This window comes from Salvia splendens, chromosome 19 (assembly GCF_004379255.2).
Source record: "Salvia splendens isolate huo1 chromosome 19, SspV2, whole genome shotgun sequence".
NCBI lineage: Eukaryota > Viridiplantae > Streptophyta > Magnoliopsida > Lamiales > Lamiaceae > Salvia > Salvia splendens.
In genome coordinates this window covers 17,719,406-17,791,494 of record NC_056050.1, presented here as the reverse complement: position 1 = coordinate 17,791,494, position 72,089 = coordinate 17,719,406, and the positions used below count along the sequence as shown (strand labels likewise).

General features: G+C 38.8%; 4 protein-coding genes and 1 non-coding gene across 7 annotated transcripts in view; 2 read left to right on the top strand and 3 right to left on the bottom strand.

The window, feature by feature from the left end:
- LOC121780387 overlaps positions 1–3,790 on the bottom strand; it is a 4,266-nt gene extending 476 nt beyond the window's left edge. Inside the window, exons 1-8 of one of the 2 annotated variants that reach the window (XM_042177981.1) lie at positions 3,655–3,790; positions 3,120–3,501; positions 2,823–2,909; positions 2,160–2,435; positions 1,647–1,817; positions 1,427–1,480; positions 193–339; positions 1–100 (exon numbers count right to left, since the gene is read on the bottom strand). The exon at positions 1–100 is cut by the window's left edge and continues 476 nt beyond it. In XM_042177981.1, the coding sequence (XP_042033915.1) occupies positions 1–100; positions 193–339; positions 1,427–1,480; positions 1,647–1,817; positions 2,160–2,435; positions 2,823–2,909; positions 3,120–3,308 (1,024 nt within the window). In that variant the 5' untranslated portion in view covers positions 3,309–3,501; positions 3,655–3,790. Of the gene's footprint in view, positions 101–192; positions 340–1,426; positions 1,481–1,646; positions 1,818–2,159; positions 2,436–2,822; positions 2,910–3,119; positions 3,624–3,654 lie in introns of those variants that run through there. The other variant, XM_042177980.1, reaches the window with a different exon arrangement.
- Positions 3,791–21,644: 17,854 nt separating this feature from the next.
- On the bottom strand, positions 21,645–23,940 carry LOC121778464 (GDSL esterase/lipase At5g33370-like). 2 transcript variants are annotated; one of them, XM_042175819.1, is made up of 5 exons: positions 23,639–23,940; positions 23,415–23,560; positions 22,802–23,044; positions 22,467–22,719; positions 21,645–22,117 (listed from the first exon to the last, which is right to left on the bottom strand). In XM_042175819.1, exons 1-5 carry the CDS (start codon positions 23,874–23,876, stop codon positions 21,885–21,887), a joined length of 1,113 nt encoding a protein of 370 aa, XP_042031753.1. In that variant the 5' UTR covers positions 23,877–23,940; the 3' UTR covers positions 21,645–21,884. The 2 variants fall into 2 exon arrangements, with proteins under 2 accessions (XP_042031753.1, XP_042031754.1); XM_042175820.1 differs by having other exon boundaries at positions 23,415–23,542.
- Positions 23,941–33,586: 9,646 nt separating this feature from the next.
- LOC121779107 (secreted RxLR effector protein 161-like) lies at positions 33,587–35,098 on the top strand. The gene is made up of 2 exons (XM_042176449.1): positions 33,587–33,965; positions 35,034–35,098. Exons 1-2 carry the CDS (start codon positions 33,587–33,589, stop codon positions 35,096–35,098), a joined length of 444 nt encoding a protein of 147 aa, XP_042032383.1.
- Positions 35,099–35,312: 214 nt separating this feature from the next.
- Positions 35,313–37,212, bottom strand: LOC121778116 (GDSL esterase/lipase At5g33370-like). Its single transcript, XM_042175413.1, has 5 exons — positions 36,903–37,212; positions 36,695–36,822; positions 36,321–36,563; positions 35,973–36,225; positions 35,313–35,759 (listed from the first exon to the last, which is right to left on the bottom strand). The coding sequence occupies exons 1-5, from the start codon at positions 37,126–37,128 to the stop codon at positions 35,527–35,529; spliced, it is 1,083 nt and encodes a 360-aa protein (XP_042031347.1). The 5' UTR covers positions 37,129–37,212; the 3' UTR covers positions 35,313–35,526.
- A 7,608-nt stretch (positions 37,213–44,820) lies between these two features.
- Positions 44,821–44,892, top strand: TRNAG-UCC. Its single transcript has one exon. It is a non-coding gene; the product is annotated as a tRNA-Gly (tRNA).
- Positions 44,893–72,089: the final 27,197 nt, after the last annotated feature.

Below are 72,089 nucleotides of genomic sequence, written 5' to 3'. Positions count from 1 at the left end.
TCGTGGCACGGTCCGTTAGATGGGTGAATAGCTCAGTGGGCCAGTAGCCCACTAATGTGTTATCTCCAAAGCTCATCCACCAATTTCCCAATTTAGGGTCCTATTTTCCAGCAGAGACCATTAGGTTATACTATTATCCTTCTTCTTTATTTTTTTAAATTTAATGAAAATCTTGTGAGGAGTGAATCAAACCTTCCAAATGATAATGGTGATGTCGAATTGATTTCCACCTGTGGATGACACCGGTGAGATGGCGGCTCCGATGGCTATCCGGCTATTTGTTTGTATGAATCCGGAGCATAAGAGGTTGTAACATCCTGTTGCTTGATATGAATCGCTCTGTCCAACCAAAAAAAATTATTAATAATTATAATAGTAAATTAATTTACCTATAATTAGGATCTAATATTTAATATTCACATAGTTTCTTTAGCTATCCATAACCGCTTACTCCAAGTTGAAAATGTTCCTCACTTTTTGATTGTGTAGATTTCCTTTTTTCGGTATTTATTTATAGAGTATTGTTTTTAAGAATTTGATTTGAGTATATAGTTAATAGGAGCCCAGTTTTCAAGAATCACTTAATTTCTCAAAGAGATCCAAGTATTGTTTCTTAATAATTTATATATGTGGACTGGGAAACAATCATATTGATATAGGAGGATGAATGTCCCTTTTCATGAGTAAATATTGCTATAAATATATAGTCCTTGACAAGTACAAAATTCAAGTTCGTATGTCTATGTGCCCTCTATAGAAATCTCAAGTCCAAAAAATGTAATTAATTTAATTAATTAGTTGCTAGTATAGTAGAAGTTTGATTCTCTATCTTCTTAATTAGTATGAGAAATTTGTGAAAGAATATAAAGACATGTCGTTGAGTTATGATGTCATACCTCAGGCACATTTATATGGAATATTTTATTAGAATTGTTATACACATATTTTCCACAGCTCAAGATGTTATCTCACAAAACTTAACTTTTATATGGAATATTTTATTAGAATTGTTGTACACATATTTATTTATTATGAGTTAGTAGTTATTTCAAGGTTGTGTGGTAGGTGGGTGTAAATTATTTAATTTAGCGGGACCTTTGAATTATATATAGCTATAATATTATATATTAAAATAGATAAGCTCTTGATTCCACGTAGTATAAACATTAGAAGTAAGACACCTACTAATTAATTAAATGACTTATCAAGTTATGATCCAATTTAGTTCTATTTAATTATAATCTTATATTCGTTTGACAGAACCAACAATAAATTTCCCCACTCCTGACAAATGACCAGATTAAACTTAAATCTAGTAGTACCATTTATCGTTAACAACAATTGATGAGTTTTTTTAAAAAAATTATTGATTGAAGAAAAATCCATACATAGAAAACAAAATGAAAGTGAAAGAGAATTAACGTACCGTCCAATAAGTGAAGAGTCTTGGCCTGCTATCACCATACAACTCCGGACTGACCTGACTAGTATAACCCATCAAAGCTTCAGAATTTCAATTTTTTCTACTTAAATTAAATAACTAAAAAAATATTTTACTATAAGCATATACTACAAATTTCTTAGAAATCCAAAAATATTTCACTATTACTTGATTATATTTATGCATAGAAGACACATTAGGGTACCTGCCAACCAGCTTCAATACTGTTGAGATCGGAGCCATCAAAGGAGCCTGAGAGAACCCAAACTTGGGAGAGGCTAAACTCGTTCACCTCCTCTATCGATGGGTCCCACACGTTTATTGTCGCTTTTGCCCCGTATACTTCTCCCGATCCCGTTGTGTATGCTATCGCATGCTTCATTCAATTCATTAATCACAAATTAAATTCTACTCATTAATCACCAAATTAGTTATATCAGTGTGAAGTCAATTTCTACTTTCAACTCTAATGTAAAGTGGACATCTTACTAGCTCCGGTATGAAACAAAATAAATTTATTATAAACAAATTAAGAAACTTAATCATTCTTTAACAGTAAAATATTTGACTTTGTAAGTCGAGGTTTCAAATATAGAATCTACTCATTATCATTATCTTTTCTGGTAATAATTGATAGAGACTCTAAAGTATTTGTTGATTTTTACTATTTATTGACTTACAATATAATTAATGCAAGTGGACTTAAATTAACACATACCTCGTGGCCATAGCCACTAACAACATCGGGAGCGTCGGCGCGGCGGCTAAGCGTCGCAGCCGTCGTCGCGTATCTCGATGATTTCTTGCCGAAATGGTAGAGGGATTTAGCCCTCAGCACGTCGTGCGCTGTGCTTCTCCGTATCGGCACGGTGCCCTTAGGGCAACGCTGCCCCTTTTGATGCCACATTTGCCACACACTTCTGCTGCCGTTGTTTCCTCCTGCTCCTTCGGTTTCCGCCATTTTTATCCCCTTTGGTATTTCCGGCGGGGTTTTCTGCATTAATTATTAATTTTGTTAGTAAATATGATATTAAATTTCAAGTGGATTCCAACCTAGACTTTTGTATCCTACATTATTACTCTATTGCCAGACCAATACACGTAAAAGTAAAACTCATGTCATTATTTTCTTTAATTAGAAGGTAAAACCCTTATTATTATTGAATCATTATGAAGAGTTTGTTGGGTTATTTTGATACTTGCAAGAATATTTGGATATACAATGAGATAGAGAGGTGGTTGGAAGTTAAGGGAATTAATTGGACAATAAAGAGATAGTAACAAGTTGGTAAAAAATTAGCCTGCCTTTGCGTTACGTTTCCAAAATTTAATGAAAGGTGTCTTTTTCCCAGCTAGAAAGGAAAAAAATTAATTAATTTACCTGGATTTTGTGATTCTTGAGAAGAGGATGATCCAGAGCTGGCTGTTTTCTTTTATGAACACAATCAATCATATCTCCATCTGGGCTCTGAAAATACACAAATTAATATGATCATTAAGTATCAAACAACTCATGTATATACAAAAAATTTATCAATGTCATTAATTTTACAAAACAACATAATAATCAAAACTCGATTCTGTTCATTTAATCGAGCTTTGGTTTCAACGTATACGACAAGAAAATAATATTAATAATTTTGTCGTAACATAACATTCCTCTATATATGTAGATTACCTGAATGGTGAGGAGAGGGGGCTTATTGATGCTTTCCAAATGCTTATGAATCCTCTCAAGTCTCAAGCTGCTAACTTGTTGTGTGTATTTGGTGTAGTTTAGAGAAGTGGCTTCACATTTTAGAGAGAGAATGGCAAGAAACAATAGAGCAAGAAGAGAGCGAAATGGGAGGGGAAAAAACCCTTTCATCTTTCAGAGAAAAAACACACACAAAAAACACAAACTAGAGCACCATTAGTAGATAAAAAAACTAGAGCCACCTCTTAACAACCCCAAAAACAGGCCAAACACCAAAACTATCTCAGAAAAAGACCTCTCTCTTGAATTGAATTGAAGGTCCACACATTTCCACACACATTCACCACATCCAAATCATGATTGCCTGCAGAAAAGAGTGTGTGTGGATATGTTATACATCAACATAAAGGAAATTTGTTAAAAAAAACTTTGTTATCATTTCACACACAATAAATATGAAAGAGAGAAGAGGGAAAAGAGAGGTATAATCAGTGAAGTGTAAATCAAGGAGACCTACCCTTCTCATCCATTCTTTATTGCACTCAGCCACCAGTTGTATAATAAAGTACATATATCTACCAATCTGACTATCTTCCCCTCGCCATTTATTTCTCTCTAGATTTCTTTGGCCAATTATGTGATTTTTTAAAATTAATTGGCACTTTCAAATTAATTGTCATTCACAATTCTCCTTTTTATAATTTTGTGATTAAATGAGGATGTGGAGTGATGGTTGGGCGAATTTTTGATGGTAGTGAATGCGGGTAAAAAATATAGATCACGACACAGGGAATTACGTGGTTCGATTTACTGAGGTAAATCTACGTCCACGGGAAGAAAGGAGGGCAAGATTGTATTGCTTGATCTGGTTTACAGCTTACAAATACAGACTTGCTATATGATATTTGATGTCTAGAGCCCTTTTCTATCTGATCTAAGTTCTATTTATACATTGAACTAAGATCGTGGCTTGCATCACCACTAACTAGGTCGTGGCTTGCATCACCACTAACTAGGTAGTGGATGTCGTGGAGGTCATGAGATCCTGCATGGGTCCACTATCTCTTTGTTTGGTCCGCTATCCTGCATGAGATCCTGCATGAGTTGACACCACTAAATAGATCGTGTAGTGGAGGTCGTGGAGGTTCTGCATGAGTCCACTATCTCCCAGTTCGGTCGAATACTGAGACCGAACTTCTGAACTATGACCGAGCAGCTTTTGCCGATCTGAGAGTAGAGCTTGATTGGTCGGCTTTTACCGAGCTGTAGGCTGGGGCCGAACTCTTTGGTAATGCCGAACTGATACTCTTCCTTGGGCTTTGGGCTGATGGGCCGTCACTGCTATTGGGCTTGTTTAGTACGTACTCCATCACTACCCCCCCCGAAAAGCGAAGTGAATCACTTCGGCGAAGCGAGTCACTTCGGCATTCTGGATAAAGGTACGGGGGAGGCTGACGTCAGGGGACGTGCCTTGCGCGTGACTGCATTAAATGCGACAGTAAAATCCGGCCGTTGAATCCTGAAAAGGTGGGATTCGAAACGGTGCGATGATTTTGAAATCTTCTCCGAATCTGATAAATACGTCCTTTCTTCATCATTTTGAACACTTTTGCTATTGCTTCTTCTGCCTTCTCTCTCTTTTGCGCAAAAATTTCCTTCCACTTTCAAGAATTTCTTCAGAATTTCTTCAGACTTTCAAAGAGTAAGAACCATGTCTTCTTCTTCTTCTTCTGAGTCAGGTAGCGGTAGGAAAGGGGGTAAGGGGTCTTCTAGCCGGAAAGAATCCGGGGAGAAGACCGTAGAGTATTTTCACAGCATCTTGAGTAAGGATACTGTGATATCCTTACACGAAAAATATTTTTTTCCTGGGGGGAAGGTTGCGATTCCCGACGACCTTCATAGGGCTGACTCGCCGCCGGAGGGTTACGCCACCGTTTATGAAGCCGGCTTGGAATGCGGGCTTCGTTTCCCTCTTCCCCCTGCCTTTGTAGAGCTGCTAGATTTTTTTCAACTCCCTTTAGGTCAGGTGACTCCGAATTCTTGGAGGCACTTATCGGCCTTTGCTGCCGAACTGCGTAGGCTAGATAAGGATCTGTCTCTGAGGGCAATCCTTAATTTTTTCCAGTTTAAGAGGAAGGGATCTTGGTTTTACTTGATCCCTTTACAGCCCTTTAGAGCCTTTTGTAAAACCAAATGGCCGAAATGGCAAAATCGCTTCTTTTTTTATAATAGGACTTCGGCTTCGGACTTTTCCTGGAGAGGGCCGAAGTCCGTTATTCCTCATCCTCGGGTAGAACCGTTGGACGAGCTCGAGGCCGAGCTCAATAAGATTCCCATGATTAGGAAGCAGTACTCGGAGTCTGAGCTCGTCAAGGGCGACTTCGTGTTCGACTCCTCGTCTTCGGACGAAGAGACTGAGGGTGAGGATTTCTTTTTTATGCATTACTGCCTTGACGACGAAAACTAACCTTGTTTTCTTGCTTTTTGGCAGTGAACTTGCTAAACAAGATTAGCCGCAAATCCTCCGAGCTTAAGAAGCCGGAGAAAGAGAAGGCTACCAGCTCGGCGCCTGATGCCGAGAAGAATCCGAAGAGGCAAAAGACCTCTTCTTCGGATCCAAAAAAGCCGGAGTCGACTTCGGCAAAGGGGAAGGGGAAGATCCAGAAGCCCCCAAGAGCGCCAGAGAAAGACGTGGTCTTGGCGCCTCCTTCGGAACATATCTGTGAGCCATTTTTATGGCCCACGGATTTTGCCGAGGTGAATTCTCTTCTTGATTTTCTGGCCTTGCTTTTTTCCTGTATTTTTTTGGTGGCCCCTCTGTTGACTCTTTCCTTTTTCCATTTTCAGAGGAACGATATGCTCTCCAAGCTCGTCGCCGTTGAACTCTCCAAAGCGTCCAACGATTATGCTGAGATGCAGAGGAAGTTGGCGGCTGCTCGTCACCAGGCCGAACAGGCTAAGGCAGACTTTGAGAAGGCCAGAGCTGCTAGGATCTCGGCCCAGGATGAAGCCCAGTTTGCCAAAAACCAGCTCGTCATCCAGCGAGAGCAGACGAAACGGAGGGATGCTGCCGCCGTGGTTGCCCAAGGGGAGGTTCTCCGTGCTTTCGCGGAGAAACTCTTTCTGAGCAATCAATTTTCGGCTTTTGTCGGTGATCTGCTGAAACTGATGACCGATAATGCCGAGCAGGGGCCCGAAGTCGTTCTGCCGCTGTACGGCCGAGAGATAGCAGCTCGTCTCCAGAGTCTGCCGCTCCTTGAGGAGCTTGCTTCGTCCTCGGTCCTGCTTTCTGCTGACCGAGTTCGTAGTTGCCGAGCTGACCGGGACGAGAATATGGAGGCTATCTTTGCCTCCTTAGGGTCAGTTTCACCCGCTCCAATTTTCCACGGAGAGGGTGAGACCGAGCAGCCTGATCAGCAGACCGGAGACAGGCAGGCCGAGCAAGAGGTGCTGCTGATCGGTGATGGGGGCACCGAGCAGGCTGGGAGGAGCAGGGAGGCCGAGGCTGAAGCTGAGGCAGATAAGGAGAAGGAAGCTGAACCTCACCGAGGAGCCGGAGACGAAGCTGGCGGAGTATGATTTCGTCTCCCTTCTCTTAGTTTAGTTTCTTCCTTGTTGTAAAATGGCTTTGAAGCCCTCCTTGTGTAAAAATTTTTTTCTTATGAATGAAAAAATTCTTCTTTCTGCACTTGTGTCTTCGTATAGCTTTTCGTACTCTCTTTTACTCCTGTTGTGGTTTACTACCTGCTCAGTAAACTGAAATGCCGAACTGACATAGCTGCTTTGTATTCTTAACTCTTAAGGAGCTGGAGGTACTTCACTGGAAGCGGCTGTACTCTTCCGCTTTAGACGAAGCTGAGAAAAAAGCCATAGCTGACCAGATGAAGAATGACGAACTCTTGGCTTGTTTAGTGAAGCTGGAGGCCGACAATAAGGACTTAGAGTCCGAAAAGAAAGATCTGGAGGCCGAGCTGAACACTGTCGTCGCTGAGAGGACTGCGTATGAGGATTTCATCTGCAGGCGCGGGGGAATGACCATCTCTGAAGTTCAGGAACGAGTTGACGAACTGTGGGAGGAATATCATGTACTCCGGAGGAACAATGCGCTGGAGAGCTCGGCTTGCCAACAAGTCGTGAAATCATTGCGGCGCTGGGCTTCTCGGTACGACATCATTCTTTCCCGGCGTCCCTCAATCGAGAGATTCCTTAGGCATTTCCCGCCAACAGATGGTCACACTCCAGCTCAAATCCCTGATTCACTTGCTCAAAACCCTACTCCAAGTCAGCAACGAACTCAGGAACAGCCGGAAACGTCAAGACGAGAACGGACTCAGGAGCAACCGGAAACGTCAAGACAAGGACGGACTGAAGTTCGTAGAGGAGCTGTGTTTATGAGTGAGCAAGATCAACAAATGCTTCGTGAAGAGACTCTTCGCCGCCGAGGTGCTAGAGCTTCCCGGGCTCAGGGAAGAGGCGGTAGGTCGATTAGAGCATCTCGTCGACCTGCTTATTCTTCAGCTGCCGAGAACGCCCGAACTCGGCTTCACGAGGATTTTGTGAATAGATGGCTCAACTTTAGCAACCAGGGACAGTAGAATAGTCCTTTGTAATGGCGTAACGCCTTCTCGTAGGGCAGCAGAATTGTATGCCGAACAAGTTTTAATAAATGAAATCTTCATTTCGCTTCTATCACTGCGTATTTACAGCTCAGCGAAAAAAATTTCATCGTGCTCGTCCTCGGTCTTATGAAGTAAACTTCTTTGACCGGACTCGTCCTCGGTCTTATGAAGTAAGCTTCTTTGACCGGACTCGTCTTTGGTCTTATGAAGTAAACTTCTTTGACCGGACTTGGTCCTCGGTCTTATGAAATAAACTTCTTTGACCGGACTCATCTTTGGTCTTATGAAGTAAATTTCTTTGACCGGACTAAGCTTGTGTCCTAATTTGGCGAGTTTTATCGCGTGGATCGGACTTTCCCTTGTCCTAATTCGGCGAGTTTTATCGCGTGGATCGGACTTTCCCTTGTCCTAATTCGGCGAGTTTTATCGCGTGGATCGGACTTTCCCTTTGTTGCAGTTCGTTTTAGACGGACTGCTTGTTTCTTAAGCTGAATTGTGGTCTTGTATCCTCCTTAGAAGCTTGGACTCACAATCGTTGGCTTATATATGTTCTAAAAAGGGGATCAGCCTTCGAAGAACAAGATACCTCAGTAACATTTGTAAGAGACGACACGCACATAGACAGACAAAACGCACATAGACAAGCATGAAAAACAAGTAAAAAACAAAGAAAGCACATACCCCTAGGACCGAACTAGACACAAGACTGACTGACCGGACTGTCTCTTACAAATGGAACTTCTTGAGGTTGGAAATGTACCATGTTCGGGGTACTTGTTCTCCTGACATGTGAGTCAATTTGTAAGACCCTTTGCCGAGGACTTCTGACACCCGATATGGACCTTCCCATGTGGGTTCGAGTTTGCCCAGCTTTTCTGCTCGGCTTACTTCGTTGTTTCTCAAGACGAGATCTCCCACTTGAAATTGCAGCTTTTTCACCCTTTGGTTATAATACCGGGCTACTTGCTCCTTGTACTTGGCTGCTTTTATGCAGGCCAATTCTCTTCTTTCTTCGGCAAGATCTAGTTCGGCTCTCAGTCCGTCATCATTCATTTCTGAGGAGAAATTTAGAGTTTGGGGACTGGGTACGCCGATCTCAACCGGAATCACGGCTTCAGTGCCGTACACCATCGAGTTCGGCTCCGGTGTGACTTCGGTCATTTCGCCTGCCTCTGACTCCGGCTGCTGTGATTGCTATGCTTGATGGTGCCGATCTGATTGTTCGGCACTTTTAAGCGCAATCTGCAAACACTCTTGCTCTTTTTCGATCACCTCGGATGACCGCTATCCCTCCTTTAGTGGGGAAGGTGTTCGGCGAGGATGCCTCTGATCGCTATGATCGGGCTTCTTTTTGTCTTCTCTAGATGAGCTGTCTAAAGACCGTTTTCGACGGTCTGCCTCATCGGCACGAGAAAACTGGTCCGCAATGTCCCACATCTCTTGAGCTGTTTGCGGACTGCATTCCACGAGCTTTCTGTAGAGAGCTCCGGGCAGGATTCCATTTTGGAATGCCGAAATGACAAGTAGATCATTGAGATCATCTACTTGTAGGCATTCCTTGTGGAACCTCGTCATAAAGTCGCTGATCTTTTCGTCGCGACCTTGACGTGTAGAAAGCAGCTGAGCCGAAGTGATTCGGGCTTCCGCTTTCTGAAAGAACCTCCTGTGGAAAGCATCCATTAGATCTCGGTAAGATCTAATGCTGCCTTGGGGGAGGCTATCGAACCACCTTCTTGCGTTCCCGATAAGCAGCTCGGGAAACAGCTTGCACATATGGACCTCATTGAGACCCTGGTTCACCATATTATACTGATAGCGTCCCAGGAAGTCATGAGGATTCACTAACCCGTCATAAGTCATCGACGGAGTTCGGTAGTTCTGTGGCAAGGAAGTTCGGGTGATATCGTCCGAGAAAGGAGTCTTCAATGCTCCGTACATGGCGAACCCGACATCTCTTCGGTATGGAGGAGATGGAGTTCTCCTGTGATTCCGATACCGAGGAGGAACAGGAACATGTCGGGGTTGAGGATTCTTCTTCCTGGAAGACACGGCACTACTGCGGTAGTGACTTTCATGTCTGGATGAGGAGGGAGAATCCACCGTTTTCGTCTCCGGCTTTTGGCCCTTTTGCAGGAAAATTAAAAACTCTTCCTGCTTCTCGGCCAAAAACAACTTGACAGCCTCGTTCAAATTGGGCTGCTGGGAAGACTCGGTGCGATGAGTCTTTGAGCGGCTTGTTCCTTCTCCGTGAGAACTGGAAGTAGATTTCTCCCGAGGCTGTTTTCCAGACCTGCGGGCTGGACTAGCTTCCTCATGGTTATCACGAACGGTATTATGGGTGTTACGTGATCTGGTATGCATTTTTTTGGTGGAAGAGGATCAAAAACTCGCTTTATCACAAATTTGGTTCTCTGTTTCCCACAGACGGCGCCAGTGATGGTTGGGCGAATTTTTGATGGTAGTGAATGCGGGTAAAAAATATAGATCACGACACAGGGAATTACGTGGTTCGATTTACTGAGGTAAATCTACGTCCACGGGAAGAAAGGAGGGCAAGATTGTATTGCTTGATCTGGTTTACAGCTTACAAATACAGACTTGCTATATGATATTTGATGTCTAGAGCCCTTTTCTATCTGATCTAAGTTCTATTTATACATTGAACTAAGATCGTGGCTTGCATCACCACTAACTAGGTCGTGGCTTGCATCACCACTAACTAGGTAGTGGATGTCGTGGAGGTCATGAGATCCTGCATGGGTCCACTATCTCTTTGTTTGGTCCGCTATCCTGCATGAGATCCTGCATGAGTTGACACCACTAAATAGATCGTGTAGTGGAGGTCGTGGAGGTTCTGCATGAGTCCACTATCTCCCAGTTCGGTCGAATACTGAGACCGAACTTCTGAACTATGACCGAGCAGCTTTTGCCGATCTGAGAGTAGAGCTTGATTGGTCGGCTTTTACCGAGCTGTAGGCTGGGGCCGAACTCTTTGGTAATGCCGAACTGATTGGTCGGCTTTTACCGAGCTGTAGGCTGGGGCCGAACTCTTTGGTAATGCCGAACTGATACTCTTCCTTGGGCTTTGGGCTGATGGGCCGTCACTGCTATTGGGCTTGTTTAGTACGTACTCCATCATGGAGTTATTGCACCTGGGGAAATTTGGCCTCCGTCTGAGCTGTGACAGCTTATTAATTGACTAATAGTAGTGCTTAGTGTTAAATTAATTTTATGTTGATTGAATCTTGCAATCTCCAACAGTTAAATTTGAATTGAGGCGCGCGTGTATACTAAGCTGGAATACGTGTTCAACTAATATTAATAAATGACCATTGGATCTTGAAATAAGCGGACATGATTAAAAGTTTTGAATTTCAATATATTGTACACAAAAATCAACAAATGGGTAAACTCTTCATTCCGACAGAATCTCTTAGTTTTTGTGGTTCTGGTGACGTGAACATATGATATTAGAAATATATGCATAATAACATAAATATATCAACAACACATGTTATATTGACATATATGATAAGATAGTATTTGATATTAAAGTATTACTGAAGTATTAAAAAAAATACAAATGAAAATTATCAAATATTCATCATTCAAACATATTCAACGTCAACTGATAGACACTCTGTTTGACATTTTCTGTTGACATTAAATATTTAAATCTAACTATCCGGATCATAGTTTTGAGTTTGTATGCAAGATATTGTTTGCAGATTATCACTATCTAATTTAATATATATGTATATATTTATCTTGCAAAAAATAATTTAAATTAAGAGAGTTGTATTAAATTTAAAGCTTTGAGATGATTTTTAGGAGGGAGAAAATAGTCAATTTTACTTTTTACTAATAATACCTCAGACGATTTGAAATTGGTCTGAGCATTTGAGATCAATTTTTACAGTTTCGGTACTTCACATTCTATCTATACATTAATCTCGCAAACCATCTTATTAATTAAAAATATATATACTACTAATAAAAAATCTATCCCAGTTTTATTTGAAAATACGATCTCATGTTAACTATTTTATTATATCAAACTCATGGAACCAATGAGGGGTGTCGTAAATGAGCTTGGATTTCCCAAGCAAAGTTACAAGGATTATAATGATAAAAATTCAGATGCCTTATGCTTGGGAATGAATGAATTTATAAGTTAATGATATCATTTAAATTACAATTTTGAAAGTTTTATGATTTGCGCTCGTGTGAGAGAGGCTTCTATTCTGTATTCTTGTGGGGAAATTCCTTGTTCCGAGGTACAAAAGCGATCAGCCCCATGTGGTATTGCATCTTAATCCACAATCTTTGATTTGCATCAAAATTAATTATACCCAATTAAAATATAAATTATTATCAAATTCTAAGTTTATTCATTGTTTTGAGCCTCCCGTCTATTCTTGAATCTCGAATAAATTCATCCAAAATATTAGTACTAGTAATAGTTTAGAAGGAGTCAGCTTCTTTAACTCTCCAAGCCTGGAAGTCTGGGATTTTGACTCACACATTTTTTCATGTGGACATGACTTTTATGTCCTCCCTCAATCTAAACTAAATTGATTGTTGAACTATTTGTTACTCCGTTTAATTATTTACTAGTACATCTTTATCAAGATTTAAATATACCTGCCAAATTCAGTATATGCACTTTCGGAAACTTTATATAATCCGCTCTTAGGGCAATGCCCAATAAAAAATTCCAATTGTAAAACTAATATACTTTTATATTTCATAAAAGTTAATACTCGCTCTCTGTTTTCTCGTGGTTCAGTTATTTTTTTTAGTTTGGGAGTTTCCTTCATAGTTGAGTCATTTCTATATATAATAATAAATAATACCTTTTCCCACTTTTATTTTAATCTATCTACTTTATTCACTTTCTACTCTATTATCTTTATTTTTTTCTCTCTCTTAATACTTTTTTATCTATCTACTTAATACATTAAACATCATTTTCTTAAATTTCGTGCCAAAAAGTTCCGCTTCACCTATAAGAAAACAAAGGGAGTACATAGAAATTATATCTAGTCTAAATACCATATACTCCATCCGTCCCACTTTAGGAGTTCATTTGAGTTTGACATGGGTTTTTAAGAAATGTAAAGGAAAGTTGGTGAAAAGAGATAGTGAAATGTGGATTTAACTTTTATATATTAGTTTTATAATAAAATGTGAGTGTGATAAGATTAGTGGAATGTGGAGCCTATTACCATTTAAGGAATATTTTAACCGGAACTCCTAAAGTGAGACGGAGGAAGTACTATTAAAAAGAAAACAAAGAACAATACTCCCTCGGTCCACCGTAATAAGGCCACATTTGACCGGGCACAAATTATAAGAAATATAGTAAAAAAATTGGTGGAAAAAGGTAAAATTTCGACTTGGTATTGTAGAGTTGTAGAGTTGGTAAATTGTATACACATCAGATCCAACAATATTTTACCAAATTCATTATTTCAAACCCCCCACTCCACCTTCGAAATTCTTCAAGGGGCTTTGTTATTAGAGTGGATTTTGGTTCAGCTTCAGCACAGTTGGGCCTGAATATTGTTGGGCGAAATTCCGATAAGCTTTTTCAATACATTTACAACCATAATTACATTTTTTGTTAAGGGTATTTAAATTTAAAGGCTTGTGTAGTTATTATTTTTATTTTATTTTCGGAGGAAATAGTTTTATAACTGTGGTATATTCTTTAATACAATATGAATTCTTAAATCATACTTTTATGAGGAGTATTAATGTCACTTAATTTGTGTTTTTTTCCTTTCGAATAGATTAGAGTCAATAACAAACTTAGAGCATCTCCAAGGTTAAGGTATGTACAAAGTTATAATCATTTATTTACCTTTTTGAAAAGGGAAATATATCCTTTCAAAATGTAATAAATTCAAAAGAGAAAAGATATAAAAAAAGTAAATTATTTTCCTAAAATAAGAAAATTGTACAAGATGCATTCCAAAACATAAACGTATAGTATCTTCTCAAATACCTTTTCCTTGGAAAATTATTTTTTCATGTAAAGAAGACAAATATAATAATTATAAAATTTTACCTCTCCATCAATGGAGAGGTAAAAATACCGCTTTAAAATGAGAAAATGTATAATACTTTCTCAAATACTTTTTCCCCTTGAGAATGATTTTTCATGGAAAAAAGAAAAATATGGTAGCCCTCTCCGTTTATTTTTCCTCGTTGAAGATGCTCTTACGCATACATATAGGGTGTGTAAATGGTACTCCCCCGTCCCGGCTAAGATGACATATTTTTTAGTCAGCACTGAATTTTAGGAGTTATTGGTTAATGTTATTTATTGGAGAGAGAAATGTCACGCCCGCATTTTCTAAGGATAGAAAACACGGTTGATCGCGACTAGGGGAGGATTAAAGAAGCGGGGAAGAAAGGGAAAAACAACACAACTCGACCATAGCTCGAAACAAATGGGAATAGCCCGAATAAAATCAGAGTATCATTTCAACAATCAACAACTCCAAATGAAAATATCTCAACAATACACGAACTCAAAAGAAACAATATTTAGCGGAAGCATTCGAGAGAAGAATAATATTATGTATGAAGACACAATATATTCGGAACACTTAAAAGCAAACACAAATCTTCACCTGCTCTGCTCAACACCCACCGCGCTCGTCACCGCTCAACCTGCACATAGGGAAAACACATGCAGGGCTGAGTACTTGATGTACTCAGTGAACAAATGCCAAAACAATTTAAAAAAATAGTTATATCATGCCACCATTGAGTGACCTCGGGGTTTTAACTTGAAAAGGCCCGAGACACTAAAAATATCTCAAACACAAACTTTCAACTCATCCTCAAATCCTTTTTCCTCGTCATTTCAAAACACAATCATTTCCCCTTGATTTACTTAAGAAACTGTCATATCTGTTCTTTAAGGTGCCGTGTAAGGGGGCCACTTTCCACGAGCACGAAAACCGGTCAACCTGTTCGATGACTCACAGTCCTCATCGTGTACACTAGCCCAAGCAGGGACGCACCCTTGCTAGGACCCGAATTCGATTAAACTCATAGTAGGGACTCACTCCCCACTAAGCAATCATCAACATCAATATCAACATCAATCTCATCAACATCAATCTCAACAACCTCAACCTCAACAACAACATCAAAATCCTGTGAACGAGAATGTGGCCTCAAACTCGATCACTAGACCGGCCGACCCAAAAGACGGCTCACGATCCCCATTGGTGTACACTAGCCTGAGTAGGGACTCACTCCCTAGTCAGACCCGAATTCGATTTTAATAGGTCTAGTAGGGACAACTCCCTTGCTAAACAAACAGATAGGCATTTCTCAAAACAAAAACATGGCATGATATTCCCTTTGCAAACTTTATTTTCCTCAAAAACGTATTTGAAACATAAATCATTTTTCTACATAGGTCGAGCATCGTCTCACATCACATCAACAAGTCGAGCAATTCACAACCACTCAAAAAAAGCTATACAACGCAACACATGACAATCACTTTCACTTTAAGCACATAAATCACATAATCATGTAATAATCGTAATCTCAGGCATTTCGTCACATAAAATGATACTCAAACCAATATATATTAAAATGAAAGCTCTTGAAAACACTTTAGTTTGAAAGCCCACCTCGTTCGTTTAAAGCTTTAACTTGTGTTTCATTCCGTTCTTGAAAAGCGTGCGTAAAAAGCCTTCGTCATCATGAGTGTTCTCCTTAGCCCACTTTCTAGTTATTCAATTTGGGCAGCCCCTTTATTCTTTTCCAAGGCCCAAGCCTCTTAAAATTAATTAATTGACCCAAAACTTGTCACACCCATTTTGATTATTCAAGAGGCGGACGCATCTTCTCTCTTCACGTTAAAAAAAAGTCACCAAATTCTCTCTTCAAGAAACAACAAGCTCCTCATCCTCATCACCCTATGCTGCAGCTGTTGCCCGCATATCATCTCTCTTCAAGAAAACAGCAAGCTCCTCATCTTCGTGTCTCCGGCGTCCAGCAGATCTCGCCATCGCTGTCGTCTCATGTCCGGTATCACATCGAATTCCCAAATCAGAGCACAATCTCACATCTCTCTCAGCGTTGCTGTTTTTCTCCCGCCGTGGCTGTGCGCGATCCAGCCCAAAGCCGAGGTCACGTCGCCGCTGCTGCTCGGTCGTGATGCAAGACTGAAGCCGTCGCCATCGCCGCACAGCCGCCGCATTGAGCAGCTGCTGCTGTTCACACACCGGATGACATCGCCGCTGCTCCCTCGGTCAGAACGCAGCGCTGCCGTTCGCACCCGACGCCGTCATCGCATCGAAGTCGCGGTCAGCCCCTGCTCCTCGCTGTTCAGGCAGCCTCCGTCCTCTCCAGAAGCCTCGTTCTCCGCCTCCGCTGCTGAGAATTATCGTCGCCTAGTTGCTGCTGCTGCTCTCTGATTTCTCTCCTCTCCGTCTCCTATATCTCCCCTCATCTCTCAGTTCTCGATTTCTTGAATTAAAGTTGAGAAGAATAAAGCATGTGTTCTTGTTGTAGAGAACGAATAAGAGAAAAACTGATTGTGAAGTGAATAATATAGAGGGAGGGGTGGTTGATAGATATGGGAGAGATTTAGGGAGTGAGGAGGGGCGGTTTCAACGTGGAAATAAGAGTGGGATTCGAATTCCTCTTAATTTTTTTTTATCTTACGTTATTTTGGTTTAATTTTGATTTGTTTGGTATTTTATTTGCAGATTACGGAGGCGGAAAATCTCTACAGAATCTTTATTTAAAATTTGAATTAAAGCATATTGGTGACCAAGTCAACTAGGAAAAGATTTAATTTGATTAATTTAATTTTTTTTCCTCTCTTTTTTTTCGGGGTGTTACAATCTACCCATCTTAACAAAAATTTCGTCCCGAAATTTGCTTACGTCCTTCGAATATAGAATTTCTTCATCATCTTGTCTTCCAAGCAGCTTCCTCATGTCGTTTAATTAACATTGTAGTTGAAAGTCACATCACTGCCACTTTTAATAAATTTCGCGAGATTAGACTATATTAAATTAAATCGCACACTTCGCATCATCCCTCCTTGTCTTGCACCCTCTTTTGCGTTTGAACTTCATTTCGTCTTCGCTATCTTCCATTTCTTGAAATCTTCCTTGTATTCTTTTTGTTCTTGTCGTTTAGGGAAAACGTAGGAAATAGTAAAATAGTTCACACATCAAGCTTGCTCCAACGTCTCGCGCCATTCCAAGAAAAGTTTCATAGTCCACCGACCTCCATTCGCACTCTCACTCTCCTTGCCTCGTCGTGCCTTGACACATTAGGGATTCGCCCCACACTTTCAGATTCTCGTTAGTTTTCGTCACTCGGGAAAGTGATAGATTATCTCAACATAAAACTATGGTTCGCGCGTATTCAATCTAGCCTACAACATAAGCACTCTATGTTCGCAACATACTTCATCATCATTCATACTTAAAGATAACCAAGTATAACACACAACACTTTAACATCCCAAAGCAAAAAAACACTTTCATGCTTTAAAACTCAAACTCGAAATCAAACTCATAATTTCTCTTCAAAACTTGCTCTTTTCTCAAACATCAGAAAATACTATTCTCAATTTGAAACCAATCCCTCACGGAGAGATTTTACTCCGTTGTTCGTATAAACATTTTTCTCATCTTTCATTCTCAAAATTTTTCTCATCTTCCTTTCTCCAAAACTTTCGCATAAAAATTATCATAAAAATAAATTACCTCTTTCACGGTTGAGCGTGGCGAAGCGGGATGTTAAGCCTTCAATACACAATTATTATTTTATCTTCTTTTATTTTATTTTACTTATTATTTTAGTCTAGCGAAACAAGTCTAGACTAAGACTGAAAAAGACTCTCGGGTCCAGAGCGGAAAGAAAAATTGCTCTGATACCACTTTGTCACGCCCGCATTTTCTAAGGATAGAAAACACGGTTGATCGCGACTAGGGGAGGATTAAAGAAGCGGGGAAGAAAGGGAAAAACAACACAATTCGACCATAGCTCGAAACAAATGGGAATAGCCCGAATAAAATCAGAGTATCATTTCAACAATCAACAACTCCAAATGAAAATAACTCAACAATACACGAACTCAAAAGAAACAATATTTAGCGGAAGCATTCGAGAGAAGAATAATATTATGTATGAAGACACAATATATTCGGAACACTTAAAAGCAAACACAAATCTTCACCTGCTCTGCTCAACACCCACCGCGCTCGTCACCGCTCAACCTGCACATAGGGAAAACACATGCAGGGCTGAGTACTTGATGTACTCAGTGAACAAATGCCAAAACAATTTAAAAAAAACAGTTATATCATGCCACCATTGAGTGACCTCGGGGTTTTAACTTGAAAAGGCCCGAGACACTAAAAATATCTCAAACACAAACTTTCAACTCATCCTCAAATCCTTTTTCCTCGTCATTTCAAAACACAATCATTTCCCCTTGATTTACTTAAGAAACTGTCATATCTGTTCTTTAAGGTGCCGTGTAAGGGGGCCACTTTCCACGAGCATGAAAACCGGTCAACCCGTTCGATGACTCACAGTCCTCATCGTGTACACTAGCCCAAGCAGGGACGCACCCTTGCTAGGACCCGAATTCGATTAAACTCATAGTAGGGACTCACTCCCCACTAAGCAATCATCAACATCAACATCAACATCAATCTCATCAACATCAATCTCAACAACCTCAACCTCAACAACAACATCAAAATCCTGTGAATGAGAATGTGGCCGCAAACTCGATCACTAGACCGGCCGACCCAAAAGACGGCTCACGATCCCCATTGGTGTACACTAGCATGAGTAGGGACTCACTCCCTAGTCAGACCCGAATTCGATTTCAATAGGTCTAGTAGGGACAACTCCCTTGCTAAACAAACAGATAGACATTTCTCAAAACAAAAACAAGGCATGATATTCCCTTTGCAAACTTTATTTTCCTCAAAAACGTATTTGAAACATAAATCATTTTTCTGCATAGGTCGAGCATCGTCTCACATCACATCAACAAGTCGAGCAATTCACAACCACTCAAAAAAAGCTATACAACGCAACACATGACAATCACTTTCACTTTAAGCACATAAATCACATAATCATGTAATAATCGTAATCTCAGGCATTTCGTCACATAAAATGATGCTCAAACCAATATATATTAAAATGAAAGCTCTTGAAAACACTTTAGTTTGAAAGCCCACCTCGTTCGTTTAAAGCTTTAACTTGTGTTTCATTCCGTTCTTGAAAAGCGTGCGTAAAAAGCCTTCGTCATCATGAGTGTTCTCCTTAGCCCACTTTCTAGTTATTCAATTTGGGCAGCCCCTTTATTCTTTACCAAGGCCCAAGCCTCTTAAAATTAATTAATTGACCCAAAACTTGTCACACCCATTTTGATTATTCAAGAGGCGGACGCATCTTCTCTCTTCACGCTAAAAAAAAGTCACCAAATTCTCTCTTCAAGAAACAACAAGCTCCTCATCTTCATCACCCTATGCTGCAGCTGTTGCCCGCATATCATCTCTCTTCAAGAAAACAGCAAGCTCCTCATCTTCGTGTCTCCGGCGTCCAGCAGATCTCGCCATCGCTGTCGTCTCATGTCCGGTATCACATCAAATTCCCAAATCAGAGCACAATCTCACATCTCTCTCAGCGTTGCTGTTTTTCTCCCGCCGTGGCTGTGCGCGATCCAGCCCAAAGCCGAGGTCACGTCGCCGCTGCTGCTCGGTCGTGATGCAAGACTGAAGCAGCCGCCATCGCCGCACAGCCGCCGCTTTGAGCAGCTGCTGCTGTTCACACACCGGATGACAGCGCCGCTGCTCCCTCGGTCAGAACGCAGCGCTGCCGTTCGCACCCGACGCCGTCACCGCATCGAAGTCGCGGTCAGCCCCTGCTCCTCGCTGTTCAGGCATCCTCCGTCCTCTCCAGCAGCCTTGTTCTCCGCCTCCGCTGCTGAGAATTATCGTCGCCTAGTTGCTGCTGCTGCTCTCTGATTTCTCTCCTCTCCGTCTCCTATATCTCCCCTCATCTCTCAGTTCTCGATTTCTTGAATTAAAGTTGAGAAGAATAAAGCTTGTGTTCTTGTTGCAGTGAACGAATAAGAGAAAAACAGATTGTGAAGTGAATAATATAGAAGGAGGGGTGGTTGATAGATATGGGAGAGATTTAGGGAGTGAGGAGGGGCGGTTTCAACGTGGAAATAAGAGTGGGATTCGAATTCCTCTTCTTTTTTTTATCTTACGTTATTTTGGTTTAATTTGGATTTGTTTGGTATTTTATTTGCAGATTACGGAGGCGGAAAATCTCTGCAGAATCTTTATTTAAAATTTGAATTAAAGCATATTGGTGACCAAGTCAACTAGAAAAAGATTTAATTTGATTAATTTGATTTTTTTTCCTCTTTTTTTTTCGGGGAGTTACAGAGTAAGCGTAAGTATTAAATGGAGTGAGAAAGGTGGTTGAATATTTAATTCGAAAGAAAAAAAGTGGTTGGTGTATTTATTGGAGAGAGAAAGTTACCAAAAATAGAAATGTGTCATCTTGGTTGAGACAAACTAAAATGGAAAGTGTGTTATCTTAGTTGGGACGGAGGGAGTAGTTGTTAGTACGTAATACTCCCTCTGTCCCATTAAAAATGATACGTTTTCCTTTTTGGATTATCCTATTAAAAATGAACCATTTGCTAAAATAAAAACAACTCTATTTCTACTTTTCATCTCTCTTCATTAACTCACAAAACAACACTACATAAAATCTCGTATCAATTCCCAAATGTTCATATTTAATGGGACGGAGGGAGTATATGTTGTTAAACTGGGTACAGATAAATACTAGTCGGACGTAAAATAACCTAAAGAAGTTGGAAGGAAAATTAAAATTGAAATAATTGAATTGGAATAACAATAATCGAAACTATAAATTATATACATAGGTAAGCCAAGTCGAGAAGTCCTCTTTCCGCAAGATAAGATACGTAGTGATAGTAATAGTAGATCTAACGTTTCGTCCCCAGAGATAAAACGGCTTCGTCTTTGATGTAGCAACACTATTAACAATTAAGCTCCGACGAACTAGATGATAGTAAGGGCAAAACTTTGACAAATGAAGAATGCAAAGAGAGAGATTATGCTAATGCATGTAGAGATTTCATGTGTCTTGGTGTGCAGAGAATGCATGAGTATGCCGCTCTATCTATAGGTCAGACCAACTACATATGGAGCATGTGGAATCAATGAAGAGTGAACTCTACTATTAATGGTGGAAACGGTTAGACGTTTGAAACGTTACAAGCATCTATCATGGATCATTAATCTGGACAGATGTATCTAGATACCTCTCTTTTAGTTGTTCATTCCAGAGACGTATCTGGATGATACAGTCAATGTGCACACATGAATGGTTATGTCTCGACCCACGTATGCTTATTTGCCCCATGTTTTGGTCTACATGTCCAATGTGAAATTAATTATTTAATTAATCTTAAAGCGCCATACTATTGTGATATAGTTTAATCTATTATTTCTCAATTACTAAGATTCAATTTAGAAAAAATAAATATACCACAATCATCTACTTTGCTAAATAAATTATATACTTTAATTTCTCAAAATTTAATATTCCGTCATTTATATAAAATGACCCGGTCAAACTGCATTGACCAACTACAATCTCACAATATATCCAGTTAGATAATGATTTTATGAACTAGCTCGAATCATCGATTTAGCTAGTCATCGACAAATTCTAAGATAATTACGAAACATAATAAACCATGCCTTGGTATTGACTTCATACAATTGAAATATCATATTACCCTAAAAAATACTAACCCAAACACAAATTTCTGAAAATTCATATTGAATTATTCCGAAAAGTCACCTATAGATATATAACCAAGAAGGGTATAATACCCTTACAAACAACAAAAAAAGAGCACACAACTAACAGTACAATTGATGACCAATGCTAACGAAAATGAAAACTAAATTGAACGCTAGTACTATTTTTATAGGCATCCAATTTATGAATTGTTGTGAAATTTCCATGCCTTCCTTCAAATAGCCTCTACAATTTTGCATTATTAGGCCCGTGAATCCATAGCCAAGATTGTGCTAAGGTTCATCGGGTGCATGTAGGTGTTGGATCCGGTCAAGATTTGCTGAACTATTAGTCGGTTGGCCCGTTCTGACGGGTGAAACGGATCCCAGAACACGTACGCATCTCGGTTCGGGCAGAGATTTGAGAGCGGCGTGCAGAGGCCCACCCCGTTGTACGGGCCCTGCCCACAACATGCTATCTTCGAGGTTACAAATCCTGTCCACATTTAAATGTACATTGTTAGCATTGATATAATTCATTACCCTTATTCAGTAATATATGTTTGTAATTAAATACCAATTTTATTGAGCAAGGCCCATCATGTTTGGAGATATTAATATATTGATCAAAATTTTGTACTAAGCCCATTGATAACCATTAAACTGATTGCGACTGATCCACACTAGTTTTTACCAGCATATTTCAGCAAATTAGTAATGACAATTAATAATTCATTCAAAATCAATTTGGCCATACTCAGATTATTAAATACTCTTTAATTTGTAGCCAGGTTTGGTATATGATCCATGCATACTAATTAATTTATTTATAGAAAAAAAGTTACCAAATTGTTGAGGGTTAGAGATGAAATCCAGATGCATTTGATTGGTGTTAGCTGCAATGAACACATTGGCACCAAATTTTCTGTTAAGTTGATCAAGCATTTGAACCAATTGAGGGTTGAAAAGTGCAGCAGCTCTCATCAATTCAGCTGCGCACTCCCCATTTCTACTGTGCTGGGCCAATTCAGCCGGGACGCATCCTAACGGGCCCGTCCCGGTCACCAAAACTCGTCGAGCCCCAAGGTTGTACAACCTCTGTATCATAACACAAAACCAATTTTCTCACCATTAACTTTAATTTTTGTTTTTAGGTAATTTTAAGATGAAATTAACTTACATGCAACACTTTTTTGTACTCGGAAATGACAAATGGCACATAGTCTTCGAGAGAATATTGCTGAGACCTGATAGAGAATGGCACCAAATAATAGTTGTTCACAAAATCATTCCCACCTAATGTAATCAACACTAGTGAATCCTTCACAACTTTATCAGTCTCTTCTCTCCCAATAACTTCACTTAATCTCTGCTGGTACTGTTTGAACAAGTTCAGTTGTTGGTATATTCTAATAATGTTTACCTGCACATCACAAAAAGGTTTTCATTTATTTGATAAATTAATCTAGTCCCATAAGATCTATGGCCATGTCATATAAAATAATTATTTTTTATGTAAAATTTTTGAAAACTATAATAAATTTTGTATGTTTCATATATGCATAGATATATAACACGTGCAATGCCAATAGTCCTTTTGCCACACCTTATATAGGTGGAACTGAATGAGAAAAGCTAGCCCAAGAAATTGGGTGCATACTTTCATGGATTGATAGTTATATATTAAATCCTCCAAATTAAGAGTTGGTGTGACATAAAGAATACGATAAATTAGGAAATATAAATTTAATTTGGTACATGGTTAGGAATTAATTGAAGTAGAGAAAACATACAAACTGGATTCCTGTGTCATTTAGTACTCCCACTCCTGCTGAAGCAAAGTTGGCACCAACCAGCAATTTCTGCCCAGTAAGCTCGGGGCTCAGGTATGGCAATGTCGGTTCCCACCCGTTCGTTTCACCTACACGAACTCGAATTTCTATAAAATAATACTCGAGAAATTAATTTTAACATTAAAAGAAATCATGCATGCAAGTATAAATATGGAAAACTTTACTGATGATATCGGGAATGTTGAGGCCGTTGGAGAAGCGACCGGTGGGACGGTGCGATGGGTAGTCGATGCCATAGGGCGGGGCGTCGGCCCTAGCGGTGGTGACCAAGTAGTTGTTGTTGCCGTTATCCACCAATGAGTCTCCAAACACAAAGAAGGCCTTAGCTTCTGCATTGGAGCTCAAATCCCCCAAGACCAAAATTAGCAAGAAAATAGTATAAATTCTTGGATTCTTCATCATCCTAGCAATTTCAATTGAAGAAAATGACGATGCTTAATTTTTACTATTTTTTGAGAGAGAAGCAACTCGGTTTTGGGGTTGAAAATGGTGGAGGGATTGGTGCCTTTTTATATGCATGAATTTTCAACTAATGGCTTGGTGCAATTAATTAGTGGTTAAAGGAAAAGAGTTGAAGGAAAAAATAAAGAATCAAAAGGGCCTAAAGAGTATGGTGTGGTATTAAATTTGACAGTTGTTAGAGGGAAAAATGCGTGTGAGTTTAATAATTTTTGTAATGTAGCTTAGGTCAAATGTGAGTGTGTATGTGAGAGTGAAATTATTTCTTGTAATGTAGCTCAGGTCAAATGTGAGTGTGTGTAGGTGAGTTTAATCATTTTTTGTATTGTAGCTTAGGTCAATGAGATTTAGTTGTTGAAACAAAGGAAAAAGTTTGCTTTTTTATGATATCTTTAATAGCTATAGGTGGGAGTTTAGATTTTCTTTTTATTGCAATTTATAAGTTGTTGGAACAAAGGAATAAAAAAGAACATGTTATAAGAAAGTTTTATCCCATTTCCATTTGTATATATCTTTTTAAGGTTTTGTCAAAAAATAATTTATGCCAAATAGGACAAAAGGGCTTTGTCTAATTAATAAAAAAGGAACACTGCCTATATGAGAGTATTCATACAATTAATATCTGGCTCAAAAGTACAAATCCAACGCTTTACTTGTGCCATAACATTTAATAAGTGTTGTATTAGATACAATCATTAATTTAAAAAAAGAAAAATATTCATGTCAATATTCGAAGAGAAGAACTTTCTATGGACAAGTTTGCTTAATTATTCTCATAATAATGTAGTCAAAGATTTATTACACTTTTGACCATCATTGAGAAACATAGTCTCCATGCATATTATGGTTTATTGAAGCTACAACAGTAATAGTAACGGTCTTAATTATTTTATAAAAGTTTTATTTAGCAAATAATGATGTAATTATATTAATGTTGCCTTTATTTAAAAAATTATTATTTTGGAACTATAATTATATAGACTATGGGATGATTCCCTATTTGATATAAAGGATATATTTATCATACTCAATATTTAATTTGTCTAAATACTTTTACACTCACATATGTGATTCATTTTCCTTTGGACAAGTTATTCTTTTACACTCACATATGATTTTTTACATCTCAAAATGAAAGGTAAAAAGTCTTATAACTCGATAACATGTTATACGTATATAATTCAAATTAGAACTTTTGTATTAAGAGAATATTATATAATCATTTTCAATCTTCAATCATGAAACTATACCACCGATGCATTATTACTGGATTAATGGCGCCTGAACTTGAATTTCATAGGGAGTCAATTTTCATCTTTGAATGCAATTAATATGATAACTCATTAATGTCTAACACACCAATTTTATACGTCCGATGCAATGGTTTCATAATACTTGTCGAAACGAAGAGTGATTAAGTTTCGCCCCATAGTTAATATTAATGGACAACTTTTTTGGTACATATATACTTTCCTTAAACATAGTACTTTAAAGATTCAACTGCCTCCATATGGAATTGTATATTGCACATGTATTACAACAACATTGGCATCGGTTATTTAGTCTATGAAAGTACAACTTTTCAACACAAATAGTGCAACTTCTCAAATCTAGTAGTCCAATGTGGTCGTTGATTCAATTAAAGCCTACAAGTTAGAAACTTCATCTAACTTTATAATTCCAAAAAGTTACATGAAGCCAATCATAATTCCAAAAATGAGACATTTAATGACGGACGGAGAGAGTACATTTTAGTGGGATTCATTTTTCATTAACTTTTTCTCACCCATTTTTCTTAACATTTCTTAAAACTCATACCGTCAAGAAATGAGACTCCTAGTAACGGATTGAGGAAGTACAAAACATATGAAAAATAAAATAATATTATTAGTCACACATTTCGAATAGGAGGAGAATTTCGAACACCATTTCCACAAACAAAGCTGTCAAATCAATCACTTTTTCTAGCTCTCGTGAAATTGAAATTGAAATTGAAATTGAAATTAAAATTAAAATTAAAATTAAAATTAAAATTAAAAATAAAATTAAAATTAAAATTTTGAGTAAATGTAGATGGTTATAAAATACTCCCTCCGTCCGTCATTAGGAGTCCCATTTGTTGATGGCACGAGTTCTAAGAAATGTTAAGAAAAGTGGGGTGGAAAAAAGTTAGTAGAATAATGGTTCCACTTATATATATATATATTAGTTTTAAATGAAATGTTAGTGGAATGAGTAAGTGGAAGGTAGGACCCTATTCGCGGACGGACTAAAATGGTAAAAGTGAACTGGGACTCCTACTCGCGGACGGACTAAAATGGAAAAACGGGACTCTTATTCACTGACGGAGGGAGTATGGAGTATTACAAAACCTCTGTCCTACATTATATGTTCCGATTTTTATTTTTGTTCATCCCATAATTATCTCATTGCATTTATTTTTGGTAATGAATCCTACATTTCACTAACTCATTTGTCACCTTTTATTACTATTGCAATATATGAAGTTGAAAATATATAAGAATCACAATTCTACTAACCTTTTCAATTTACTTTCTTTTATACTCCCTCCGCCCCATTAAATATACAACATTTGCTTTTCGGCACGAGATTTTATGTAGTTTTGTTTTGTGAGTTAATGAAGAAAGAGTAAAGTAAGAGAGAAGAAAAAGTAGAGAGAGTATTGTTTCTATTTTTAGAAACGTTTCATTTTTAATGGGACAGACCAAAAAGGAAAACGTTTCATTTCTAATGGGACATGGGGAGTATATCTTAAAATCTGTGGTGGATCAAAATGGGACACATATTCAGGAACGAAAGAAATATCTAAATAAATTGCATTTGATTAATTAAAATCTTGGATGGGATTTCTTGACTATTTAGGAGAGTTAAATGTTCGAACCGAGATATTAATGCAACCATAATTTTGGCCTATTTTATTAGGGCAAAAGATTATTAGGTTGCATTGACTGGGAATCCGTTGAATTCGAACCTTATTTAACTGCCGCGAAATAATTCAAGCGAATGATCAATTCGAATACATTTATATTTTGGTATTTTCCACTAACCAAGTAAAATGTCTGGATAGTTTAGTTGGGCCAGAATCCCCCCAATTTTGATAGTTTATTCTTGAATTTAGTTTAGCTCATTTTTTTTGATGAGAGAAAAATATCTGCTCGAGCTTGCATTTGCAGCCAGCTATTGTTCGACACCCAAAACTTCAACCAAAACAAAAAAAGAGCAATAACACAAAACCAACCAACGTTCTACCCCTACAAGCAAGCACGTATACACCAATCCCTAACCTAACAAGAAAAAAAAAAGAGAACGGCTAGTAGGGACAGCAATGCCCAAGGCTAAACCAACCAAAAGAAACTCACAAAAGCAAGAAAAAAGCAGGTACAACAACAGGATCAAACAAAAGGATGAGGTCAGCCATTCCTATCTCACAATCAATTTCTCGAATTCTGCAATGGCTTTCCAATTCCCATCAAGAGCTCATGTCTCTTCGTTGAGTCATCTTGGTTCTCTCCAAACTTTAACTTCATTCCACTCATCATTTATTTGTTTCGATGAACAGAGAAATTCTAGGCAACCAACCTCGAGTCCAATCACCAAAAGCGTTTCTCAAACTCCCAATTAGATTGAAACTCTTAAAAGGTGATTTATTTCTTATGTCCAAAATCGCATTTCACTCGATCAATGTGATTATTACATAAGCTAAACATATCTTTAGATTTTTATATTTTTAGTGTTTATTTTACTAGATTCTCACACTATATTTTTGTTTTACTAAATCCTTATATTATTATATTTCATTTTAACGAGGTCATATACTATTTTTTTTAACTATATCCTTATACAATTAAGTTTGATCTCTATAGGTTCTTAAACCTTAAATCAAAATTTCAAACCATGAAATCAAAATAAAATATTGTTTTAATTTGCTATAGCACATGTTGTCACTACATTGATTTCTTAACAAAACAACATATACTTAAGGCTTCGGGGATGCAAAATAATTAAGGACAAAGTAATGATAAAAAGTAATACTCTTTCCGTCCCTGGAAATTATTCACTCTGTTCCAACTATGTTAAATCAAAACTTTTCGGCACAAGATTAAGAAATTCACGTGTTAAAAAGTAGAAGAGAGAAATAAAGTAGGAAAATAAAGAGAGAGTAAAGTAGGTGATGGAATAAATTATTTTTTGTCATAAAAAAGAAATGATTCAACTTAGTTGGGACATGCCAAAAAAGAATACGACTCAACTTAATAGGGACAAATGGAGTATAAACTTTTAGTTAGACACGAGTTTTAATGTACAATTTGTAAAGTAAGATAGATGAAGAGAAAAGTAGTAGAAGCAGTGGCGGACGCAGGATTTTAACAATGGGGGTCCAAATTACTACCCAGTCTGATCTTTTCCATCCATAAAAAGTAGTCTTATCTTTTCATTTTTATCCGTCCACCAAAATAGTCTCATCTTATGAAGTAGTAGGTATTAGATAATGAACTACCGTCACCAAAATAGTCTCATCTTATGAAGTAAGTATTAGATAATGAACTAGATATGAAGCTCTATTATACTAAAAACTCATAATCTGGGGTCCAAATTACTACTCCGTCTTATCTTTTCCATCCATAAAAAATAGTCTCATCTTTCCATTTTCATCTGTCCACCAAAATAGTCTCATCTTATAAAATAAGTACTATTAGATAATGAACAACCTTCCACCAAAATAGTCTCATCTAATGAACTACATAAAAATCTGTTATACTAAGCATACCAGAATCTGGGGCAAGAGGGGTTCAATCCCATGTTCTCATGATTCCAAGTCCACTTCTCGATGATATATATGTCTCTCCCTCTTTTCTCTGCCGATTTATTCTTTAACTCTCACTCTCTCTCTAAGCTTTCTGGCGATTTTGATTCCCTGAGTGTTCTTCATCTTTGTGATGATTTCCAGTGTGTTACTCTGTGATCTTTCATGGATTTTCAAGTGTTAGATCTTATGTGAGTGTTTGTGGAGGCAACTACTTCGTTTGCCTACGTTCTGGAAAACTAGGGTTTCTGGTTGAGGGTGTTCTTGTGAGTTTTGTTCTGTGAGAAGTGTAGATCCAGTGTAGATGAGAGGTTTAAGGTTGGTTTCTGGTGTGTGAGGTGATTCACGGTTGAAACCTCCTGTGCTCCCTTGGATCTTCGTTCTTGTTGAATAGATCTACTCTATTGGCGGGTGTCTGAGCCATACTTGTTGATCTATTGATAGTTCCAGTTCTTTTCTGTATTTCTTTGATAGTTTTGCACTAGATCCGTGTGGATCTTTACCTTATGTCTCTGACTTGGGTGTTGAGTGTGCAGGTTCTTCAAAGAGATATTGGAGCGTTCAAGTCCAAGATTACTTCTCTGATATAGCTATTTGTAAACTACTGTAATAGCTAGATTTCTTGTAAAATCAGTCGCGTGGTTGATAGTTTGCCTGAGCTATCTTGTACAAGACCAAAGAGGTCTCGGTAATTAGTGAATCCGGAATAAGTCTGATCCCTTCAGTGGTTTGAGAGCCACGGGGGGACTATTCCGGCATGCTGAGTCGCTATAAGGAGGTGGGCAAGTGGAACCCTCCCTCGAGTGGGGGTTTGCTCTGGTAAATTGGCTGTGACTCTCTTTGTTTTTTTGGTTTTGCTGCTGGTAGACAACCTTGGCAAGGTTTAGGGTTTCTCTGTGTGTTCTCCTTGAGTTTTACTTACTTCCGTGGTTTTCTGTGTGTTTCTCTGATCTCTGATCTCTTCTCACCTGACCACCAAGCACTCTATACTGCCTAGTGACCCCCTGCGCCCTCCAAGAGTGAGTGATTGCGAACTGGGATAGCCTTAGCCAGTGTTGCTCTTGACAGTCAGGGATTTGAGGTCTGATCTGTGTGTTTTGTGTGTTCACTGTGTTCTTGGTGTCTTCTGTGAGAAATCAGTGTTCTATCTCTTGTGTGCATGTCTATGTACTTGACTGTATGCAAAGTTGTGTGCTCTTACCTTGCTCACTGTGTTCTTGCTGAGTTTGTGTCCAAAATGTCTCAACCTATTGGTCTGGTTCCATTTAATGGAAAAAATGACTTTATGATTTGGAAACAAAAATTGAAATGTATCTTGATTCAGCAAAAGGTTTTCAAATCTGTTGATGGTACTTTGTCTAATGATGTTTCTCAAGAAAAACAAGCTGAAATGAATGAGTTGGTGAAGGCTACTATAATTCTCAATTTGTCTGATTCAGTGATTAGAAAGGTTGATCATGTTGAATCTGCTTCTGAAATGTGGAAATTACTTGATACTCTGTTCACAGAAACTTCCATGTCCTCTAGAATGTATTTGCTTGAAAAGCTGTTTAATTTAAGCTTGATCTGTCTAGGGATATTGATGACAATGTGCATAGATTTCAGAAAAAGATCTGGTGATAAAACTATTGATGAATATACTAGCATTGCCCTGATGAATGCCATACCTGATTCCTATAGTGATGCAAAGGCTGCCATTAAATATGGCAGAGACTCTGCTCCCCTTGACTTGATAATTAGCTCTCTTAAATCTAAGGAACTTGAATTAAGGGAAAGGGCTTCTGATAAATCTACTGCCAACAAGGTTAAATGTTAGGGGTAGATCAAACTCAAGAGGGGGACATGAATCAAATGGTGGTTTTAACACTAGATCAAACTCTAGGAAGAAATTTAGGTCCAGATCCAGCAGTAGGGACCCTAAATCCTTCAGAAAATGTTATAACTGTGGTGAATCTGGGCATTATAAAAAGGAATGTACTAAGCCTAAGAAGAATAAGCCTCCTCACCATAATAATAGTAACTCTCAGATTGAAAACATTGCTAGTGTGGTCAATTATGAAACTGACAATGAATCTGTGTTTATGGTGCATGATTTGCTCAATATCAATGCCTTCCCTATGTGTCCTTTTACATCAAATGACTGGTTATGTGATTCTGGATGTACTTATCATGTTAGTCCCTTCAAAGAAGTGTTCACTAAGATAAAGCCTGTGTCAAATATTTATGTGTCAATGGCTGATGACAAGAAGTGTGAAATTCTTGGAATTGACACTGTGTGTTTGAAATTTGATAATGGCTATGCGCTGAGCTTCAAGGATGTTAGATATGTTCCAGATCTATGCTATAATTTAATGTCCTGTACTGCTCTTGAAAACTCTGGAATGGGTGGTAAGTGGGGGGAAGGTTGTATGAAAATCTGTAAGGGTTCTATGTGCCTGTTTAAGGCCAAAAGAAAGTGTGGTTTGTATGTCTGCACTGTTGTCCCTCTTACTTGTGAAAAAGCTTGTGCCAATGTTGTGAAATCTGACAAATTAATGTTGTGGCATAATAGGCTAGGTCACATGAGTGAAAATGGGATGAATATTTTGAAAAGCATGCCATTCTGTCTGATTCTGATGTTTGTGGTGAATTGCCTTTTTGTGACACATGTGTGCTTGGCAAACAACATAGAGTGACTTTTCCTACTCCTGTTCCTGCTAATGTTAGTAGAAATGTGTTGGAATATCTGCATATGGATGTTTGGGGACCTGCTTCTGTGTCATCTCACTGGTTCAGTCTATTTTCTTTTTGTTATTGATGATTTCTCAAGAAAGGTGTGGTGTTTTCTGATGAAACATAAGTATGACGTGTTTGGAAAGTTTACTACTTGGAAAACCTTGATTGAAAATCAGACTGAAAAGAGGATTAAGGGAATCAGAACTGACAATGGTCTTGAATTTTGTAATAAACAAATGGATGACATGTGTGTTGATTTTGGAATTAGGAGACACAAAACTGTACCTTATATTCCTCAACAAAATGGAGTAGCTGAAAGAATGAATAGGACTTTTCTTGAAAAAGTTAGATGCATGCTTTCAAAATCTGGATTGTCAAAGAAATTTTGGGGTGAAGCATTGTTAACTGCTACTTATCTGGTAAATAGGTCTCCCTCTGTGCCTTTATTAGGGCAGTGCCCTAAATATGTGTTTGCTGGAAAACCCTTGAATCTTTCTCACCTAAGGGTGTTTGGCTGTTCTGCTTTTATGCACACTAAGACTGACAAACTTGAACCTAGGTCTAGGAAGGGTGTTTTCTTGGGATATCCTGAGGGTGTCAGAGGATATAGGATCTGGCTAAGAGATAAGCCTGACTTTAAGGTCATTATCAGCAGGGATGTGGTGTTCAATGAGACTGAATTTCCCTGTCTGAGATTGACTGATAATTCTGCTCTAGAGAGTGTTGACATTGACCCTCCATGTGAAGTGGAGTCCACAGATTTACCCACTAATGTGGAGCATCCAGTGGATGCTTCAAGTGAGGTGGAGCAACCATTTTGGAACTCAGTGTCAGTCTATACTCCTAGTGACACACCCCATGAGGGAAACCTACATGATGATAATGTGAACAATGTGCCCTTATCTGATGACAATGTGCATGCTAGTCCTATGACAATGAATGCTCCCTTACCTGCCCAGAATGTGTTAAATAGTCCTTTTGAAGTTCAAAATGCTATTGATGCACCAAATTTGAATGACTATGTGCTATCCAGATATAGGCCTAGAAGGCTTAATGTGCAAAAACCTGCCAGATATGTAGGGCTTGTTGCTTTGATAAATTTGGATTTAATGTGCATGAATCTGATGGGGATGAGCCTCAAACTTACCAGCAGGCTACAAAATCTATGTTCTGGGATAAATGGCATAATGCTATGATGGAGGAAATGAATTCACTGAAAATAAATCTTACCTGGATCCTTGTACCCCTACCTCTGGGTGCTTATGTGGTTGACTGCAGGTGGTTGTATAAACTTAAGAATGAGGTAGAGGGCCTGAGGTACAAGGCCAGATTAGTGGCCAAAGGTTTTACTCAACAAGAGGGGGTAGATTACACTGAAATATTTGCTCCTATTGTTAAGTTTACTGCTGTGAGGTTAATGCTCACTTTGTGTGCTCATTTTGATTGGGAATTAAAACAAATGGATGTTAAAACTATCTTCTTGCATGGTGATCTAGATAAACCTATATACATGAGACAGTCTGGAGGTTTTGTGGATCCTAAGTTTCCTAATCATGTTTGTTTGCTGAAAAAGGCTTTATATGGTCTAAAACAGTCTCCTAGACAGTGGAACATTAAGGTTAATACTTGTATGCAGAATTTGGGCTTTGTGAGAAGTACTTTTGATGCATGTTTGTATGTGAAGAACCTTGGTACTGTTCATGTCTTTTCTGTTATTGTATGTTGATGACATGCTGATTATGGTTCATTGTTTGAAAATCATAAGTGTTGTGCAAGCTGCTTTGAGTGAGAATTTTGACATGAAAGACTTAGGGGATGCTCAGAAAATATTATGAATCAATATTTTTAGGAATAGAAAAGAGTATGCACTTGTTTTGCATCAAGAACCCTATGTGTACAAAATTCTAAAAAAGTTTAATATACATGATGCTAAACCTGTTTCAGTGCCCTTAGCTGGTCATTTTGTGTTGAGTAAAGATCTTTGCCCTCAATCTGAACATGATATCAATGCCATGAAGAAAGTTCCTTATGCTAATGCTATTGGATCTGTGATGTACTTGATGGTTAGCACCAGGCCTGATATTGCATATGTTGTGTCTTGATTAGTAGATATATGTCTAATCCTGGTCCTGTGCATTGGAAAGCTTTGAAATGGTTATTGAGATACCTTAAGCATACTGCAAAGTATGGTTTGTGCTATTCTAAATGTGAAGAAGGTGTTAAACTTGCTGGTTATGTTGATTCCAACTATGCTAATGACAGAGATAAGAGGAAGTCCACCACTTCCTATGTTTTTACTGTGTGTAGGTCATGCATTAGTTGGAAGTCACAATTGCAGCACATAGTGGCTCTATCCACTACTGAGTCAGAATACATTGTTATTACAGAAGCTATGAAAGAAGCAGTGTGGTTGAAGGGAGTACTTTCTGAACTGAATTTTTTGAAAACTCCTCCTGTTGTGTTCTCTGATTCTCAGACTGCTATTCAGCTGTGTAAAAATCCTATTTTCCATGATAGAACTAAGCATATTGATGTAAGGTTTCATTACATTAGGGATATTGTAGAAAAAGGTGAAGTTTTTCTTTCTAAAGTGCATACAGATAAGAACTCAGCTGACATGGGTACTAAATGCTTACCTCTTGAAAAACAAATTTTCTGCATTAAGTTTTTGCATTTTGACCTTGGATAGATGCATGTCCCGAGGGTAAAAGACCTCAGTCACTATGTCTACTGTGGTAAGGAGTGACTAGTGGCTGGAGGCATTAAGTCCTATAGGCTAATGGGTGTCAGCCCATCTGGAGCCTATTAGGCAGACCTGGTGGTTTCCCTAAAGCTTGTGAACTTTGTTCTTGGTGCAGTGGGAACTACCTTGTAGGCTGTGATGAGTTTTAAACATTAGCCAATAGTGGGATTGGTTTCCTAGAATAATGTCCAAGGTGGAGTATGTTGGTTATGTTAGGCTGTTAATTGGTGGACATCATTTGGGCCTGGGAAATGTTTGGGCCCAGGTGACTTTGGGCTTGTGACTTTCCCTAGCCCAATTTCTCGGTGATATATATGCCTCTCCTTCTTCTCTCTGCCGATTTATTCTCTAACTCTCACTCTCTCTCTAAGCTTTCTGGCGATTTCGATTCCCTGAGTGTTCTTCATCTTTGTGATGATTTCCAGTGTGTTACTATGTGATCTTTCATGATTTTTCAAGTGTTAGATCTTGTGTGAGTGTTTGTGGAGGCAACTACTTCGTTTGCCTACGTTCTGGAAAACTAGGGTTTCTGTTTGAGGGTGTTCTTATGAGTTTTGTTCTGTGAGAAGTGTAGATCCAGTGTAGAGGAGAGGTTTGAGGTTGGTTTCTGGTGTGTGAGGTGATTCACGGTTGAAACCTCCTGTGCTCCATTGGATCTTCGTTCTTGTTGAATAGATCTACTCTATTGGCGGGTGTCTGAGCCATACTTGTTGATCTATTGATAGTTCCAGTTCCTTTCTGTATTTCTTTGATAGTTTTGCACTAGATCCGTGTGGATCTTTACCTTATGTCTCTGACTTGGGTGTTGAGTGTGCAGGTTCTTCAAAGAGATCTTGGAGCGTTCAAGTCCAAGATTACTTCTCTGATATAGCCAATTTGTAAACTACTGTAATAGCTAGATTTCTTATAAAATTAATCGCGTGGTTGATAGTTTGACTGAGCTATCTTGTACAAGACCAAAGAGGTCTCGGCAATTAGTGAATACGGAATAAGTCTGATCCCTACATATAACGAGATCATATAGCCAATTTTAAACCATATATCTCAAGATAGTCTAGCAGATAAATTAATAACCATAAAAAAAATTAAAAAGAAATACAGAATGACAGTCTATTAATATTCAAATGCTCCACCTCATTTCACATATTTTTGGCCCTCAAATTTAAGACCAAAAGAAAAATCACACATCTCTAAAAATTATTTTCCGACTCAGCAAACTCTAGACAGCATGATTATTACTGTCTGAAGATACAAAAATAAATAAAAGTAGATAACAAATAGAAATTATTCGGAAATAGAATTCGAAATATTTAGGTCCTTGAATCCAAAGCCAAGATGGTGCTGAGATTCATGGGCTTCATATATTGAGTATCTCCACTCAATATTTGTTGCACTATAATTCTGTTGGCCTTTTCTGATGGGTGAAATGGATCCCAAAATGCATACAAATCTCTGTTTGGGCACAAATTGGACACGGCCGTGCAAAGCCCAACTCCGTTGTATGGGCCTTGCCCACAGCATGCGATTTTCGACGTCACAAATCCTGCAAAAGTAATTAAAATTTGTTAAAATCATCACACGTCACACTACTAATAAGATGGGTCCCACTACCAATCGCACTACTTTGTTTATATTTCTCTTTCTTTTTCTCTCACTTTACAATTTTAATTATAATAAAACTAGTGTCGTACTAAAAGTCTCTATTTTATGGGACAGTAATAATCGTAAATTCTAATTTGAAAAAGAGAATAGCTACCGAAGGCTTGAGGATTAGAAATGAAGTCCGTATGCATTTGTTGTGTGTTAGCTGCAATGAACACACTAGCCCCTAGTTCGGAGTTGAGGTTGTCCAACATCTGAACTAGCTGTGGGTTGAAAAGCGCGGCCGCCCTCATCAGCTCCGCGGAGCATTCCCCGGCCCGGCTGCGCTGCGCCAGCTCAGCAGGGACGCACCCAAGTGGGCCTGTCCCGGTCACTAAAACCCTCCTAGCTCCCAAATCAAACAACTTCTGTAGCATCAACAAAATATGTCGAACATTATATATGCATTTTTTTTAATTATTAATTAATTGGTGATAGCCATGGTAATTGTATTTGTTCATACATGCAAGACTTTGCGATACTCAGAGATAAGGTATGTAACGTAGTCAGGTAGGGAAAACTGTCTTGATCTTGCTGAGAAAGGGACCAAATAGTAGTTGTTGACAAAGTCATTGCCTCCTAATGTGATGAGAACTAGAGCTTGGTTCACTAGCGCAGTCGTTTGTTCCGGTCCGATGATGCTGGACACCCGTGTCTGATACTGCTGGAAGTACTCGAGTTGTTTCCCGATGCGAATGATGTTTAACTGAAATATTTACAAGTAATTAATAACTGAGGGTTCAATGATGCACACCAGAATTCACATTAGTATAGTATGATACTGTCCATTTCGAAACAAATGGACATTTTAGCATGAGTTGAGAAAAATGTACTTACAAACTGAATTCCAGTGTCATTAAGGATTCCAACTCCTGCGGAAGCAAAATTAGCACCAACAAGAAGCTTGTCTCCTTTAAGAAATGGGCTCAAGTAAGGTTGTGTGGGCTCCATTCCAAGCTGTTCACCTAAAAAAATCACACGTTAAACTATTCATTCAAAAACTAAATCAAAAATCAAGGAAATGGAGCCATTGATAAGGACTTGCTGATGATATCGGGGATGTTGAGGCCGTTGGAGAATCGGCCAGTAGGCCGATGGGTTGGGTAGTCGATGCCATAAGGTGGGGCGTCCGCCCTAGCGCTGGTTATAAGGTAATTGTTGTTGCCATTGTCCACCAGCGAGTCTCCAAACACGAAGAAGGCCCGTGCTTCGCCTCCACTCACCATGCTACCTATTGCCAGGCTAAGAATCACACATGCAAACGGAGCCATTCTAAAAATATAGTAGTTGCTACAATTACTAGTAGTGAGTGGCAAGTTTGTGAGTGTGATCGGATAAACAATGTGATTGAACTATATATATATATATATATATATATATAGATAAGTGTGTAGGAGGTGTTTATTGTTGAGGCTCAATAAATGGGATTGGTGAAGGTGAGGAAATAAATCATCTGATCATTAAAAAATGCAGAATATTTTTTACTGTACTTGTATGGTGTTACGGACTCAATTCCCACATCGGTTGTGAGAACAACTGATGTGGCGTATATAGACTAAATGAGCTCTCTCTTCTAACAAGCTAGTGTTTTGAGATGAGTTCTATTTGGTCTATATCATATGGGTTTTTTGGAGTGTGAAAAAAAAGATCTCTATTGTCAATTTTTGGAATGGAATTATGGTAATAATTGAGTTTAATTAAGAGGTTGTTACTTTTGTGTACTTGATTGGAAATTCAAGGAATTGAGTGTTGTTGTTTGTTAGGCTTTGAGTCATGAGATAATGTCCATTTTGAACAAGTCAAAGAATGTTTCATGTTTGGATTCATACAAAGTATGTGATATGTTAAATTTAATTGGTTAAAATCTTAGATACTTTCATTATATTAAAACAAAACACAAGTCTACAAGTATCATGGGTTGTATTTCTTAAAGGGAAATATTGCTATATTTTAAGTATATGATTTCTTTAGCTACTCTTTATCCCACTTTTGGTGTTACATAGCATGTTTTTAAACATAATTTCTAAGTACTTTTTTCCTTCAATTCTTGTCTCTTGGAGTAGGTTTTAGGGCTCAATAAACCAATTTGATTTTATAACTATTTTTTGCATTTAATTTGGAATTTTTAATTAGCGTAGTTGGTTGCTAGGGCGGTTTAATCCACGATTGAGGTGTATAGTTTGTTGTTAAATAAATTGCATACGATTTCAAAAAGTATTAGGGAGATGAACTAGTGGGACGCAAAAACATTATTAGTGACAGAATTATAGTACTTTATGCTAAGTTCATTACTTATTATTGATATTATGATGTTAATTATATATAGTACTTAGTACTTACCACGGTAGGACTAGGCCGGCTCACATGGATCCCAACATCAAATTAAATGTGAAACTGAAATTTAAATTAAAATTAAAATAATTGACTGGGCTAAAATCAATAGGCCTGTCTATCTTATGTCTAATTCGTCTCTTTTATAAACACTATTTTCTTTTATTAATAAAGAGGCATTAAAGCTTCTACTGTGATAATATATCTCTTTCTCTCTTATTCTATGATTATATCATTTATCGGTATAATAATAAATAATGTCTTACGTTTTCGCTAATTTGCGTGTAATGAGATACTGACATAAGCCCACAACTGACGCTTCAAGGGCCAACAAAACTATCTTAGTTTTGTTTACACTTTACAACATAGATTTGAATTATTAATTGTGATTTTTGACATATGGGAAATTATTATATTTGAGCCATAACATCAATATAATTTTCGTATTGTCTCATTTATTTTCTATAATTAGCGGACACATTATTTTGCAAAAGGGATGGAATAAGACATTCATATTCAGCAAGGTCAAATTTTAATATAATTTGATGCATTCAAAAAAAAAACTAAAAACATAAATCAAATTAAAAAGTAAAAGGCAGCCATAGGAAATGAAAATTTCTTATTATCACATGCATTACACATCAAAGATGCTCATCCAAAACAATTTATTTATTTATTTACGCCCCATCATTTATTGTCAATGCATAGTTATTTATTACGTCAAAGGCAAATCAGGCATTTTTCACCTAAGACAAAAGGTTAAAATGCAAGAGTTGTTATATAGAAATAAATGGATAATCAATGAAATCTTTTATATATAATGTGGTGAATAAATGAAGTGGGGAATTTCTTCTCCACCTACTTTAGACGGCCACTTTTATCACTAAATAAAATTAAAAAAAAAACATCTGTATTTCGGTAAGAAAAAGTTAAGTCATAAATATCACCAACTACCTTTTACCAAAAAATTGAATTCCTGATTTGCTGCGTTCATGAAATATAAGGAATTTAGAGAATGAAAATTGGAAGTATATTTGCGCAATATATAGAGTCTAATAATCAAAATGATTTGCATACTATATGGAGTGTATTCTTTTATTTTTATTTACTTGGGGTGTATTAGACAAGTCTTTGTGTGCAATTATTCCTAAACAATGTAGGAAAGATTAATCATTTAATTGTATGTACTTAAAAATCATTATGCAACAGACTTAACTTAAAAAGTGCTAGTGAAATTGGATATTTCTATGAACAAATTAATTAACTCAACATTAACACATCATATTATTAGTAACACATATAAAGTGCAAGTTCATAGTGAAATATCAATCTAAAATAATATAGAAACAAAAACCTATAGTAGTAATATATAAACCCAAACGTGTATCAAGCCAGCTATCTCCTCTAATTTTTCAGGCTCATTAATTGATTTAACAAGGTCCACAGCATTTGAGTGGGAGACAAAAAAAGTTGGTAATATCAATTCTGCACTTTTTATTTGCTGGTATAGTACAATAATAATGGAACATCTCATCATCTGCAGCTGCTGATCAATGAGAAGTACAAAAATTCAGAAAGACAAAAATGGCTGCTTCATGAATCCCAAATTGATCTCACGTGCTTAATTTTGGCTCAAACAATCAAGTTTCCATTTAAACATCAATAGGTCCAAGTTAAAAGATTGTCAAGATTTTTTAAAAAAAATACTAAATAATGTGCAGTACTACTTTATATTGCAACAACTATAAAATTATAATTGAAACATAAAGCGATAATCACCTTTAGAGTTTGATTATATACTCCTCTACCTCAAATTAATACAGTAGATCTTAAGATTCAAGCACGAGAATGTAACGATTAATGAAAAGCATTGTCCATTAAAGTATGAGAAAAAAAAATAATTTCAATTTCAATTAGAGGAAGAAAATAAGCAGGACGTGTAAATAAATGTTAAGGTATTTATTAATAAGTAGTGAATTTTAATTTTAGGCAAACTTTTATAAACTGCCGCGGGGAAAGCAAAATAAAATTGGATAACGAAACAAAGTAGTCATAGCCATAGGCGTACAATTACTGAATTACTAAGTGTTCCTTTATTGGGAATAAATGAGTATAATCTTCACCACTTGCTCATTCATTTCGTGAATTAAAGGTGTATGAAATTGTAGGTGAAGTTAAAATTTTAAAAATACTTAAAAAGTAGTAGTACTAGTTAGTGGTTATTGACGTCGTTACGTCGGCCGTCGGCGTCATCAAAGAATAATCAGCATAAATTTTCGGAGTGAATAAGTTAAGTAAAAGAATTTAGAATTACTTAGTAACGGTTTCTTTTGACACAATTTAAAATTATGGTACTACGTCCAAAAAAACAAAAATATAGGACATAGTTGTATATAACATAGGTTTTAATGTTTAATTAGTAAAGTAAAAGAGTATGAGGGAAAAAGGTCGTGGAAGTAGTGTTTATGGATTGTAGGATCCACATTTGAAATAATATGTTGGTTAATATTTGTTTAAAACTTTTCATATTCATAATTGGTCCAGTTTTGGTGGACGGCCCATAATGATAAAATTAGTCTATTTTTTATGTACGGAGATAGTATTTATTAAAATCTTTAAAATTTGTCCTGCATCGACTTGGTGATGATCTCATCTCATTAATATAAGAGTGGATCACTCTCCCCCCTTATGAGGCCTTTTAAGGGGGTGAATGACCCCTTTCTAATATGGTATCAGAGCGGGCTCAAGTCGATGATGGATCTCATTATATCTTATCTACCTCACGAGTGAAAGACCGATGTTAATTCCGGCTCGTGAGACTGATGTTAATTCCAGCCCATATCAATGAAGGTTCTTTTATATCTCTTGTCTTGCCTACCCACGTAATGGAAGTCGGGAGCATGTTGGCCCATTTCTAATATGGTACTAAAGCAGACCCAAGTCGGTGATGGATCTCTTTATATCTTATCTACCTCACGATTGGAAGACCGATGTTAATTTCGGCCCACATCGATGAAGGTTCTCTTATATCTCAAGTTCTTTTATGCCATCTTTGCTTGACGACTTAGTAAAGCTGGGAAAGAAAATGATTCATGGAAAGATGAATCCTGGGAATATGATTTCTAACTACTTTAATTTTTCGTTTTTGGAAAATATCAAGATTTTAAATTTTATATTTGATTTAAATACTAAAAGATAAGTACTTTTATTAATACAATAATAATAATATTTTAAAATTTCCTTAATATATTATTAATTAAAAATATAAAGTTACCTATTATATTATTATATTTATTATTATGATGAATAATTAAAATATGGATTATCCATCATATAAATTTAATAATAAATATAATAATATATATATTATAATAATAAATGATATAATCATAATATAATTATAATTATATTTTGAATTTATAATTTTAAAATTTAATTAAGACTTTGATTATTATTTTATTAATTTATGTAATAATAATTATTATTATATGATTCATAATTTTAATAATAATATTAATGGTTTTTAATAAATTATTAATTGTTTCAACAAAAGAAATAAATTATTAATTGTTATTATGATAATAGTTGTTTAAATTATTATCCATACTTCACTGAATTAAATACCTAAAATGTAAGAATTTTAAAATTGGAAAAGGAATACCTTAAATAAATTAGGATTCAAAATCTTATAAAGTTGTACTGTTTTTCTTGTTTTCATAATTCTGATTACTTTCCCAGTTTTGCAAAAAAATCAAAACAAACACAAGAATTTAAAAATTAAGAAATCAAATTACTTTCACATACAGAATCCTGACAACCAAACATAGCCTTATATCTCTCGTCTTATCTCATCTATATAAAAGGGGATAAAGGGCCCACTTCTAATACTCCCCCGTCCTATGTTTCTTGAGGTATTTCTTTTTTGCGCTCGTTTTGAGAAAATGGTAGTAAAAAATAGTTAATGTGGAGAGAGAGTAATGTAAGATGGAGAATAAGATAAAAAAAAATATTTCTCCACATTATTCTCTCTCTTAGTTTATTTTCTTCACTTTATTTATGTATCATTTTTTAGAAATGCCTCAGTAACGTTAGACATAGAGAGTAGTATTTAATAATTAGTTACATACAAGATAAAGAAGGGTAGAAGAGGTACATAAAGTAAATTAAATTAAATGTGTTATTTTTTTTTATTGTAAAGAGAAATGAATTAAATAATTTGGGACAATCCATCATGAAATATTACTTAAAGAACTTAAGAGTTAAGACTAACTAAGTATATGGAGTGACCTCACCATCTCTGTGTTCCATTGGAGGTTGTTGTTTGGTAGGTTGCCGGTGGATGAGAAGTTGCAGGGACGGGGTATTTCCTTAGCATCTAGGTGTTAGTGTTGTCGATCTGCATTTGCCGAGTCCTTTAGTCATATTTTTCTCTTGAATTAGTCGGTGATTTCTGCGTGGGAGCATTTTGATGCCTAGTTTCCTTCATTGTGCGCGCCGATTCACACGAGCACTAATATTGCATTTAGACTAGGTTATAGGCAGAGGTCCTTCTCTAGGGCTCCCGCCATGCACATTAGCTTTATAGTCCCTTACTTGATTGTTTGGTTTCTTTGGACGAAGAAGAATGGCCGCAAGCATAGCGGTCTTCCTTTCTATCACTCTCATATTATTTGGCAGATCAATTATCATGTGTGCACCTATGTGCTGGCTGGCAAGCTCACCCTAATTCAATGGAGGGGGAGCATGCCGACGGTTGATTTCATGTCATCATCTCTCAGACAGCGTTTTTGTATTCTCTCATTGTTCTTTGGCATCCCCTGATGCACCTTGGGTGAAGCTGAACACTGACGAAGCATTCTCTACATCGACACTGGAGGCCGAAGATGGAGGCTTGGTTCGTGGTTCTGATGGAGGTTTTTTGCTGGCATTCTGATCTCATGTTGCTGTATCGTCGAGCTTCGAAGCAGAGCTTATGGCTCTTCTTCATGGTTTTGCGATGGTTATGAAGTTCTCTACTCATATTTGTACAGAGCTGGACTCAATCTTGTTACTTTACTGTCATCTTGACAGCTTGGCTCTACGGATCTCAGACATTATATGTCTTTGATTCAGAGCATGATTTCTCAGCTATAGGTTCGATTCTCACACCCATAGAGGGAAACCATGCTGCCAACTTCCTTGTAGGGAGGGAGGCCGGACCCCTGCCTTACCCTTCTATGATTCATTCTCTGCACCTTGGTACCTGAAGGCGCTGGTTAGGATGGACTAGCTGGGATATCCTAACTTCCGCTTCTGACGTAGAGATGTAGACGGATTTTGTTATTATGGTAGTTTTTTGTTATTTCTTTTTTTTTTCCCTCCTTGTACATTATGGTTCTAGTTTAGTTTTGATAGCATGGAGGTACCCGACTGTGGGACCTCCAGTTTATTTGTTCTATTTCTTCCTTAGGATTCTAGTCACTTTTAGGCTTGTATCATGTTTCGGAACGATATATATTGATTCTATTTCTATTCACGGGTTAGGGGTCTGCCTAAACCCCAAGCCCACACTGGGTGTTTTTTTATTAAAAAAAAGAAGACGAACTAAGTACTCCCTCTGTTCCAAGGAAGATGACCCCTTCCTTAGGCGGCACGAGAATTTATGCAACTTTATTTTGTGTGTGAAGTGGAGAGAGTAAAGTAAGAGAAATGGAATAAAGTAGAGAGAAAAATGTTTTCAATTTAGTAATGAGTCATCTTGGTTGGGATAAAAAAAACGTAGGTCATCTTTAATGGGACAAGAGGAGTATAAAAGAGTTGATCTATAGTGCAAAATACAAATGGCTGCATCACGTCACCAAATAATTGACCCTAATGAGATTTTCTCTGACCAGATTTGACTAATTATATAATGATAAATCTTAACTATAAACTTTTAAATGATGTACTTTTTTTAATTTATAGTTTTTATTTAAAGTGTACAATGTGTTTACAATATATCTATAAAAACTAGAAGTATTATATCCATGAAAACTAATTATTTTATTATAAATACTACAATATCAACCTCTTGCAGTAATATTTACTGTACTACTTAATAAAGATGGGAGATTATTAACTTATAAATTGAGAATAAACTTTAAATTATGAAAATAATTAAATATGGTAACGAACGAGTAAAAGAATCCTAGACTAATGATTTCATCAACTATTTAGTAACTCTAATCATCAGATCAATTTTATCTGATAAAGGTTCTAAGACGACCACCAAAATTAATCTAGGTTCATCACGGAGGCAACTATATCATAAACTACTCACTATAAGGGCATTAGCAATGGGGCGCCCTATGCACTGCCACATCATAATTTTATCCTCCTACCCTTCCACCTGCAGTGGGGCGCCCTAAAGGCCGCCCTAAGCATTTTCTTTATTTGAATTAGTAAAACACTAAAAAATTTGGAAATAAATTTCATTTCAATCACACAACATAATCATCTTAATAACTCGAAGAAGCAAATTCTCGTTTTACCGAATTCTACTTTTTAATCATAAATTATCACACCATATTCAATCATAAGTGATGTGAATTTTTATTTTTGTCATATCATTCTCATACGAATAAAACAACTTAGTTTTTAAGATATTTCAACTAGCGTTTGTAGTCCAACGGTTAGGATAATTGCCTTCCAAGCAATAGACCCGGGTTCGACTCCTGGCAAATGCATTTTTAATTTAATATCGTCCGCGTCACACACTGTGGGCAACGCGGACGATGGCGCAGATGATTCAACACGTTTTTGTTTTTAATTCCGAAAATTTTATTTATATAAATACCCCCTACCCCACCTTCATTTGTAACCTTTCAATTCACTTTTCCACACTCAAATTACACTATAAAATGGATTCCGGTGAAAACTCAAGTCCGAATAGTCCGATGTTTAGGGGTGGTGCACGTTGGCCGGGTACAGACCCTGACGAATATCGGCCGTTCGACTCCAACACGTAGTACGATCCCGAATTCAGTATGGATTCGTACGGTCTGTCTGACATGGAGCCGTCTCCAACTTGCCCCGCCGCCGTTTCCGCCGCGCCGCTGCCCCCGCCAGAAACAAGCGGAACCGGCACCGGGCGTACAAGGTGCCACCTCCGGAAACGAATGAAGAGTATGCCCCCGGGAGGACGGGCTACCAACCGGATGAAACCCTCGCCTTGGCGAGGTGCTGGGTGGATATTTCGGAGGACCCGATATTCGGTAACAACCAAAAGCAGGTTGCGTACTGGGAGCGCATCGCCGAGCGCGTACAAGCGCCATAGGGAGCAGCTCCGCAAGCACTGGAATCAGGTGAAGAAGCAAGTCAACCTGTTCTCGGCGGAGTAGGAGAAGTGCTCGAGGGAGCAGTGAAGCGGCGAGAGCTTGAGCGATGTGCACGATAGAGCGCTGTTGTCGTACCAGTCAATGTACGACGAATTCAAGCATTTCAACATCTGGGCGCTCTTGAAGGACAAGCAGAAGTTCCAGGGCGGGATTCTGCCATCGGCTGGGCCAAAGAGGACGAGGACCACCGAAGCCGGTGCTTACACAAGCAGCGAAAGCGGCGCATATCCGGTGGACCTCAACCGGACGATGTACGAGGAGGAGGAGAGTTCCGGCACACCGGTGTCTTCCCGACGTCCCATTGGCGTCAAGGCTGCGAAGAACAAGTGGAAGGCGAAGGCGACATCCCCCTCGCAAGCCGCGGCCGCCCCCCATCGCCGATCTCGACCCTGACCCCGACCCCGACGGCACTTGCCTACGCGGAGTTGGCAGCGACCGCCAATCGTAGGATGTTGTTGGACACGCACAACGCCCTCATGCAATGTTAGGACCCGGCCAAAGCCGAATACCTCCACGGGATGATCGATGAGCTGCGCCGCAAGTTGGGACTTTTGTAGAGTAGTCAACTTTTTTTTCATTTCTAACTCGTGTAAAACTTTTTTTAAATAAATGTAGGATTTGCCGTTTTTAATTAATCGTGGTATTTTTTAATTATTTTACATTGACATATTTGAAAACATTTAAATTAATTAACAAAACAATAGTGAAACCTATAGGGCGCCCCACTGTAGGTGGGAGAGTCGGAGGATAAAATGCTAACGTGGCGGTGCATAGGGCGGACTTTAGATAGTCCCATAGGGCGCCCCACTGCTAATGCTCTAATCAATGTTACGTCTAAGTATCCCAAGGCCTATGTTCTCATATTTAATCTCACGTCCCTCGACTTTATCGACTATTCCTATTAAGTATTTTCAACTTATATTAGTGCTCCTTTTTGAATCAGGTATCAACACATACATAAAACAATCAAAGTCGTGATCAATTGATGTTTGCAAATACGTGAATAATTAATTTAAAACAAATTGGAATCTTTTTTTTATGTATGAGTCAATTAATTTCAAACCATATGCTTGCACTTCCTCTGTAGCATTTGGTTCGGCACAAATTTTAACGAATAATTAGTAAATTAAGTTAGAGAGATAAAACGGTATTGTAAGTAGTGCTAGTGGATATTGGGCTCCGCATTATTAATAGTGTAGTGTAAGAGTATAAGTTGTAAATAAAATTATGTGTAGGGATGTCTTGTTTAATTATTCCTAAATTATAAAGTTCATACGCCCTCCATCCTAGCTCATGTGATTAATTTCTTTTTGGTCGTTGTTTTGAGAAAATAATTATAAATAGTTAAATTGGTGATAAATTAATGTAAAATAGCTAATAATATAGAAGGGAACTTCTTCTAATTTATTTACATTTTCCCATACATTTGCCGAAAAACAGTCAATTACTTGAACTGGGATGGAGGGAGTGCTTTTCAGGGACGAACTAATAAGAAAATAGTTCAAAATATTCTAAAATGAACTATATTTGTGTGTTAAAACTATCTAGAAATGAACTAAAATGATCTAAAAATATTATGAAATCAAGCAAAATAAAATGAAGGGTTTGATAGTTTGGCGCTAGAAATTAGTTCTGTTCGATTATGATCCTATATATACATTACACCAATTTCATGATTATATGCTATAGTTTACATATAATTTTGTATTTTTCCCTCGGTCCCTCATTTTTTCTACTTTTGCCATTTTTGTCCATTCCTCATATATTGTCCACTTACACTTTTTTACCATAAATGATAAATATGTCACACATTCCACTAATTTATTCCACTGATATAATACTAAATATGTTTTTTAACAAATTCTTGACTTGTACTAATTTAGCAATCAAAAGCGTCACACGTAAGTGTACGGGATATGTAGCACGTGGCAGTTTAAATTATCAATGATATCCTAAAATGAATTGAGATCAATGCCAAATAAATCAACAAACGGATTGGGAGTCGGTTAATATATATATAATGCAGAGTGCAGTCTTTCCGGAGTCAGCACTCAAAATCTGAATTCGACTAAATCAAATTAAAAATTCTCTTCAATTCCCTTCGACGCTCACTCTCGCCGCGATGGCGGCTCAAGATTTCCGCCGTTTCGCTCAAGTAATGCATGATCTCGACACTACCGTCAGAAACATTACGAATCTGACCGCCAATAATCAATGTTACGTCTAATTATTAGCTAGCAGTTAATAAAGTATCCCAAGGCCTATGTTCTAATATTTAATCTCACGTCCCTCGACTTTATCGACTATTCCTATTAATTATTTTCAACTTATAGTAGTACTCCTTTTTGAATCCTGTACCAACACATACACAAACCAATCAAAGTCGTGATCAATTGATGTTTGCAAATACGTGAATAATTAATTTAAAACAAATTGGAACCTTTTTTTTGTGTATGAGCCAATTAATTTCAAACCATATGATTGCACTTCCTCTGTAGCATTTGGTTCGGCACGGATTTTAACGAATAATTAGTAAATTAAGTTGGAGAGATACAAGAGTATTGTAAGTAGTGCTAGTGGATATTGGGCTCCGCATTATTAATAGTGTAGTGTAAGAGTATAAGTTGTAAATAAAATTATGTGTAGGGATGTCTTGTTTAATTATTCCTAAATTATAAAGTTCATACGCCCTCCATCCTAGCTCATGTGATTAATATCTTTTTGGTCGTTGTTTTGAGAAAATAATTATAAATAGTTAAATTGGTGATAAATTAATGTAAAATAGCTAATAATATAGAAGGGAACTTCTTCTACTTTATTTACATTTTCCCATACATTTGCCGAAAAACAGTCAATTACTTGAACTGGGATGGAGGGAGTGCTTTTCAGGGATGAACTAATAAGAAAATAGTTCAAAATATTCTAAAATGAACTATATTTGTGTGTTAAAAATATCTAGAAATGAACTAAAATGATCTAAAAATATTATGAAATCAAGCAAAATAAAATGAAGGGTTTGATAGTTTGGCGCTAGAAATTAGTTCTGTTCGATTATGATCCTATATATACATTACACCAATTTCATGATTTTATACTATAGTTTACATATAATTTAGTATTTTTCCCTTGGTCCCTCATTTTTTCTACTTTTTCCATTTTTGTCCATTCCTCATATATTGTCCACTTACACTTTTTTACCATAAATGATAAATATGTCACACATTCCACTAATTTATTCTACTGATATAATACTAAATATGTATTTTTAATAAATGGTTGACTCGTGCTAATTTAGCAATCAAAAGCGTCACCAGCAAGTGTACGGGATATGTAGCACGTGGCAAGTTAAAATTATCAATCCTCTGAGACTAAATGCTGGAATGAATACTATGATGAAATGTCAAACACTATTTAGACTAATGAAGGGGGTTTTTGGTTTTTGTTATCTAAAGACAATAATAAACTAAGTAACAAATACAATTAAGATCAAATAACCAAAGAAAGCAAATAAAGAAAGATTTTCAAACAATATAGGAAAGGTAGGGATATGGATCCGTTGGTATGGATCACGGGTGTCACCTAGGGATTATGCTCGCCTATTGGGTCTCATGCATGGTTAGGAAGGTCGAGACGATTGGATAGACCCCCTCTCGGGTGCATCTAACACGATGATCGGACTCTAATGTTGGAGTCTCCTCCCAACACTTCAAGTCCGACTCCCTAATTCTACGGACCCAAGCCCTCTCTCTAGCTATGCATCTCTCGATCACATAAAACGCACAGAGTTGTTGATTATTTAACAATCTAATCAAGCATTTCTTAATGACAATAATTAGAACAAGATATATCAAATCGGTAGCTAAGCAATTGGATAATAAGAGCCCAATAACCAACAAAACCACCAAAGAGATAGATAAACATAAATCAAGGTTCAACCCATGAATTCCATACAAACTTCACCAAATCCCTAAAGAAATCTAGCTACTCATGGTCAAAGACAAACAAAAAGAAATACAAAGCAAATGAAAGAAGACATGGATAGAAAATAGAATCTAGAACTCCATATGGTAGAAATGATGGTGGGGAGTCTTCTCCTTCAATCTCTTGAGCGGGGAAGCTCCTAAGCCTTCAAATCCTCTTCAAAACCTTGCTCTCTTGCTTAGAATCGTCGTGTGGGAGTTAGGGCTCAAATGTGTGAAGTCCCCTTTTATATCCGGAGCGAAAATCAGCATAATAAAGAGTCTGTGTAAAACGCCAGACCGGGCGATCCACAAATAACAAAACGCCCGACCGGGCGTTCTCTCTGGAACGCGCTATCTCTGCAAAACACCCGGGCGGGCATTTCTTCAAATGAAAAATGCCCGACCGAGTGAACTCTCTGAAATCACCCGCTAGCTTCGTTTTGCCCGTTTTAACCTGTTTTTACTTCAAAACTCCAGCAAACTCATTACATCATCTAATTGATGACTAAATGGGTGAAAACCTATCATAAACATCTTAATTCAACAAAAACATGGATTAATCACCTCTAAAACCATCCTAAACTATGAGTTTGTCAATGGTTTAAATAAATCAAAATAGATCATAAATGTTTTAAGCCAATAAAAAAAATCAACAATTATCTAGTCAATTATGAGTTTATAACACTCAATGAATAACTTTCACATAAAATTGTTCAAGATGGAGAATTGCCTTGCAAACGGAGTAAAACCACTGAGAATTGGTGCAAACCAGTGATGGAGGCTATACGACAATGAATATGCAAAACTAGTCAATTACATATTCCAAAAAGTTCACTGATAAGTCGTATTCTAGGCCTTGGTTACTGGTCAATATAACGTGCATAATTGGAATATATCTGCAAAACAGTTGCTAAAGTGTGCAGGGAAATGGTTCTAGTCAATATGGAAAGGCTAGGACAACTCAGGAGAAAAGGGCGTCAGAATGTTGTCATACTGACCAGTATGCATGCCAAAGAAAGGGCTCGAGATGGAGAAAAAGGATTGCTAGGAAGAACAGCCACAAGTAAGGGTAAAAGGGTCATTTCACGAAGAGAGTCTACCCTAAAAATCAAGGGTAGGCCTCCATATAAAAGGGAGCCACTTGGAGAGAGAGAAAAAAGAATCAACCTTAGGAAAACACTCTTAGTTACAGTAGTTCTCTATCTCGGCAGATCAGTTCCTTCAGCATTGTCCTTCATATTCTCGTTCCTCGCCACAACCATGATCACCTGAGAGTTCCTTCAGGTCATTGGAGTTCCGCATTCTCTCGTTCCAGCTAGTGTGATCGTAGTGTCAGCAGTTTCATCGCCCGGAGTGGCAAAACAATCTTACTTGCTTTCGTAGTTGATCTTACTTGTTTTTCTTACGTTGGATCTGTTGCATTTCTTTTATACTTTCTGACTTCGAAGTATTTTGGTTGAGATCCGAACGTTTTTATGTCATGAAGTTGTTTTGTGCATCGGTTCTTGTTTGATTCAGTTTCTTTCTGCCTAGATAGCTTAGATCTAACTGTTTCGGTAATTTCCAAGTCTTGAAAGCATGATTTCATTTCCGAATTGATAGATCTGAGTTCATGAGTTTAGATAGCTGTTAGATTCTAGATCTGAAATGGTTAAGTGTGGAAGCCTAGCTTACGTGATTTCTGCCACCTTGCATGTCACACAGTAAGCGTAATATCAGCTTCGTTAGATCGTTTAAATTGTTAGATCTGTGTTTCCAAAGTTGTTAATTTGCAGTTCTTATCCAATAATCTGTGTTTGTTGATCTGATCCAATTCATGTCGAAGAAGATAACATCTCCATCCAAGTTTGGGACCACTTTTGCTTTTTAACTAATTTTTGCTTTGTCCTTTACTTTTCAGCTGGTACTTTTCAGATATGTAGGCCTAGTCACTTAACTACCACTTTTTCTCTGATATTCCGTTTAGCCTTTTATAGTAACCCCGTACCTTCCACATACTTTCAGAGACATAATGTTTCCCCACTCTGACGTACACAACCGCTTATCAATCATCATTCACCCCTCCTAGTCAGTAGAGTACCATCTTAAATTCTTGCCTAGTTAGAATCCCAACCCAAAGCGTGGTAGCTAACCAACCTTTCCAGAATATCACCACAATTACCAAAGCGCATTCATCTCTGTGGGATTCGACCCTTACATCCACTATACTAGTCAGTAGAAGTGGGTTGAGGAATTATTGATAGCCAGGTTCAGGATTAGCTGGGATTTTCTATCCTGATCAGTAGGATACATCCTTTGCTTGACGCGACACCTGCAACACCTCGGCTCTTTCAAATGGCGCCGTTGCCGGGGATGAATGGCGTTATTAACTGTTATTGTGTGTGATACTTTGGCGTGTATATTGTTCATAATTTTCCTTTCTTTTTCTTTCAGTTTATGACAAGCAACTCGGCTCCTGACCAGTGGAGACTGAAAATACTTCCGCGAGGGACTATACTCGTGACCAATCGTTCTGGCCTGTCGACAGCCCTGTCTGATCTAGGCACGAGTAGTGACGAAGAGCAAGCCACCATAGAAGGAGAAACACCAGAACATGTGCTACAATTGGAGGGTAACCCGAGGAGAATGGCTGCCCATGTAGATGACGACCCGAAGATAGGGACGCTGAACGCGCATACCGAAGGGGAACTGCCGCAGGCTACAGTCGTCGCCCCAGGACAGATGGCTTGTGATGTGAAGCGCCATGTTATTGCAATTCTGCCCACGTATTGTGGGAAGAGCTATGAAGGCCCCTACGAATTCCTTCATGAGTTCTGTAAGATTTGTAGGGCACAGAGAAGGCCGACGGGGGCAACTGAGGATGACTATAGATTGAAGGCTCTGCCGTTCGTCCTAAAAGGGGAGGCCACCACATTGTTCATGCGCCTGCCACCCGACTCCATTGAGAGTTGGGCCGATTTCAAGTCAGCCTTTTTAGGCGAATTTTTTCCGTCATCTAAGACAAGTGCGCTGAAGAGAGAGATAACCAGTGTGAAGTAAGGTTACGATGAACTCTTGAGTGATTGTTGGGCGAAGTATATGAGTCTTTTGGATGCATGTCCGAACCATCGTATGAAGTGAAAAAGATCCTAGGGAAGCTATTGAGTGCGAAGAAGAAATACGACAATTCAAGGGACGGCTACAGCAGAGAAAGAATTGCGAGTGCTTCGTCTATTGACCAGGAACAGAAGATAGAGCAGAAGATGGATTTGAAAATGGAAGAGCTGAAAAAGACACTCCTGAGCGCAATCGAGAAGAACGCACCACCACCTTCCCCAACTAGGAGCTATAAGGATGCAGAGCAGGGGAGTCAAGGGCCAGCCTCCGATCAGCCGAATGACTTCGTCAACATGGAGCAAGTCAATGCTGCAGGGTATTATAACTCTAGTGGGAATTGGATCCAGGGGAGACAGCGGGACGCACCATGGAGGGACCATCCAAATTTTCGATGGGGAGATGGAAACCAAAATCAGAACCAAGGTAAAGGTCAGAACCAATACAACCCCCACCCGAACCAGAATACCAACCGCGGCCCAGCGAATCCCGACCACCAATCCAACTGGTCAGGAAGGAACCAACAACCCCATAAGCAGAGCCCACAGAACCAAAACTTAAACTCTGTCTATGTACCACCCCACCAGAGAAATTTCCAAAATTACCAGAGTCAGCATACTCAAGGTTTCCAACATCAGCAGAACCAAAACCAATCCCAAACCCAAAATCAGTTCCAAGGCCAGAACCAGAATCAATATTACCAAGACCAGTACAACCCTCCTTGCCAGTATAACCACTACCCACCTAACCAGAACCACCAGAACTTCCAAAATTACCCACCCTATCAAAACCCCCAGTATAACCAGCACCAAGGGCCAAATCAGTCCCAATATCCTAACAGGTCAAGGAGATCTATGGAGGACATGATGGGAGAATTGCTTGCTTCGCAGCAAAGCATCAGGGGTGAGTTGCAGTCCAATAATGAAGTAGTACAGGGGATGCAGAATGCCCAGAAAGAGCATAAGGCGAATATAGACATAATGAACAAGCAATTGGCTCAACTGGCGAGTTCAATGGGTGAAATGAATGGGAATTCAGGAAAACTCCCATCTACAGTCCATGTGCCTAAAAAGGCAAACGTAAGCAAGGTCACATTGCGGTCCGGTACTACCTATGAGGGACCCCAACCAAGGAAGCCCAATGGAGAGCCTAGTGGGACGAATATACTGAAGGACGTCATCTCGGAAAGAGAGCTCAACAGACCTCTACCTCAGATGCAAGATCCATTCTTTTTGGATGAAACGCCATTGGAAAAAGGTGAAACAAGAGGCGTACTGCCCAGGAGAGACCCTCCTAAGGAAACGGAACCCACGAAGGAGGCTCCAGCCCAGAATGTACCCAAGGAAAACTCCGGGAAGGCTGTTGAAGGACCAATTGAAGAGGAGAAAGGAAAGAAACCATTCCCTTACCGTTTCGTAACCAAGAGGAAGAAGGAAAACCCAGTGGATTACATGTCAATTTTTGGGAAGCTGGATGCCACCATACCATTCCTCCAAGCCGTGAAGCTACCTCCGCTTGGAAAATTTATCAAAGAATTCATAGCCGAGAAATCCCAGAAGGATGGAAAGATCATGGTGGAAGGAATAACGTCAGCAATCGTGCAAGAGAAGCTGCCGCCCAAGAGAGCTGACCCAGGTATGTTCACCTTGTCTATAACTATAGAGGATGTAAAAATCGAGCATGCAATGTGTGATCTGGGAGCTTCTATAAATGTTATGCCATTATCAGTTTACAATCGGCTGAAGGGAGTAACATTATCGAGCACTAGGGTATTAATCCAACTGGCTGATAGGTCATGCATAAATCCTGAGGGTGTGTTAGAAAATGTGTTGGTGAGAGTGTATGATTTTACTTATCCTGCTGACTTCTATGTGATCAAGATGAGTGAGTCTGAAGCTAGGGAGTCTAGCGGTATATTGTTAGGGAGACCGTTTCTTAGGACGACCAAGACAATCGTAGACATGGCTGGGGGAACAATTTGCATCGATTTTCATGGAGAGAAATTCACATTTGATATCAATGAGGCCATGAAAAAGCCTATCGATTCTGAAAATCTGTGTTATGTTGATGTGATTGACCCCCTAGTCCAAGGTTTTCTTGAGACCAAATTATTGCAGGAAAAACTCCAAGCGTTGGATGTGTATGAGCAGGCTGATGTAGAAGCGGCTGCATGGTGCGATCTGATTATTAGCCAAGGGTTAACTGACGAAGAGATAGAAGAAACAATTAAGGATTTCTGCCAGAAATAGGAATTTATTGGATCCACAGGGGCTCAGCTACCAGTCAGTACAGATGAAGTTTCAGATGAAGAGTTGGAAAAGGAGGGGGATGCTGCAAGGCGCATTCTACCAGCTGATACACTTCCCCTATAAGTTGAATTGAAGAAGCTGCCGGCGAATCCGAAGTATGCCCTCCTAGGGGACGAAAACTCGTACCCGGTGATCATTAGCAGCAGCCTGACGAAAGAACAAGAAGCAAAGCTACTGACCGTTCTAGGCAAGAACAAAAAAACAATTGGATGGAGCCTTACAGATCTGGTAGGGATAAGCCCTGATGTCTGTATGCATCATATCAGGCAAGAAGAAGGAGCGAAAGCACATCGAGACTCGCAGAGGAAGGTAAACCCCAATATGCGGGAGGAAATATTGAAGGAAGTCTTAAAGTTGCTGTCATTAGGAATTATCTACTCAGTACCCGATAGCGAGTGGGTCAGCCCTGTCCACATGGTTCCCTAGAAGTCCGGGATTCAAGTAGTTCAAAACGAAAGGAATGAACTGATACCAACACGGCTAGTCACTGGTTGGCGGATGTGCATAGACTACCGCAAGTTGAACGCCGCAACCAGGAAAGACCACTTCCCCCTACCGTTCATCGATCAGATGTTGGAGCGACTGGCGGGGAAGAAGTACTTTTGTTTTTTGGATGGGTACAGCGGGTATTTTCAAATCTACGTGGACCCTGAAGATCAGGATAAAACCACCTTCACCTGCCCATTTGGAACCTACGTGTACAGACGCATGCCGTTCGGTCTTTGCAACGGTCCGGGAACATTCCAACGATGCATGATGAGCATATTTTCCGATCTGGTCGAGGAGTGCATAGAAATATTCATGGATGACTTTACAGTCTACGGAGACTCCTTCGATTCATGCCTTCATCACTTGGACGTAGTTCTGGAGAGATGTCAAGCAAAGAGCCTAGTCTTGAATTTTGAGAAGTGTCATTTCATGGTCACAGAGGGCATCGTCCTAGGGCACGTGGTGTCAGAGAGAGGAATCCAGGTGGATCAAGCAAAAGTAGAGGTCATTTCCAAACTACCTTTCCCTACCGACCAGAAGGAAATAAGGGGTTTTCTGGGGCATGCAGGATTTTATCGACGATTTATAAAAGACTTCGTCAAAATCGCCCAGCTCCTTAACAGACTTCTTCAAAATGAAGTGGAATTCAATTTTGATGAACAGTGCAAGACTGCTTTCAACCTCCTCAAAGAAAAGCTGGTATATGCACCAATTATTCGGGCTCCTGACTGGGATCATCCGTTCGAAGTGATGTGTGATGCCAGCGATTACGTGGTGGGAGCTGTTCTGGGTCAGAAGATCGACGGGAAAAGGTATGTAATTTTCTATGCGTCTAAAACTTTGAATCAAGCTCAAAGGAATTATGATACCACTGAGAAGGAGATGCTGGTCGTGGTGTATTCATTCGAGAAGTTTCGGCAGTACTTGTTGGGATCCAAGGTCATCGTTTATACTGACCATGCAGCCATTAAGTATCTAGTTACCAAGAAATAATCCAAACCCCGTTTGATCCGATGGGTACTCCTATTACAAGAGTTCGATTGGGAGGTAGAAGACAAGAAACGGGTCGAAAACAAAGTTACGGATCATTTGAGCAGGATAGTGCAAGATGGGAGCAGCGAGGAAGTACGAGATCGATTCCCTGAGGAACACTTGTGTGAAGTAATTTTCGCCTCCAGAAAAATTGACTGGGAAGAAGTGATGAAGCTTACTGGCCAGGATGTGACAGAAAAAGGAAAAGAAAAAGTAGGGCAGGAGCCATGATATGCGGACCTCGCCAACTACTTAGTTTCAGGAGAGCTTCCAGAAGTGCCGAACGTCACCAAAGCTCAAAGAATGAAGATCAAAAGTGAAGCAAAATACTACTTTTGGGACGACCCATACCTTTGGAGGGTAGGAGCCGATCAAGTGATAAGAAGATGCGTTTCTAACTGGGAGCAGAGGGACGTGCTAATACATTGCCACTCCTTGGCATGAAGAGGACATTTCGGTCCCAAGAAGACGGCAAGGAAGATTCTGGACAGCGGTTTTTATTGGCCAACCCTCAACAGAGATGCCTACGAATTTTGTAGAAGTTGTGAGCGTTGTCAACTGACCGGTGGGATCTCTGCACGAGATGAAATGCCACAAGTCCCGGTCATTGTTTGTGAGCTGTTCGACATATGGGGGATGGACTTCATGGGTCATTTTCCCTCGTCTTATGGGAACTTGTATATCTTAGTCGCAGTTGACTACGTCTCCAAGTGGGTAGAAGCCAAGGCCACAAGTACGTGTAAGGCGAAGGAGGTAGCCAAGTTTCTCAAGAGTAACATTTTCAGTCAGTTCGGAGTACCAAGGGCCATCATATCCGATCAGGGAACCCATTTCTGTAACCGCACTATCGAAACCTTGATGAAGAAGTACGGTGTGCACCACAGGTTATCTAGCCCCTACCACCCTCAAGCAAACGGTCAAGCTGAGATCTCTAATCGAGAGATAAAGAAGATTCTGGAGAAAATGGTCAACCCTACCAGGAAGGGCTGGAGTGTAAGGTTAGAGGATGCTCTGTGGGCGTATCGGACAGCCTACAAAACTCCCATAGGAATGTCCTTGTATCGGATCGTTTTTGGAAAGATGTGCCATTTACCAGTGGGGATCGAGCACCGAGCATACTGGGCAGTACAGAAAGTTAATATGGATGCTAGGGCCTGTGAAGAGGAAAGGAAGCTGCAGCTACAGGAGTTGGAGGGACTTAGATTAGAGTCGATCGATTCAGCCATGTGGTATAAGGAGATAACCAAATTGTGGCACGACGGAAATCTAAGGACCAAGGACCTCCATGTTGGCCAGAAAGTACTACTCTTCCAGTCGAGATTGAAGCTAATGCCTGGAAAGCCCAAGTCGAAGTAGGCAGGACCTTATGTCATAACTGCACTCCGTTCTAATGGAGCAGTGGAGATTTCAGGGAGTATTCCTAACTCTGAACCTTTTATCGTAAATGGACAAAGGCTGAAAGTGTTTAAGGAGAATAGTGATGTGGGTGTAGTGGATGAGATCCCACTGCAACCACATGTTAAGGTTGCATACTGACCGGTAGGATAGGAATTAGGAGTTCCACTGGCTAGCTTCCTTTAGCATGATTTGCATACGTTGGCCAAGTAGAATTCTAAATTTCCTAAGGGAAGATGTAAATATTGTAAATACGTGGTAGTCAATTTAATTTCTTTTCATCAAGTTAATCTTTAAAAAAAAAACCGAAATTTTTTTTCGGACCTCAAATATTTAATTGGGAGTATGTACTGACCGCCAGACTGCCATTTTGGTGAAACTCTCAATTTTATTTAAGTTTTTTTTACTTTGTTACTAATCTGGGAAATTATAGGGGGAAAATCATTAAGGGACGAAATTTGAATTGGGGTTTGTTGCAGCTTTGCAGGCGAACGGCGACTGGGAGGGCGCGTGTGCAGAGAAAGGACAGACGACTTCCAATCAGGGAGCAACACTCTCAACCGCCTCCCACGCGAATCGACGCCAACCTGGAAACCGCTCATAGCCGGTTACAAACCCTCAACTACCCATTCTACTCTCATATTCCAACCATTCCCCCTTCATCTCACAAAAACCCTCACCTGCGAATTCTCTCTTCCAAAATTTTTTTTTCCGCCATCATCCGCAGAAACCATCACCGCATTACCACCAGAAACCACCGATTTTAGCCATGGGACAAAAAAAATGGGCAAAGAAACAAACCGGTGCGAAAACCCCTTCAACCCGCAGGGAAGTAACCCCAGAATCGCATCCGCCACCGGAAGAACGGGCGCCGAACCCCGCAACCGCAGGAGCCGAACCCTCAGGCTCCGGCGATGTTTTCTTTGGACATAATGGTAGAGTTCCTTCGACAACAAGACCCGCATAAAGACTGGGCGGCTGAGTTGGCAAATTTTAGCCGAATCGGTAGACAAGAGGGCGTGACCGGAGAAACCCCAGCAGTTCCTGCAGTAGAACTGAATGTGCAACCCACAATACAACCACCCACTTCAATTCCGATCTCCTCGACAACCCATCTAGAACGGGAATCTCCCTCGGCAGCCACACCATCAGAGCCCTCGGAACCCTCCCCGACTCAAGAACAAAGCAACTCGATGGAAGTTGACCCCATCTTCGCCTATTACGACTCTGACTCAGGGGAACGCGAAGAGAGAAGAAGAAGGGAACAGAAGAGCCGGGAGGGAGGAGATGAACCAGAAAGAATGCCGTTAATGGAGACCAATCCCTAGGAGATCGCGAGGGAAGAAATAGATCTGAATGAAACGGCCAGGAAGCAAGGCCTCATGACTGATGAGGAATTTGAAGCGCTTTTATGCGAAGTGACTAGGATGGATGATGACACTGCCACGATGGCTGAGGGTCTGGACCTCGCATCGGGGGCAGTAGGAAAGAGTGAGGAAACCAGAGTTGGGAACATCTCAGAACGCCTATCTAACCAGCCAGTAGACTGGGTGGAAGAAGGGCAGACTAGATCTGAAGAAACAGAGTCAACAACTCCCCAGACAGAGGCGGGGGGAAGTGATGCGCAGATTGAGGAAGAGGAAACAGCAGCAAGAACAGAGGTACCGGTACCAGCGGCACCGCCAGTGTTAATACCGAAGGCCCTCCACTATCTCTCGCTCCATCCATTTCAACAATCCAATCTTACGTCTGGTACAACTCCAGCTAGATTTCAACTTGCTGGGACAATCGAATTCGACCGTCCGAACATCCATGACAGAGCTATACCTCCTTTGGTGCGCCAGGCGCGGGAGGAAAATACATCTGGGATTCTGGACCGCTTACTAATGCCATCTCATTGCCACCCATCCTGCGAGAAACCTCTCTCTCTGCCATAACTTGGGCGTTTTCGTCAGAAACAACATCATCATCTCGGAGGCTGAAGACTTATCCCCCCTTACCATGGTGGACCCCCCTGGTCTGTTTGATACACCATTCTTTGTCCGAACGAATACTGTTTACATGAGGCAGGGAGTACTGCTTTTCTACGCGATGGGGGTAGAAGCTATTCCGGCCGGGAGAGTTGCAGCGAGCCAGGGAACACAGGCTCAAACGCAGAGGCAAGAGAGATTGGAGAGGGCAGTGGCGGAACTAGCGGAAGAAAACAAGCGAGCTAGGGCGGAGTTGAACCGCCTGACGAATGTAATGGAAGGAATTCTGAAGGAGTTGGGAATAGGGAAGCTAGTACGAGAAGCTGGAACGAGTGGCCACGGAGGCCAAACTGATGAACCAAGAGTACCAGAGAAGGAAGTGACTGAGACAGAGGAGGAAGCTGCCGAGGGGCAGGCAGAATCCGAGGGAAATGAGTCCGAGTCCGAGAGAGAAGAGTCTGAAGAACCACCTGGACCAACCCCTGCACCGCGAAGGAGCAGGAGGAACAAGTGACCACCACACCCCCTGACAAGTTAGTTTTTCTTTTTCTTTTTCAGTTTTAGTTTTTCTTGATTTTTTTAGGTAGCATAATGTGTGTAACCCTATTCATAACAATTAGACTATTATATAGTCTAAGTGTGAGAAGTAAGGGGTTTACTATTTTGGCGCATGTGTTTATGTTTATGTGTTTTTATTTTTTTAGTGCATGTTAATTCACACTTAGCATACTGCGTAGCCTAAGTGTGAGGAGTTTTGTATATATAATTGTATCTGTTGGGTTCTGTTAGGTTTTAATTCTCCCACTTAGCCTATTATATAGTCTAACTGTGAGAAGTTTTTAGAAACAACATGTGTTTTCTTGTTTGGTTTGTCTGTGTGTCAGCCATACTGGCCATTACCTTTTCACTTCACGGCCTTATCTGAGGGCAGACACTTGTGAAGTGGGAGGGGGGATGCAACGACCAGTATGACATGTATATATGTGTAGTCTGTGTTTAGTGTTTGTGTTAGTGTCTTTCTAGTTCTAGTTTTTTTTCTTATGCGTGTTGATTGGGCTTAAAACTCAACTGCCTCGAACTGGCGGTGAGGGGAATTGCAGGAGATAGGACATGCTGGAAGATAGAAACCACCCCCTTTAGTACCTCCTAGTCAGGACAGATGATGCAAGTGTGAGAGAAAAGCCCATCCTTGGAGCCAAACACAAAAGTCCTCTTAAAATGCGAGTTAAAAGCCTAAAGTGGAACCACTTTCCACTAATTCATAAAAGAAAAGAGTGGCTGCCACATGATGTCTAGGGTAAGGTGACCGCGTGTAGCAAGACCTGAAGGCAGTAGGAAACCCCCCTTAAAAAAACCGCCTTTAGAACCCCACTTTCTAGCCGTATATACCCATATATAATCCCCTAGCCACTGGGACTGTGTGTGTGCGAGGCATAAGGCAAGAAAGCAACTGGCCAGCAGGACATACAAAAAGAAAACCAACTGGAAGAAATAGAGAGGCAAGGAGAAAATGACCAGGAAGAGATTCCAGGCCCCAAAAAGATAAGAAGGAATAAGGGTGGCGAAGCCACAGAAGAAAATGAGAAAATGCGAAGAAAATGGTCGAAAATATTTGACCACAAGGGAAGAGAAGGAATAAGGGTGGCGAAGCCACATGACGCTACTGACCAGTTGGAGACCAATATCAGAAAATGTCCAGCCAAGAGGAGTAACAGCCGAAGACTCAAATGCACACCGTTCTCCCACATCAAAATAAGTAGTAGTTTTGAGCCTTAGAGCTTTAGGAACATCCACCCCAAACGCTACAATCTAATAGCCCCGTTACAATCCTTAAAGACCTTCAGGAGCTGCACGTGAAATCCGAGTCCAAAGCATCCGTGGTTAGAATATTGAGAGAAAACAATCCTAACATCCCTGGTGAGGAATGAGTGTCTGAGCGAATCCAGTGTGTGGCCACGAGTATGGGTGATCTTGACAAGCAGATATACTGACTGAGAAGGAAAAGGGGGGCGGCGGAAGTTCAAGGCTGTCTAAGGCCAGATTGCACCTGATCCGAAGGGGATGGATGGTTGAAAATATAGCCCGATTAACATGTTTAAGTGTTTCTTTTGTCTTTTATGTGTGTTGTCTTTATTTATAAGTTTTTCTTTGCGTCATACTTTAGAGTTTAGTTTAGGATAGGGTCGGTCAGGGGAGTAACCAGGCTAGAATTCGACTTATTTTCTTTTTGTTTGTTCTTCACGCTTGAGGACAAGCATGTGGTAAGTGTGAGCAGTTTGATAAGTCGTATTCTAGTCCTTGGTTACTGGTCAGTATAACGTGCATAATTGGAATATATCTGCAAAACAGTTGCTAAAGTGTGCAGGGAAAGGGTTCTAGTCAATATGGAAAGGCTCGGACAACTCAGGAGAAAAGGGCGTCAGAATGTTGTCATACTGACCAGTATGCATGCCAAAGAAAGGGCTCGAGATGGAGAAGAAGGATTGCTAGGAAGAACAGCCACAAGTAAGGGCAAAAGGGTCATTTCGCGAAGAGAGTCTACCCTAAAAATCAAGGGTAGGCCTCCATATAAAAGGGAGCCACTTGGAGAGAGAGAAAAAAGAATCAACCTTAGGAAAACACTCTTAGTTAGAGGGTAGATCAGTTCCTTCAGCATTGTCCTTCATATTCTCGTTCCTCGCCACAGCCATGATCACCTGAGAGTTCCATCAGTTCATCGGAGTTCCGCATTCTCTCGTTCCAGCTAGTGTGATCGTAGTGTCAGCTGCTTCATCGCCCGGAGTGGCAAAACAATCTTACTTGCTTTCGTAGTTGATCTTACTTGTTTTTCTTACGTTGGAGCTGTTGCGTTTTTTTTATACTTTCTGACTTCGAAGTATTTTGGTTGAGATCTGAACGTTTTTATGTTATGATGTTATTTGTGCATCGGTTCTTGTTTGATTCAGTTTCTTTCTGCCTAGATAGCTTAGATCTAATTGTTTCGGTAATTTCCAAGTCTTGCAAGCATGTTTTCATTTCCGAATTGATAGATCCGAGTTCATGAGTTTGGATAGCTGTTAGATTGTAGATCTAAAATGGTTAGGTGTGGAAGCCTAGCTTACGTGATTTCTGCCACCTTGCATGTCACCCAGTAAGCGTAATGTCAGCTTCGTTAGTTTAATCTTTCGATTTGAAGTTTAAATTGTTAGATCTGTGTTTCCGAAGTTGTTAATCTGCAGTTCTTGTCCAATAATCTGGGTTTGTTGATCTGATCCAATTCATGTCGAAGAAGATAACATCTCCATCCAAGTTTGGGACCACTTTTGCTTTTTAACTACTTTTACTTTGTCCTTTACTTTTCAGATCTGTAGGCCTAGTCACTTAACTATCACTTTTTCTCTAATATTCCGTTTAGCCTTTTATAGTAACCCCTTACCTTCCACATACTTTCAGAGACATAATGTTCCCCCACTCTCACGTACACAGCCGCTTATCAATCATCATTCACCCCTCCTAGTCAGTAGAGTACCATATTAAATTCTTGCCTAGTTAGAATCTCAACCCAAAGCGTGGTAGCTAACCAACCTTTCCAGAATATCACCACAATTACCAAAGCGCATTCATCTCTGTGGGATTCGACCCTTACATCCACTATATTAGTCAGTAGAAGTGGGTTGAGGAATTATTGATAGCCAGGTTCAAGATTAGCTGAGATTTTCTATCCTGATCAGTAGGATAAATCATTTGCTTGACGCGACCCTGCAACACCTCGGCTCTTTCATTCACCTCTAATGATGCAGCTATGACCCATCCTCGGAGTAGGGGTTGTACCATCACAAGCTCCTCCCAAATCATAGTGGTTGAGCTCTCAACAATAAAAGTAATAGGGTTTCATAGCACACAATTCACAACACTATTTCACCATGGAAGCATCCGATAACGAATTAGGACACAAGGCATATATGTAAATGCAAAGAGGGCATACATTTTCGACAATTCATGATCAAGAAAAAACTAAAGAAACAAAAAAAATTGGAGAAATTACCAATATTGAGTACATGGACTCGATTCGTCAAACGACGATCTCCCCAGCGACCTCAAAAAAACATAGAGAAGTTCGCATCCGGAATTACATGTGTGGCCAATCTCACCAGACCCACCACCGAACTACAGCTTCTACCAACGCATAAGCTCTAACATGCTCTCAACCATCGATCAATTGAATGCAAAACTTTAACATAAAGGATGACGGATTATCAAAAGACGCAACTCTAACCAACTTATGCGGAATTTAAACTGAGAGGGAAAGAAAACCCTCACATCATAAAATAAATAAACAAGATGCCAACACATTTTCTCCCATGCCCGAGATCGATTACTCAAAGCTTGTAAAATTAGCGTTTTCATTTCTATGAACGTTTATACAATAAGTGTGTTTCATTTCAATGTATGTTTTTTAGGCTCGATGCATTCACCCAACCCAAGTTCTTTTCGAATTTTGAAATACTCCCTCTGTCCCAATAGAAAATGAAACATTTTCCTTTTTAGATTGTCCCATTAAAAATGACTTTTCTTAAAATGGAAACAAAACCATCTCTATTTTTTCATGTCTCTTACTTTACTCTCTATTCATTAACTCACAAAATAACACTACATTAAATCATGTGCCGGAAACCAAATGTTTTATATTTATTGGGACGAAGGGAGTATATAATTGTATACAAACGGCGAGATCGATTCGTCAAACAGCGATCTCTCCCGCGACTGCCAAAAACATAGAGAAGTTCGCCTCGGGAATTTCATGTGCGGCATAAATCTCCCCATGCCTACCACCTAACTGCCAACGCAAAAGCTCTGACATGCTCCCAACCCTCAATCAATTGAATGGAGAATTTTAACAAAAAGGATTATCGAAAGACACAACTCTAACCAGCTTGTGAATAATTTGAAATTAAGAGGGAAAGCCCTCACTTTATAAATAAAACAATATGCGAATGCATATCCCCAAACCCGAGATCGATTACTCAAAGCTTATGTAATAAGTGTTTTCATTTTAATGCATGTTTATAAAATAAACATGTTTCATTTCAGTGTACATTTTCTAGGCTCAACGCATTTTTCCTAACTCAAGTTCTTTTCAAATTATAAAATAATTATATACAAAATAATATTATGAAATAAGTAGAAATCTCTATCTATAACTATATAAAAGGCGAGTTGTGAGTCTCTAATATAAACGTTTTTTCAAACAAATTTTGGATTATAGACAAAGTTAATAATGGCTACTTTATTTCTGATTATAAGTTTCTAATAGAATAAAATAGCATTCTAATATATTACTCCATTCAAGAGCTTTGAAGTTCTTGAAAACAATAGCTTGTTTAATCTATTGGGGTTCAGTTATTGTGCCTGTTTTTTCCATAGTCTCACAACATTATCATTTATCACAAAATAATTTAACGTCTCAGAGGTAAAATTGGATCAATCTCAAGCTTTGGTCATGTTCTGTTTTGTTATTTTGACGCCGTAATTTTCTTGCACCAAGTTCAGGGTTGTTCTTGTAGCCTTGTACTAGTTGAACAAACTGGACTCTCATTGAGATAGGTACGAAAGGAAAGAGAATAGAAAAGGAAAATAAATCTATACCTACAATATAAATTAAAGAGATACACAATCCTCAAACAAAAACATCTAAAATCCATGACTCTCTCTAGCCTACGTGTAATACATGGCCAAATTCTACAAAACTACCTCCTGGGAGCTAGTATCAGCCGTTTGTACCCGGAAAAAAAAAATTCCGGAGAGGGGAAAGACGCGAGAGGCTCTTGCGTGTTTTAAATGAAACACGCATCTTTCTCATGCGTGTATTATTAATACACGCATCACTCTGATGCGTCTATGCCTTCAATACTGATCCATCAACTGCTTCTGCTCTCTCACTCTGCGCGACGCCCCTCGCTCCCACCGTCTCCAGTCGGCGAAAATCAAAGTTAATCCGACATCTAGCTTCTTAGTTTGAAGTAGCACTATGTCAAAATCATCGATGAAGTTTGATGTAAACAATCTCGAAACAATTTTCTTGTTGTGCTTAGCTATGTGGAGTTAGAGGAGGCGGGAATGCTGCAGCATGCAAAAGCAGGACATTCCTTCGTACTAGCATTTGAATCGGAGAGAGAAAGAAATGCAGCGTGGACTGGGTTTTCGTGTTCGGCGAATGACAGGTAGAAGCAGCGTGGGCTGGGTTTTGTGTCCAAGGCAAAGACGCATTTGCCTAATGCGTGTATCATTAAACACGCATTCCTCTCATGCGTGTATCATTTAAACACGCAAGAGCCTCTAGTGTCTTTCCCCTCTCAGGAATTTTTTTTTTTTCGGATACAAATGGCGGATACTAGCTCCCAGGAGGTAGTTTTGTGGAATTTGGCCTGTAATACAGCCGCTCACAAGTCGCTCAAATTAGGTGTGTTGTAGAACAATTCTCATTCATGTATTGTGTTTACAAATAATAATTACCGAATTAGTTCTTAATTAATTGTACTCCCTCCATCCCATAGAAATAGACCATTTGAGTTTGATACGAATTTTAATGTGTAATTGGTAAAGTAAGAGAGATGAGAAAAAATAGTTGAAATTGTGTAGTAGATGGTAGGGCCTATAAATGATAAAGTAAAAGAGAAGGGGAAAGAGGTTACCATAAATAGATATGGACTATTTGTATGAGACAGACGAAAAAGATATATGTCCTATTTCTATGGGACGGAGGGAGTATTTGGTATTTGCAGTATTTCATTTATTTATTGATGGTATTTGATTATATATTTTGACGTTGAAAATTGTTATAGGTTAAAAATAATATCGTATGTTAAATGTTTAATTTAAGAATACTTGTTAACATGACAAATTCCGCTTTATGCAGAGGAAAGCTTGGTGCCATTATTTATCAACTTTATTTAGTAAATTATCTATAAAACAAATTTTCAATTATATATAACAATGATGAATTTGTTTTCTGTTTTTCTATTTTTTATTTATGGTACCATTTCATAAGTAAAGATAAGTAGAATTTAACATAATTTATTTTATAATCTACTTCTCTGTTGGAAACTCTAAAACTGTTTATCGTATTCTTTATTTTCTTGTCTAGCCGATTGAAACGGGCCATTAGAAAATAGGGGCTTCGTGTTTTTGCATTTTATGCGTGTGCAAGTCAAATACATTTATTTTTATTTTTCTTAAACATATTCATTTACTATAATTTGATATATTAGATTATAAATGGACAACTGTATATTATCTTGTCAAGAGTTATGAGTAGTGAAAGATTAAAATTTGTAATTTGTTGATGATGATTGTAGCACTTATGATCCTACTTTTTATGTCGATTATAAAGAAGCTTGGCAAAACTTATGTACTACTGTTTTTTTTACCTTTGTGTACTTGATTATTTTAGACGATGATGTTTTTGAAGACTAAAAGTTATGGCTTAGTTAGTTCATAGTATTAATGGTGTTTTAGTACTCAATTGTATGAGTTTTTAATACTCCGTAATATGTTACTAATATGTGGTTACTCTATTTGTTGTAGAAATCTAAGGTGTTCCAATCAAATTTGTTTTATTTCAAAACTTATTTACGTTTATGGTTTTATCATGTCTAATAAATATTTGTGACACTAGTTTCTAAAGTCTATGTAATGATATTATTTTCGTTCCATTCAAATACTAGTTACTTATATACTTTGAGAATATTTTTAAATTACTAATTTACTAATGATATTGGTGTCAGTATCTCCATTTACACTCTTTTAACCACTCCATTTTTTATGTCTCTCTTATACTCAATCAAATTAATATTATAGCTCCAATTATTATATAAATTTATAGTTTTAGGGTATATACTCCATCAGATTACAGGGGTTTAATTAATTACTCCCTCCGTCTTATGTTACTTGCACTATTATTTTTCAGCTCGTTACAAACTCCTTACACTATTTATAATTTAAGTTAAAATTAATACATTTAATTAATATGTTAGTTTAAGTTAAGAGCTCATTTATTAAGTGATGTCTCATTACACTTAAAATTCTAATTTAATTACACTAAAAAATCAATCCTAAATTTACGGCCTAAAATAAAAAGTGCGAGTAACATGGGACGGAGAGAGTATTTCTCAAGCCCAACAATAAATCCTGATGAACCCAATTTATCCAAAAACGAAGGCCCAAAATATACCTTCTCCTACCTCACATTCAACAATGGCAAAGCTACAAATATGAAATTTAATGGTATCGCTGACCAAGAGCAATCCTTTTGAACCTATTGTTTTCCTATATTATTTTATTCTAATAATTGAGAATTCTACTGTATCATTTTGCTTGTTTAATTATTTTTTTCATTACGTTAAAACAGTTTCTTTACCTTTTTCATGTTTTTTTCAATTTAAATAATTAAAAATCATTGAGAGTTGTGCGGGACTAGGCGCTACATTATTCTATCTCCAAGCGAGCAAAGTGCGAGTACTCGATGAGAATGTGGAAAGATTTGTAGCTGGAGTGGAAGAAGAGAATGCACCTGCAGAGAGACCACCTCCCATAATTGACAAACCTAAAGGGTGTTGCGGAGCAGAAGAGCCAGAGTTGGACAATGAGAGGCCAAAGAGACGAGCTGCGAGATTTAACCACTGGATGCAACTAGAATCATGGCCTAAACCGCTTAAGGTCAAAGACCCTCCTGACCCCGGATTATGCCCCAAGGAAAAGAAGAAGATCCATGGACTTACAAGAATCAAAAGAAAAAGCGGGCAGTCATAATAGTGATGCATCGTCAGAAGAATGGGTGGACAGGAAGAACTGCTAAAAGGGAAGTTATGTCAGGATCCCAGTATAGAACCATTCCCATAACGGTTTGCCAACATCTGAACTGATCAAGTTGGAATGGAATTCAAAACCACTCGATCCAGTTGATTGTAAAGGTGGCAAAGGAAACCGAAGGATGGATGACTATGAGGAGGAAAGGGAGCTTCCAACCCATAAGCACATAGGTGCAGAGATGATCAATCGAGCCGAAGGTACTACTTCTCAAGTCTAGGTGGAAATTGAAGCTAATCAAGCTTAGAAAAGCAAGGATCAACCTGCAACTCAATCGATCCACCACATCATGGGAATTGCACAGTTTGAGGGAAGTATCCTGGTCTATAGCTTTTTCTTACTATTCCATCTAAAAAGGATAATGATAAATAAATCGGCAGTATGCATAGAGGGAGTAACCCCACTACGTACACTCAGCCTGATCAAGTAAATAAATAGTCGTTGGATAGTCCTCGAAGATTCACATACTCAGCTCACTATGCATGTATGGGCAAGTCACTTGATCAAGTGAGTTCCGAGAATTGTCCGCGATTTGGAATAAAAGTTTTTTATTAATTTTAAAAAAATTCTAAAACAAATTTATTTAAAAAAATAACAAAACTATTTTTCAAAATTTTGGACGTATCTGGAGAGAGTTTTAATTTCAACACAACAATTTCAAGAATCTTGAAAACTCTTTGTCAGAGCTCCAGGAAATCTTTTTCTTCCTTTTTATCTTTAGTACGAAATTGGTTAAATAAGTCTGATAGAGGAAATTACTTTTGTTTTTTAACCGGGAAAAGTAAAAAAAAAAGAAAAGGGAATTTCATAAACACTAAAAATTAGAATTTTGGCACACGAAGGCGAACAGTCGCTGATGTCACGGAAATCGTTTCACTTCCCCCCCCCTCCACTTTGGTCTAAGTATAACTCTCCCACCTTTTCATATCCTAGCCGAATCTGACCACTGAAACTCAAAACCCTCAAATCCCTAATCTCTTTTCTCTCAACCTTCGGCAACCGATCGTTTCAAACAACAATGGAAAAATCATCCATCTCCGGTCAACCATAGAAACCTTCCACCGGACGTCGAGTTCGGTTGATTCCAACAACTCCCAAGCCAGAGGGCACAACACGTGCCTCCTCACGACCCACGATGCTCCCGAATGTCGCTACATTTCAGCCACCGGAGACGTCCGCGGGCAATTTGTACACAGAGATCATCAAGGAGGCGATGGCCAAACTAAATCATGATGGAATTAAGGAGGGAGAGACAAACTCTATGGAGAGATTAAGTGAAGCCGTAACCCTATCGGACACCCAGACCGTTAGCCCTACGACGTCTGCCTCAGTCAGATTTAGCACAGACGACGAAAGCAAAGCATAAGAGGACCAGGGGAAGAAGGGAACCAGTCGAACATTTGAAGAAATCGCGTCTGAGGTGATTCGGGAGATGCGTGAAATCAAAAAGGAGAGGAAAGGAAAGTCAAAAGAAACGCAAGAATTGGGAGAGCCACTACAAACTCCTCCAGGCGTGGTCAGTAGAGTGCCCCAAGAGAATCCCATCAGAGAAATCTACGATTTGACAGAGACGGATGACGAGGAGGCAGCTGCACCTGACGATTGGAGGAGTCGAATAGAGGAGACAGTGAACATTTTGGTAGCAGCAAATGCGGAACAAAACGCATTGCTGAAAAGTCAAGGAGAGCGGATGACCAGGGTGGTCGACCTGGTTGACAGAGTGATCTCCTGGATGGAGAAAAATCTCAATCCTCCCACCAACCCACACCGGCAGGTTCAGCATCAAGTCAGAATAAACCCCAGCAGAATGTTCCAGATACTATCCCTGCTGGAACATCAAAGAAATGGAGACCAACCACCACCACCAGCCAACCACCCGCTGCACTACCTGCCTCATCCACGGCCAAGAGGACCAAGCTGACCAGGCACTCTGGCTCCCAAGGGAGCCAGAAGAAACACTAAACTAAACGAACCAAGTAATTTTTTTATTTCTAGTTTAGTTTTATGTTACGTGCTTAAGAATGCTCCTATTCGCTTGTATATATATTTCTGTTTGTTTATATGTGTTCTTCTCACACTTAGCCCAGTGCCTGGTCTAAGTGTGAGAAGTTTGTCTGTTTCCTCGTTGATATGTTTGTGTATGCTTTGTTTAGCTTTCTCTCACTTATCCCATTGCATGGTCTAAGTGTGAGAAGTTTCTCTGTTTTCCTTTTTAATGTGCTTGTTTCAGTATGATGTGTTTTAACTTCTCCCACTTAGCCCACTACTTGGTCTAAGCGTGAGAAGTTTGTTTCCCTGTTTTGACACTAACAACCATGTTTTCCACTTCATCAAATTCGCTTGAGGACAAGTTGTAATGAAGTGGGAGGGGGTAACAGTTGGTGTAGTTAGTGTCAGCTTTATGTGAGTTTAAATTAGTTAAGAGTAGTATTTTAGTTGTTTTGAACTTATGTGTTTTTAGATATGGACTGGTTTAAGAAAATAAAGGCAAAATTCTCTTAGTAAAAGTGATTGAAAAGAGGATACATGTTGATTTGTGAGATTCCCTCCTTTAATAAACCAAAATCTGTTTGGAGGATGTAAGAAAGATAAAAGTAGCTTTAATCTAATCCCTCTGTGAAGCCTTCTAAATGTGAGTTAGAAGCTAAAGTAGAACACTTTCTGATGCACCAAATAATGCAAAAGAACGAAGAAAGGGATGAGAATGACTGAACTGTTAGATAAAAAAGAACTCAACTAATTGAGAACTTCGGAGTATAAAAACTCAATGTAAAAATATATATTCAAAGTCTGTCTTTTAAGATCAACAATGAGGCCTTTATATAGGCAAAGGGAAATCCTAAACTTATGGAAACAAAATAACTGAAAAGATAATAAGCAAAAATAACTAATATTTTTCCATCTATTAATTCTCTTAACTAGGAAATAAATAAAACCAAAAATATATTTTTCTTAGCCTCCAAGACTTGTCTTCTATTATTGCATCATACTCCCCTTCTTGAAAAAGACTCGTCCTCGAGTCTATCCTCGAGTCTGCTTTATTGAAATAGCATCTTAAACCATTCAAAATTTCTCCAACTAAATCAATCATAATGCCATCCCATTCAGCTCAATTTTTCATACTCCTTCTCTTTTTCCTCTTTTTATTATGACTAACTCGCAATATCTTTCTATTCTTCGAACCCTTCGGCCTTCCCCTCTTCCCACTCACAAATCCACCACCATTGCCTTCTACAACCTCCTTGTATTTTAGGCACTCTTCTGTTGTAAGGCACATCCCTTCTCCATCAAATTGAATGCTTCCACCTTCAAGAATCATAGAATGAGAAAACCTTGGAACATTTACAATGTCCAAAACCTTATGAGCTATAAGTAAGCCAAGGCTCCAATCGTCATAACAACCTTCAACTATGCCACCATAGCCACTGAAGTTCCAGTCAATTCCTGCAACC

What these genes read in the sequence shown, in the direction of transcription:
- LOC121778464 (XM_042175819.1), bottom strand. Translation starts at nt 23,876, where the DNA reads ATGATGAAGAATCCAAGAATTTATACTATTTTCTTGCTAATTTTGGTC. An exon ending in ATGACACAGGAATCCAGTTT is followed by an intron (nt 23,045 to 23,414) that starts GTATGTTTTCTC and finishes TGTGATGTGCAG; the next exon opens with GTAAACATTATTAGAATATA. An exon ending in AGTACAAAAAAGTGTTGCAT is followed by an intron (nt 22,720 to 22,801) that starts GTAAGTTAATTT and finishes GTTATGATACAG; the next exon opens with AGGTTGTACAACCTTGGGGC.
- LOC121779107 (XM_042176449.1), top strand. Translation starts at nt 33,587, where the DNA reads ATGTCTAATCCTGGTCCTGTGCATTGGAAAGCTTTGAAATGGTTATTG. An exon ending in TCAGACTGCTATTCAGCTGT is followed by an intron (nt 33,966 to 35,033) that starts GTAAAAATCCTA and finishes TTGAGTGTGCAG; the next exon opens with GTTCTTCAAAGAGATCTTGG.
- LOC121778116 (XM_042175413.1), bottom strand. Translation starts at nt 37,128, where the DNA reads ATGGCTCCGTTTGCATGTGTGATTCTTAGCCTGGCAATAGGTAGCATG. An exon ending in ATGACACTGGAATTCAGTTT is followed by an intron (nt 36,564 to 36,694) that starts GTAAGTACATTT and finishes TAAATATTTCAG; the next exon opens with TTAAACATCATTCGCATCGG. An exon ending in TTCTAATCCTCAAGCCTTCG is followed by an intron (nt 35,760 to 35,972) that starts GTAGCTATTCTC and finishes TTACTTTTGCAG; the next exon opens with GATTTGTGACGTCGAAAATC.